The sequence below is a fragment of the Sceloporus occidentalis genome, unplaced genomic scaffold, assembly GCF_023333645.1.
Source record: "Sceloporus occidentalis isolate IW3139 unplaced genomic scaffold, rSceOcc1.0.p SCAF_13, whole genome shotgun sequence".
Lineage (NCBI taxonomy): Eukaryota > Metazoa > Chordata > Lepidosauria > Squamata > Phrynosomatidae > Sceloporus > Sceloporus occidentalis.
This window is the reverse complement of record NW_028316993.1, coordinates 8200965-8273053: the sequence shown is the minus strand read 5'-3', so window position 1 is coordinate 8273053 and position 72089 is coordinate 8200965. Positions and strand designations below refer to the sequence as shown.

Here is a 72089-nt window from a genome sequence, read left to right as displayed (position 1 = left end):
TTTTTGTTTTTTAAAAAAACACATGTTAATTGGTTTGGTCCAAGACATTTTGCAGCCTGAGATTAAAGTTCAAGATGATGTTCATACCTTCTGAGAATAAGAACCAAATAGGCCATCAGTTGAATTTTATTTCAGCATGAGAATGAGATAGCTCCACTGTATTGCACATGAGGTATTAGGGCAGGTTAGAGGTGGACCTGTTTTGGAAATGCAACTCTGCACCGCTGAATGTTTTCAAGATGGTGGTGATCAAAGAGTTGTTGTGTAGACTAGTGGCATCTCATCTTGCTCTCTAGAGAGCATTTAATATGTCCATTAATTCTTAAAGAACAAGTGTGTCCATTATAGGTTGTTGATTTCTCCCTCCACATCTGCCATGGTGGCCTGGTGTATGCCATACCATTTTGATGGCGTCAACATGTGCACAATGCCTCCTAGCTGTTTCAGCATAAATACGAGCATCTCTCTGCTTCAGTTATGTTGCTGTTCTCTGAATGCCACCAACCTTATCATCCTTTCTTTGGTTTGCATCCCATTGTATGGCTTTTCAATGAGTGTGAGGTCTAAATGAACCATTTTCATGTAATTTTTAAATAGACATTAAGGATGGCATAAGGAATTTATACCATCATTTGTTATTTGCTGTTGTCGTTTTGACAGTGTTGTCTAATTTGAAAGTCAGTGACAAAAATGTGGGACAGGACACTATTTGCAGCAGGGAAGAGACAAACAAATGGAAACTGATTCTGGAAAAATCAGAACCTCGGTGAGGCTGGATGTGGCAGTTTTATCCATCCTTAGTAGAAATGTCTGTATAATTTCACATTTTGTGAAATAAATATCACATACTCTGTTCAAGTATTTTGCCCAACTAGTACTTTCAGGTTGAATGACTTCTGTGAAAGCACCTTTAAATAAATCTTTTACATTCTTTTTAACTGCAAAGTTATTTAACTCATTCGTTCTCATGAATGCAACTTTACTTGTACAGCTTGAGGTCCTTCCACACTACATAATTAATTTTAACAGCCGTGGTTCCATCTTATAGGAATACTGGGATTTACAGTTTAGGGATACTTAGAATTCTAGGGATGTGGTGGATTCATTGTTAAGATGCCAGTTCTGATGATCAGAAGATCAGAAGGTTGGCCTTTCAAGGCCCAAGTACTGCATGATGGGGTGAACTCCTGTCACTAGTCCCAGCTTCTGCCAACCTAGCAGTTTGAAAGCTTGCAAGCAAGTGGATAAACAAGTACCACATTGAGGGGAATGTAACAGTGTTCGGTGTAGTCATGCTGGCCATATCACCACCAGAGCAGTCCTCAGACAATGCTGGCTCTTCACTTTAGTAACTGACATGAGCATCGTCCCCTACAGTCGGTTACAACTAGATGTTCATGTCAAAGGACTTCCTTTACCTTTACCTACTTAGAATTCTCAGCCAGAGATCTCTAGTGTCTCACCAAATTACATATCCCAGGATTCCACTGGTATTGCCAGGGCAGTTAAAGTGGGACCATAGTGCTCTAATTCTGTAGCTTACAAAGGCCAAACATCACCACAAGTCTCAACTGTACTGTGTTTTGCATGTCATGAACGAAGCATCAGGTCATTTCATGGTTTTAGGACACAGTCCAAGTTGCTATTAGATCTGCATTGACTAGAGAAACTGGAGTGTGTAGCCACTTCTCTTACATGTGATTGGATCTGATTCTAGCAATAATGGTAAACTCAGTGAAGCATTAGAGCTTCAAACTGTGATCTGAATTCATTCTCCAGCCTAGACAGATGAACTTATATGAATGCAATACCCCAAAGTGGAGATGGGACACTGACTTTAGTAAATATATACGAATGAAGCATCAGGTCATTTCATGGTTTTAGGACACAGTCCAAGGTGCTATCAGATCTGCATTGACTAGAGAAACAGGAGTGTGTGGCCACTTCTCTTACATGTGAGTGGCTCTGATTCTAGCCATAATGATGAACTCAGTTAGTGAATTTGAGAACAAACAAACAAGGAAAACCATTTGTGCAATTTCCAGTTGCTTTTATTTTTGCAAAGCTTCTGCCATGCTCCATGATAGCAACAATGGAGTTCTTATTGCTCAGCGTCCTCCACAAAACAAAATCAATTAGTTTAACATAATTTATCTATACTATACTACTATGACTTGTGATTCTCTGTTGCATTTGATTGGCTTGGAGTGGCAGTATAGAACGCAGAAGAGCAAGAAGTATCCATCACTGGGGTCCATGTCCAATTCTTACTAGACCTAGGAAAAAGAAAAGAAACTACCATTAGCAGAAATATCTCCAAGGAACTAGGGGTTAAGACCTTAATCTGAAGAGATCTGTTGGATGTCTTAAAGTATGGGGCAGGATCACACAAAATCTAAATAGATATAAGGGTCCCTGAATTCAATCTTTGTGTTTAACTTTAATGTTGTCATTATGTTCCTTCCAGTCAGCTCTGATTTATGGTGAACCTATCGTATAGTTTTAGCAAGGTTTATTCAGAGAAGAATTGCCACTGATGTTCAGGACTTTTTTTAAATAGCTGCATCTGTACAAGAATTATTTTTGAGCGACCTCCCCCTCCTTCCTATTTTTTGTCTTTTGTGCCTATGTTTGTTGCACAAAAACAATGGCTGGCATCCTTTTCAGCATTTACAGTGTCATAAGCTAGATCTGTGACCTCATAAATTTGGCTTTTCAAATTTGCAATCACAGCACCATTGCCACAGTTGCAAATGTCCCCTAAAATCAGTTTTGAATGCCAGGCAGCTGCAGCAACCGAAAGAGGTCTATGGCACTGGCAAGCAGTGCGAGGAAGCATCATGCATTCAGCACTCTCCCACTAGTGAAACATCATATGGTGACCATTTGCAACAGGACCCCACAGCTATCAGGCCCATCAAGAGTCTGAGAGCCTTAGCACACATCAAAACAAAGCTGAGACGGAGCAGCAGAGAAGCAGCTACCTGCTTGCTTTTGCACGTGATGTCATAGAAGCATAGAGTTGGAAGAGACCGCAAGGGCCATCCAGTCCAATCCCCTGCCATGCAGGAGTACACAATCAAAGCATTCCTGATAGAAGGCCATCCAGCCTCTCTTTAAAAACCTCCAAAGGAGGAGACTCCATCACTCTCAGAGGCAGTGTGTACCACTGTTGAACAGCTCTTACCATCAGGAAGTTCTTCCTAATGTTTAGGAGGAATCTCTTTTCCTATATTTGAATTCATTGCTCCAGGTCCTAGTTTCTGGAGCAGCAGAAGACCCTCCATCCTCAACTTTATGATGTCCCTTCAAATATTTAAACATGGCTATCATGTCCCCCTTTAACCTTTTCTTCTCTGGGCTGTCTGTTCAAGCCTTAGTTATCTCCAGTTATTCCTCCTTTCTTCTTACATACCTGATAATGAGTTAGACAGCAAATTTCCCTATCAAAGGGCAGAATCCTGTATGGGATTTATGGATGTGTAAGCCATGTAGTAAATCCCAGCCCAATCCCCTCAGTCTCAATTACTTGTGATCCACCTAACAAAGAAATGCTTCTCCAAGTATAAATTGAATTTTATTGCAATACTCACCACGTTAAGAGGTACAACAGCCTCAACCTGAAATATAGAAATGGGCAATTACTTTTTAGTTCAAGGGGAAACAGCAGACATATAGGCCCAAACAGACAGGCCAAAATAAAGCTGCTTTGGGTCACTTGGGAGGTATGTTGTTTAAATGCTGCATGTGTCCCAAGAGGCCAGAAGCCACGCCAAAGCCATGCTCCAGTCCTAAAGACTGGAGTGCAGCTTTGGTGCAGCTTCTGGCCTCTTAAGATGGATGTGTCATTTAAACAGCATACCTCCAAAGTGACCTGAAGCAGCTTTATTTTGACCTGTCTGTTCAGGCCCTTAGTACCTGATAATCTCCAGTTATTCTTTCTTTCTTCTTAAGTACCTGATAATGAGTTAGACACAAATTTTCCTAACTAAGGCCAGAATCCTGTATGGAATTTATGGATGTGTGAGCAATGTAGTTACACTGTGATAAAGTGAATCCCAGCCCAATCTTCTCAGTCCCAATTGCTTGTGATCCACCTATCAAAGAAATGCTTCTCCGAGTATAAAGTAAATTTGATTGCAATACTCACCATTTCAACAGGTTGAACAGTCTCAACCTGAAATACAGAAATGGGCAATTACTTCCTAGTTCAAGGGGCAACAGTGGACATATAGGTCTCTTTTACATTGAACAGTCTGATTGCACTGTAACTGCCACAGCTGTATCTTAAAGAAGCCGAGGAGGCAGAGAATGCTAGATACCTCATGGAAGTAGAAATCCCAGATTCTGCAAGATGGAGCCATAGCAGTTAAAGGAATATCACACTCTTACGCAATTGTACTGTGAGAGAAATGTAAGTTTTTGCTATCTACAATGCAGTGTTCAGGAGTTGGTGGGCCAAGAAAAAGAAGGAGATTGCAAGGAAGGAGCTGTAAAGGGAGGTGGTTCCTGATTCTTGTGGGAACAGTGGGGTCCAGTGATGGTATTCAACTTGATCTAGATCTCTTATTCTGCTTGGAGGTTCACAATATAAAGCAATATAAAGTGGTTCATATTAATTAATTAGCATTACACTGTACTCAGTTTGCTTACAAGGACACCACTCTGTCATAGAGAAATGAGTCTCAAAATATAGGCAGATAATTAACACAAGACATCTCCCAACATGATAGAATCATAGAGTTGGAAGAGAGCACAAGGGCCATCCAGTCCAACCTCCTATCCTGGGACTCTAATGCCTTTATCCTTCTTAAATGGCATTCTAAGCCTAAGGTGAACATCCATTCCCTTGTTTGTTCCTGCTCCAAACATTCATAGTCTGCATGTTCAACCAGTGATTTCTTTACACTGTTGTTGTTATTAGTTAAATATTCCATGTAGTTGGTTCAGGCTAAATCCTTCTTATAATTTAAACACCTTGACTTCTTACTACCACTATCTAAATCTCAGTTATCCTAAGACCCATCAGACAATGGGTTTGTATGTGTGTAATGATCAGCTTTGATTTCATTTGCTTTTATATCATGCTTGTATATAATGGAATTTGGTTTTAAAAGGATGCATCAGGCATGCATGCCAACCAGCCTGGCACTCTTCCAGTACATGAGACATTGTGACTTGATCACATCCTTAGGCTGAAGGCAGAAAATCATTTTTCAAGCAGGTGGGAACTTTTTGCACAAGAGAGCTCATGCTGTTTGATAGCAGCAAACAGGCTTAGGAAAGATGTCCTATATCTGAAATGCCTGTGTTTGTCCAGAAGTGATGGTGCGACTAAACAAAATTGTGTGGATGCCATAAAAATTAAGAATTACATCAGCCGACTGTTCTTTTCTCACCTCTTCTCAAGCCAACTTGGGCTGTGTGTTTTCTTTGCCATTAACATTTGAGAAATTGTAAGTTTGAGACAGAATTGTTTTTAATTTTCTCAGAAAGCATGAGAGGGGTGAGAGGAACAAAGAGGAGAGGGAGGAATTATGATGGAGGAATAATGGCCACTAAAGGGGTATCAAACTGTATTATTTCCACAGTATGTATGCACCCAGTGATACTACCTTAGCACATCACTATGGAAGACACTTGTGATCAACCCGACAGAGAAACGATTCTCTGAGTATAAAGTAATTTTTATTGCAATACTCACCACTTCAACAGGCAGAACACCGTGAGCCTGAAATACAGAAATGGGAGATTACTTCCGAGTTCAAAATTGGACATACAGGCCTCTTTCACACTACACAGTTGCATCCTACAGACACCGAAGAGGCAGGGATTTCTATATATCTCACAGAAGTAGACATCCCAAAATTTCATAAGATGGAGCCATAGCAGTTAAAGGAACATCATACTCTTATGCTATTGTACCATGAATACTACTGTGAGGGGTGAGAGGAAGAAAGAGGAGAGGGAGGAATAATGCAGGGAGTATCCAGTACGATAATAACTCTGGCCAGGACCTAACAGAAGATTTCCAGTGGATGACAAAACTTTTAACAAAATAGGTATCCCTCCCATTCCTGCAGCTGGCAAAGTCTCTGGCGCAAGCTTTCAGCGCATACAAGTGTTGCCAATTCTGGTAGAACTGATTAGATCATGGCCCCTTTGTCTACTTGGCTGTTCACAACAGAAAGTAAAATAATCGCCACATCCCATGATTATAATACTCACAACTCCTCCAACACTGTTTAGAACCTAAAATAGAGAAATAAACAATTAGTCCCTTTCCTGCAATTTAAGGAGACAATTTGCTGAAGATGCTTCACAGTATCCTGGCATGCCAATGCCTTTGCCCTTCCTAAATGCCAACCTCAGTCTGTGGGGGATACTCATTCCCTCACTTGTTCCTGAAGCAGACTTTCATAATCAGCAACTAAAAATCAGAGATTTCTTTAAAAGCTGTTGTTTTTAAAACATTGAGAAAACATTTAAATATCCCTTCTGATTGGACAGAAAAAAAATCTTTATATTTTTAATTCCTTGGTTTATTTGTAATCCGTTATGGTCATGGCTGAAACTTCAAGTAGCATAAAATCGTAGAGGAATATATCACACAATGGCCATTTTGTGTGTGTGTGTGTATGCATGTATGCGTGTACATACGTGTGTGCGTATATGTGTGTGTGCAGATTTCTATGTGCTTACAAATAATGGAAGTGTGAGATGGAATGCATTTTTAATTTTCCCAAACAAAATGGGAGGAGTGAAGGGATGAAAGAAGAGTGAGGAAGAATGAGAGAAGCATCCAAACACAATGACTCTGGCCAGGATCCAAATGAATACACGCAGTATTCTAAACTAAAATAGACATCCTCCCATTCCAGCATCTGGTAAACCTTCATTCAGTGCATGGGGAGCAGGTATGTGTATGGGGTGTGTGTGTGCTGCGCATGGATTGGACCATGGCCCTTTTGTTTATTTGGCTGTTCCAAATCGAAAGCGAAAAATGTTCCACATCCCATAACTATGGCCTGTTACAGACAGCCAAAATAAAGCTGCTTTGAGTCACAGTGGAGGTATGGTGTTTCAATGATGCATGAGTCCTAAGAGTCCAGAAGTCGCACCAAAGCCACGCTCCAGCCCTAAGGATTGGAGCATGGCTTTGGTGTAGCTTCTGGACTCTTAGGATGCATGCATCACTGAAACATCATACCTCCACTGTGACTCGAAGCAGCTTTATTTTGGCTGTCTGTAACAGGCCTATGATACTCATCTCAGGCACAGTTTGTACAACCTAAAATAGAGAAATCAGCAGTTATTTCTCTTTTTATTCTATTTCCTAATTTCAGCCACCCCTGTCCTCATTCAAGGGGAAAAAATTCTGATTCTGGGAGTAGACAGAGAAAAGGAGTAAGCCACCCAGGGACATCCTTTCTCTACACTCGTTCCCGAAGGAGACTTTTGTAGGGAGCAAGTTAAAGCAGTAATCTTCAACATCATCCCATTAATATGATACTCACAGCAGGCAAAACTTGTTCAGTTGCGGTGTGTGTAACCTAAAATAGAGAAATCATCATCAGTTATTTCTCTTTTGATTCTGTTTCCTAAACTCAGCCACCTAATTCTACCAAGGGCAGGGAAAGAAAGTTTCTGACTCTGCGAGTTGGAAAAGAAAAGGTGTAAGCCTCCCTCCCAAGGGCTTATTGTTTAAAAAATATGTATATATCCCTTGGGCTTGGCCCAGACAAAGTCCTTCTTGCATTTTCTACACCTTGGTTCATATGTAATCCATTATAGCCATGATCAAAATTTCAAGTATAGACGACCCATTAGAAATAAATCAGGCAATGGCTCTCTCTGTGTGTACAATACTTGATAATGCACTTCTCTCTTCCAGTTTGTCCTCTCTTGCTTTTAAGGTACCCTTGAAACATTATCTTTCAGCATCTGGGAATTCATCCACAATCATCCAAACATGCACTGAGTGTTCAAAGAAAGTCAGGATGCTTTAGAAACATGGGTGTCTGGCAGGCATATATGCCAACATCCCTGGCACTCTACCTTTCCATTCAACTGTGGAACATTATGTCTCCATCATAACGTTGTAGGCCAAAAAACATAAAATTGTTTTCAGGTGTAATCTTTGAAATGAGAGAGTGTGGCTCATGCTTTGAATAGTCATCTCACTTTGAGCAACAAGGCTGAGTCTGGACAGAAATTGTGGTAAGACAATGTATGTGTTTGACATCAAAATTAAGACTTCCTTCAGCCTTTCCTCAAAACTACTGTATTTTTCAACTTTACAGCTGCTTTCTCCTTAGCCTGTCACCTTAAAGAAAACCAACCACCTGTGAATTTAATGCATTTTTCATTTGTGGCTGAAACTTTCTGAGAGTGCGCCGAGAAACGGAGCAAGCCACCCGAGGAACGTCCTTTTTCTACTTGGCTTTTCATAATATCAAGCCACAGGCTTTTCATATTGATTCATTCACAATACTTACCGAGTGTACAGCCTCACCAGCCTAAAACAGAGAAGAAAGAAATAAGCTGTTATTCATCTCCTTTTTTATATAAAAGTTTATTAAATTTAAAATTATATGTTTATACAAAAAAGAAAAGAAAAACAACATGACAGAAAAAAAGGAAATAACATACCTATTTCAAATACAGACAAATCAATTATACATTAAATCAAATATACATTAAATCAACCGCAGAATACTCAAACATGCCTAAGAAAGGTTCATTCCCTTTTTAAATCTTTCATATTCCCTTTCTATCCTTCCCCTTCCAAATCTTTCTTCCTCTAACCTTTGATTTCATCAAAATCTTTCCATCCTTCCTCCTACTTTATTCTCCTTTCACTGTTCCCTCTCTTCCTATCCTCTAGAAATCCTTCCACCTCTCAATACTAACGTCCTTTAATCTTCCATTTCTTATCCTCTTCACCTCTAACGTTCACTCACTTACTCTAACCATCATCAACATTCTTTCTTTTTTCTCCATTCTTACCAACTTCCTCTTCCTTTAAGCCCCATTTGCTTTAATTTTCCTTAATCTGACTTTCTTTCCTTAGATTTGAGTAACTTAATTACTTATTTCCTTCCTTAAATTATTTATAACTACATTGCAAACTCATCTGATCCTAATCTCTTCATAGTGAAATTTAGTTAAACCTTCCCTTCTTTTAGCAATTCCTGAACAGAGATTGAGTCAAAATAACACAATCAGAGTTATACTCCCATTACAATCTCTGACACAGTTGTTCAGATTTTGATATTTGTTCTTCTGTTGGGGTTTTAAAATTTATCTTGTCTAAGTACTCTCTGATCTTTTCAGTTTCTATTGGTTTTGTCTTATATAAACCTAAATAAAATGCTTGAAAGAACTCTATAGTCTCGTTTTCATGTGCAGTGGTCCCGTCTTTAGTTTTGATTTCTGTTATTGTTGATTTTCTACTTGGCTTTTCATAATATCAAGCCAAAGACTTTTCATATTGCTTCATTCACAATACTTACTTTGTGTACAAGATCATCGGCCTAGAACAGAGAATAAAGAAATAAGCCATTATTACTCTTCTTGAAGGAGAGACAGACCATTAATTTCAAATACCTGGGGTTCCAGGAATTCAGCTTATTTGCCCATTTTTGTGCAATTGTCAAGATGGATACCCATTCCCTCCTTTATTCCTGAGACAAACTTTCATTGTCAGAAAGTTCATTTTATTTCATTTTAAATTCTTTGACCAGAATCTAGTATCAGCTTATACTTATAAACAAACAACTAAGTAACTTTTTTCTGGCCCAATCCCACCAATGGAAACTCAATGGAAACACCATTCAGCTCTGCTCTAACCATCAGCAGAATGGACCTTCTTCCCTTAATTTAGCTGATGCCCCATAGAGTAGGTTGGGGGACAGGTTACAACCATTGCAATAGGATCAAAATCATGACTAAGTAGCAATTGTAAATAGGAAACAGCTATCTGTAACTGTTTTGCATTCACTCAAGTACTAATTGTTTGTGGGTACCCACTTAATCCAGATCTCTTTTGAAGAGACAGACATCTAGACTCAGAATTTAGGGCATAACACTCCCCACTGAAAATCTCTCTCTCTATCTATCTATCTATCTATCTATCTATCTATCTATCTATCTCTGTCTCTCTCTCTCTCCAATTGGATTCTTGCCCATGTTGTGTTGTGTCAAAACACGGTTTGCAAGAATTTGCCAATTTTTGAACACCTAGGTTTTCTCACTTACACAAACTGTGAAATGCATGGATAAACCCTCATGAGGATCATCCAATCGAACAAGTGACTTCTAATTATACAATCAAATGTTGTCTTTTTGAAATGATTAGCAATACTCATGGGTAAATTAAAGCAATGGTATTCTGTATTAGCTACTTAGTTATGAATACTTTACTAAGTAACCTGTCCCGGTCTGACCTCCTTCTCCAAACCTGATGAAAATATCATTCACCCATAATCCAATCGCCAACAGAATGGTCTTTCCCCCCATACAACTGATGCTCGGTAAAGTGCACGGGGCTGTTACACTAATGGCAATAGTGTCACAATTGTGGCAAAGATGTGATTGTCAATACTACTTATCTTTGCTTCACTAATCAACCATGAGGTGGACAGGGACCAACTCTCCGCAAAGCTTCATGGGGTAAGAAAACTAGCCCCAGCCAAAAGAATTCAGGATAGAATAAACTCTTGCCCCCAAAAAATAAGTAGCTAGCAGCACACTCCATAGTGTATCAAGTGTGGCGAAATGAAGTAGCTGCTGCATTACAATGGTTATCTCAGAGTATCTCAGAGTTATCTTCCCAATGGTTTGGAGAGGGACAAGGTGTGGAAGGCAAGAAACACAAGTCTACTGATCAATTCCCCTTTATAACCACAGTATGAGAATGCTAGGGAAAAGGAAGGCAGAACAGGGAAACAACAAACTGTTGGAAAGTGAAGAAATGGAGAAGCTGAGCCGAAGCAAATACCCGTTGTTTATTTGGTTTCTTCATGCACTTTTTGAAAGTGCAGTCTGTTAATTAATAATACTTACTGGCTTTACAAGACCATTGAGAGCACCCTAAAATAGAGAAAGGAGAAGTTATTTTCCCCTCTTGATGACTCAGTGACTCCAGTGTATTTGCCCATTATACGCATCATATCCTCTTTGAACTTGAAAATGGCTCCCGAAGGGCAGATTCCTATTTTGGTTAGGCCAAACTAGAGTAGACCTACTGAATCGCCTGATGGATTATTTGGCAGATCTAACCAACAGAATTCGGGCAACAGCGAGCTGATCATTTTTAATTTATTTTCTAATTAAATTTTTTATTAAGATTTTAATAATAATAATAATAATAAGTTTTATTTATATACCGCTATTCCAAAGATCACAGCAGTGAACAGCAAGTAAGCTAATTAGCAAGTAAGCTAATTTGCCCCCAACAGTCTGGGTACTCATTTTAGCTCCCTCCTCGGAAGGATGCAAGCCTGAGTCGAGCTTGGGCCCTTTTGCTGGTCTTGAACTCGCAACCTTGTGGTCTTGAGTGAATGGCTGAAGTACAGGCATTTAACCACTGCGCCACCAGAATAAAACACATAAACTCTGTAGAACAATGACAAGAACAGCAATAACAATTAACTACAAGAGCCAAGGGTATGTATCTGATCTTCTTTTAACATGACTAGCAAGCTCCACTGGCACACTAGAAGGCGCACTTTCAACATGAAATGGCAAAGTACAGTATGTAGTTACTCCACAGCTTAGCTTCATGTAGGGTGAGTGGGGGATAGGGAGTGAAACATCAATAAGGCACATGGAATTTGTTTGAAGTTGGGAGTCCTATAATGGGAGCGCAATTGGTTGCATTAAATTATTGGAGGGAGAGAAAAGGCAGCTCTGCTAGGAAGACCATCGCAGCAAAGAGGAATGTTGCAACTGATTGTTAAAGAGAAAGGGCAGAAGACAAGAAATACAAGGCTAGTGAACACTTCAGCCTTTCTTCCCACAATATTCTGAAGGGGCAGTGAAGAAACAAAGAGTTTACAGCCAAAGAAATACCTTTTGCACTTGCTTTTCCATGGTACAAAATTAAAAAGAGCTTAGGGCCTCATCATATACATTTGGTTACATAAAGAGCCAATATAGATATACCATGAGCCAGTGTGATGTAATGGTTTGAGCATTGGACTTAGGAGTCTAGGAGACCAAAGCTGAAATCACCGCTCAGCCATGGGAACCTATGCCACACTCTGAGCCTCGGAGGACAGCAATGGCAAACCCTGTATGTACATCTGCTACTATCCCTGCCACTCTTCCTTTGCATTCATCAATGGCAAGCTGTGTCTCCCATGACTGGAATAAGAAAATAATTTTCCAAGAATTTCAAAGTTGTTTGAAAGAAAGATACTGGGGCTGTGAAAAAACATTAAATTGACCCGAAAAGCCTTCACAGCATTAGATATGAGAGTGGAATTGAAGAAATCTCTATCTTCTGAGGAATGTGTCAAAAATGGGTTGCAAAAAGGAGTGTGAAGATTAATATGCCAGCATCCTTGCCACTTTCCTTTTAAATTTAGCAATGAGAAGCTCAGGTGTGGCACTATATCTACCCAAAGAGACATCCTTTCCCCCAACCACAGCAGCTGGAAAGCTCTGCACACCGGGACATAAATAGTACGTGGTGCTTTGGCAGAGAAAGAGCTGCAGATCCTAGCAGAGGCAGTGGGACCCAGCAGAGCCATCTAACTGGAATCAGGACCAATTTGTCTACTTGCATTTTCATGTTATTAATCAAAAGGCAGTGCATAGCAAAGAGTTAGCAATACTCACAGTAGCACCTGCTAGAAGACCATTTGGAGCCTGAAATAGGAAAATATGCAATTATTCCTCCTCTTGAAAAATGGACAAGTAAGATACCCTCCATTTTATATCTCCCATGGATGCTAGAATTCCCACAGTTCCAAATGCCTTACTTATTGGGACCAAGCTCAAACAATATTACACACGGATTTTTTTTTTGGGGGGTGGGTGGGTTTAAAGGAGTTACAGTGGTCAGCATTACCTATGGACACTGCATCCATGCATACAACCACCCACGGCTCAAAGATATTATAAATATTTATTCCAAAAAGCAAACCTTGATATTGTTGTTCTATATAAGGGACAGCAGTTTACTACCCAATGGTATATAAAGGGACTTTGGTATCTGCAGTTTTGGGTATCCACGGGGGAACGGAGTGTCTTGGAACCAGACGCCAAAAATTACCAAGGCTCATTGTATTTTATGATGCTAAGAGCAGAACCAAAGAGGACATATCATCATTGAAGCAAAAAGGAGTGTGCAGATTAATCTGTCAGCATTCTTGCCACTTTCCTTTTAAATTTAGCAATGGGAAGCTCAGGTGTGGCACTATATCTACCCAAAAAGACATCCTTTCCCCCAACCACTGCAGCTGAAAAGCTCTGCACACCGGGACATAAATAGTATGTGGTGCTTTGGCAGGGAAGGAGCTGCAGATCCTAGCAGAGGCAGTGGGACCCAGCAGAGCCATCTAACTGGAATCAGGACCAATTTGTCTACTTGCATTTTCATGGTATTAATCAAAAGGCAGTGCATAGCAAAGAGTTAGCAATACTCACGGGAGCACCTCCTACAAGACCATGTGCAACCTGAAATAGGAAAATATGCAATTATTCCTCCTCTTGAAAAATGGACATGTAAGATACCCTCCATTTTTTATCTCCCATGAATGCTAGAATTCCCACAGTTCCAAATGCCTTTCTTATTGATACCAAGCTAAAACAATATTACACATGGATTCGGGGGGGGGGGGCACCTTAAAGGAGTTACAGTGGTCAGCATTACCTATGGACACTGCATCCATGCATACAACCATCCATGGCTCAAAGATATTATAAATATTTATTCCAAAAAGCAAACCTTGATATTGTCATTCTGTATAAGGGACAGCAATTTACTACCCCACGGTATCTAAAGGGACTTCGATACCTTTAGATTTTGGGATCCACGGGGGAATGGGGTGTCTTGGAACCAGACCTCAAAAGTCACCAGGGCCCATTGTATTTTATGATGCTAAGAGCATAACCAAAGAGGACATAACACCATTGAAGCAAAGAAAAGCTAAAGCTTCAAACAAATGGCTATGTCATTACACAGTTATATATTTCCCTTCCTAAATGAAGAATAATACTTACTCCAAGAACAGGTTCCTGAAACACAGAAGCGGACAATGATTAGTTCACAAGGAAGGGCACAGAATCAAACAAGACATAGAAGCTAGGAGTCCTACCACTAACATTTCCTCTCCATTTACCAACTCACTCAACCAACTTGTAACTGGGAAACCCTGCAAAACAGGCTTCGGGAGCGGAGGGGAACTGGCAGAGGCAATTATTCTCAGGATCTCAGGGCATGAGCACTGCTTTCGAAAGTACATGCAGTTTTGGGTATCCACGGGGGAACGGAGTGTCTCGGAACCAGACGCCAAAAATTACCAAGGCTCATTGTATTTTATGACGCTAAGAGCAGAACCAAAGAGGACATATCATCATTGAAGCAAAAAGGAGTGTGCAGATTAATCTGTCAGCATTCTTGCCACTTTCCTTTTAAATTTAGCAATGGGAAGCTCAGGTGTGGCACTATATCTACCCAAAAAGACATCCTTTCCCCCAACCACTACAGCTAGAAAGCTCTGCACACCGGGACATAAATAGTATGTGGTGCTTTGGCAGGGAAGGAGCTGCAGATCCAAGCAGAGGCAGTGGGACCCAGCAGAGCCATCTAACGGGAATCAGGACCAGTTTGTCTACTTGCATTTTCATGGTATTAATCAAAAGGCAGTGCATAGCAAAGAGTTAGCAATACTCACGGCAGCACCTCCTACAAGACCCTGTGCAACCTGAAATAGGAAAATATGCAATTATTCCTCCTCTTGAAAAATGGACATGTAAGATACCCTCCATTTTATATCTCCCATGAATGCTAGAATTCCCACAGTTCCAAATGCCTTTCTTATTGATACCAAGCTAAAACAATATTACACATGGATTCGGGGGGGGGGGGGGGGGCACCTTAAAGGAGTTACAGTGGTCAGCATTACCTATGGACACTGCATCCATGCATACAACCATCCACGGCTCAAAGATATTATAAATATTTATTCCAAAAAGCAAACCTTGATATTGTTATTCTGTATAAGGGACAGCAATTTACTACCCCACGGTATCTAAAGGGACTTCGATACCTTTAGATTTTGGGATCCACGGGGGAATGGGGTGTCTTGGAACCAGACCTCAAAAGTCACCAGGGCCCATTGTATTTTATGATGCTAAGAGCATAACCAAAGAGGACATAACACCATTGAAGCAAAGAAAAGCTAAAGCTTCAAACAAATGGCTATGTCATTACACAGTTTCCCTTCCTAAATGAAGAATAATACTTACTCCAAGAAGAGGTTCCTGAAACACAGAAGCGGACAATGATTAGTTCACAAGGAAGGGCACAGAATCAAACAAGACATGGAAGCTAGGAGTCCTACCACTAACATTTCCTCTCCATTTACCAACTCACTCAACCAACTTGCAGTTGGGAAACCCTGCAAAACAGGCTTTGGGAGCGGAGGTGGCCGGCAGAGGCAACTATTCTCAGGATCTCAGGGCATGAGCACTGCTTTCGAAAGTACATGCATGTTGATATATGTTCTACTTTGTTAGAGTGGTTTTTCTCCCCATTATTTGAACAATACATGCTCAATCTATTATACTTTCGGGCAGCAACAAGGCCTTCCCCCTGGAACGGTACTCTCCTGGCAACATTACACAGGCCCATTTACAAGGATAAAGATGCAATGGAGAAGCATTGATTGACCTCAAAGGGCCAGGATATAAATACATAAATAATAATAATTATTATTATTAGAAACACAGCTTGGGAAAATGATGTGTTTGATCAGGCTAACATATACGTTTCGTTCCACCTCTAATATCTCTTCTGAAAAGCATCACAGACCTTCAAGCCCTGAGGCATCAGTTTCCCAAAATGGGGGATCAGACCCTGTTATGCATCTGCTCCCATTAAGAGCTTTGCAACTTATTGATCTTTCTTTCCCAGAGGAGAGTGAACAAGATTCGTCCGAATATCAGAGAACATTTTTGAAAAAAAGGAAAAGATATAAGTGGTTTGTCAGCTCCTAAATCTTTCCTAAAATACATTGTGGGCTTTCATTCCAGAGGCATCAGCTTACCCAAAATGTGTGTCCCACCCCTTTCCAAATGTCACCTAGTTAATTGCTCTGTTACCGGTTGATCATACTTCCTCAAGGGAAAGTGAATAGGATTAATACAAACACCAAACAGAGTGTGTACTTACTGGAGATCTCTTCTTTCGCTGTAGATATGGGAGAAAAGAAAAGAATACAAAACAATTGTTACACATTTATTTTTGGTTATTTTGTGCATGTGTGTGATCAGAAAGATTTAAACAAATCATACAGCACAGCCATGTTTATTTATATTCGGTACTAGGTTTGTCCCCTTTGGATTACAGTACACTCCCCATTATTATTAGTTATTTAAGAGAGAGAAAACCAGGCCACTCAGGAATAGCATCATCCATTCCCTGGTCAACAGAAAGAAAACTCCACTGGCAGGCCTTTGGTTTTGGTGAGGAAAAAATACAGTGGACAGATTTATCTGACAATTTAGCATTCAGCAATATCAAGCTGGCATCTTTATCATGTCTTGGATTGGAGAAATTTGGAAGTCTCTGGAAAGAAGCGTTGCTGCTCATATTGTGAAAGATCACCCTGTTTGCTCCACTGTGAACACAGTCCAAAGATGTTTCTCTTTTCACCAAAGCCTGTGCACACCAAGACATGACAGTGGAAATAAAAGGAAGCACAAATGCCACTGGTACATGGGAAGTCTTACAGGCCACTGTCTCCTCTCAACAAAACAATTGCCTGCTTCATAGCCTCGGATATGGCACGGCTTCCATCAGAAGAGATATCCTCTTCCTCCAGCCAATGCAGGTGCAAAACTCTGCACACCAGAACATAACTAATGCATGGGTGCTTTGGCGGGAAGGGGACTCCAGATCCTGGCAGAGGCAGAGGGAACCAGCAGAGCCATCCTATTGGATCAGGACCACTTTGTCTACTTGAATGTTCACCGTATTGATCAAAAGGCAGTCCATAGAAAGGAATTAGCAATACTCACCAAAAGTCCACCAGTAAGACCCTGAAATAGAGAAATATGTCATTATTCCCCTTCTTTAAAAATAGATAACTCAGTTGCACTCCATGTAACATCTCCCATGAATGATAGAAGTCAACAGTTCTAAATGCCATACTAACTGGCACCAGGATAAAACAATGTTCCTTGCATTCCTATTTGGCTGCCAGGCAGAATTCAGTTAATTTTGATGACAGTACCTTCCAAGGAGGCTGGTAACTAACATTTCCATTGGAACACACCTACTGCTACCCAAAAGGGCATCCTTGCCCCATGCCTACTGCAGCTGGGAAACCTCAGTTTGGCCCTTTGGCTTGATTGATATCATAGATATTTCTTTGTGTTATGTGTGAGGCAAAGCACAACCTCCTTTCAGCTCCACTTCTCCTCTCCTGAAAAGTACTCTTTCATCCAAGTGCAGTAGGTATAAAAATATGTCGATAGTCCTTGTTATAATTAGAAGTTTAAAAGATATCTACATGAAGATTAGAGAGGAGAAATTATATATGAATTTACAATGCAGAAAGAGGGAAGCAGGAAGAAAAATTTATTTTTTCTGTATTGGTTGTTTTGTATTTGTTTGGTTGTTTTGTGGGTTTGATTTGTCTATTCATCTTCATTCGTATTTGTTATTAAATAACTGTGTTTTTTAACAATTGTATGAGATACAGGAGAGGAAGGAGGGCAGAGAGAAGGAATGGAGCAGTCAGGGAAACCAGTATTCTTTGCATTTCACACAAGAACAAAGCAAAGAGCTCTCCAATATAAATTCATTAGCAATTCCCTCTATTATATTGCTCCACACACCCCCAAAAAGCCTAAATTGGGGGAATGAGTTGCCTGCTTAAACTTCACTTTAATGGATAGTCAGACATTCTCTGCCAGAGAGCTTTAATGTCTCAGTAAACTATAAACTGCAAGACTCCAGAAGATCTTGCTAGGGGTAGTAGGCAAGAAATACAAGGCTAGTGAACACTTCAGCCTTTCTTCCCACAACATTCTGAAGCTGGGGTAGTGGAGAAACCAAGAGCTTACGGCCAAGGAAATACCTTTTGTACATCTACCCAAAGAGACATCCTTTCCCCCAACCACTGCAGCTGGAAAGCTCTGCACACCAGGACATAAATAGTATGTGGTGCTTTGGCAGGGAAAGAGCTGCAGATCCTAAGAGAGGCAGTGGGACCCAGCAGAGCCATCTAACTGGAATCAGGACCACTTTGTCTACTTGCATTTTCACAGTATTAATCAAAAGGCAGTGCATAGCAAAGAATTAGCAATACTCACACCAACAGTGCTTAGAAGACCCTGAAATAGGGAAATATGCAATTATTCCTCCTCTTGAAAAATGGACAAGTAAGATACCCTCCATTTTATATCTCCCACAGATGCTAGAATGCCCACAGTTCCAAATGACTTACTTATTGGTACCAAGCTAAAACAATATTACACATGGATTCGGGGGGGGGGGGGGGGGACCTTAAAGGAGTTACAGTGGTCAGCATTACCGATGGACACTGCATTCATGCATACAACCATCCACGGCTCAAAGATATTATAAATATTTATTCCAAAAAGCAAACCTTGATATTGTCATTCTGTATAAGGGACACCATTTTACTACCCCAGGGTATATAAAGGGACTTTGATATCTACTGTTTTTGATATCCATGGGGGAACGGGGTGTCTCCAAAGCAGACCCCAAAAGTTATCAGGGCCCACTGTATTTTATGATGCTAGGAGCAGAACCAAAGAGGACATATCACCATTGAAGCAAAGAAACACTAAAACATAAAACAAATGTCTATATCATCATACAGTTAAATAGTTCCCTTTCTCAATTAAGAATAATACTGTACTTACTTGAAGGACAGGTTCCTGAAACACAGAAGCGGACAATGATTAGTTCACAAGGAAGGGCACAGAATCAAACAAGACATGGAAGCTAGGAGTCCTACCACTAACATTTCCTCTCCATTTACCAACTCACTCAACCAACTTGAAGCTGGGAAACACTGCAAAACAGGCTTTGGGAGAGGAGGTGGCCGGCAGAGGCAACTATTCTCAGGATCTCAGGGCATGAGCACTGCTTTCGAAAGTACATGCATGTTTATATATGTTCTACTTTGTTAGAGTGGTTTTTCTCCCCATTATTTGAACAATACATGCTCAATGTATTATACTTTCGGGCAGCAACAAGGCCTTCCCCCTAGAACGGTACTCTCCTGGCAACATTATGCAGACCCACTCACAAGGAAATAAAGACGCAATTGAGAAGCACAGCTTGGAAAAGTGATGTGTTTGATCAGGGTAACATATACGTTTCGTTCCACCTCTAATCTCTCTTCTGAAAAGCATCGCAGACCTTCAAGGCCTGAGGCATCAGTTTCCCAAAATGGGGGATCAGACCCTGTTATGCATCTGCTCCCATTAAGAGCTTTGCAACTTATTGATCTTTCTTTCCCAGAGGAGAGTGAACAAGATTCGTCCGAATATCAGAGAACATTTTTGAAAAAAAGGAAAAGATATAAGTGGTTTGCCAGCTCCTAAATCTTTCCTAAAATACATTGTGGGCTTTCATTCCAGAGGCATCAGCTTACCCAAAATGTGTGTCCCACCCCTTTCCAAATGTCACCTACTTAATTGATCTGTCACCGGTTGATCATACTTCCTCAAGGGAAAGTGAATAGGATTAATACAAACACCAAACAGAGTGTGTACTTACTGGAGATCTCTTCTTTCGCTGTAGATATGGGAGAAAAGAAAAGAATACAAAACAATTGTTACACATTTATTTTTGGTTATTTTGTGCATGTGTGTGATCAGAAAGATTTAAACAAATCATACAGCACAGCCATGTTTATTTATATTCGGTACTAGGTTTGTCCCCTTTGGATTACAGTACACTCCCCATTATTATTAGTTATTTAAGAGAGAGAAAACCAGGCCACTCAGGAATAGCATCATCCATTCCCTGGTCAACAGAAAGAAAACTCCACTGGCAGGCCTTTGGTTTTGGTGAGGGGAAAAAACAGTGGACAGATTTATCTGACAATTTAGCATTCAGCAATATCAAGCTGGCATCTTTATCATGTCTTGGATTGGAGAAATTTGGAAGTCTCTGGAAAGAAGCGTTGCTGCTCATATTGTGAAAGATCACCCTGTTTGCTCCACTGTGAACACAGTCCAAAGATGTTTCTCTTTTCACCAAAGCCTGTGCACACCAAGACATGACAGTGGAAATAAAAGGAAGCACAAATGCCACTGGTACATGGGAAGTCTTACAGGCCACTGTCTCCTCTCAACAAAACAATTGCCTGCTTCATAGCCTCGGATATGGCACGGCTTCCATCAGAAGAGATATCCTCTTCCTCCAGCCAATGCAGGTGCAAAACTCTGCACACCAGAACATAACTAATGCATGGGTGCTTTGGCGGGAAGGGGACTCCAGATCCTGGCAGAGGCAGAGGGAACCAGCAGAGCCATCCTATTGGATCAGGACCACTTTGTCTACTTGAATGTTCACCGTATTGATCAAAAGGCAGTCCATAGAAAGGAATTAGCAATACTCACCAAAAGTCCACCAGTAAGACCCTGAAATAGAGAAATATGTCATTATTCCCCTTCTTTAAAAATAGATAACTCAGTTGCACTCCATGTAACATCTCCCATGAATGATAGAAGTCAACAGTTCTAAATGCCATACTAACTGGCACCAGGATAAAACAATGTTCCTTGCATTCCTATTTGGCTGCCAGGCAGAATTCAGTTAATTTTGATGACAGTACCTTCCAAGGAGGCTGGTAACTAACATTTCCATTGGAACACACCTACTGCTACCCAAAAGGGCATCCTTGCCCCATGACTACTGCAGCTGGGAAACCTCAGTTTGGCCCTTTGGCTTGATTGATATCATAGATATTTCTTTGTGTTATGTGTGAGGCAAAGCACAACCTCCTTTCAGCTCCACTTCTCCTCTCCTGAAAAGTACTCTTTCATCCAAGTGCAGTAGGTATAAAAATATGTCGATAGTCCTTGTTATAATTAGAAGTTTAAAAGATATCTACATGAAGATTAGAGAGGAGAAATTATATATGAATTTACAATGCAGAAAGAGGGAAGCAGGAAGAAAAATTTATTTTTTCTGTATTGGTTGTTTTGTATTTGTTTGGTTGTTTTGTGGGTTTGATTTGTCTATTCATCTTCATTCGTATTTGTTATTAAATAACTGTGTTTTTTAAAAATTGTATGAGATACAGGAGAGGAAGGAGGGCAGAGAGAAGGAATGGAGCAGTCAGGGAAACCAGTATTCTTTGCATTTCACACAAGAACAAAGCAAAGAGCTCTCCAATATAAATTCATTAGCAATTCCCTCTATTATATTGCTCCACACACCCCCAAAAAGCCTAAATTGGGGGAATGAGTTGCCTGCTTAAACTTCACTTTAATGGATAGTCAGACATTCTCTGCCAGAGAGCTTTAATGTCTCAGTAAACTATAAACTGCAAGACTCCAGAAGATCTTGCTAGGGGTAGTAGGCAAGAAATACAAGGCTAGTGAACACTTCAGCCTTTCTTCCCACAACATTCTGAAGCTGGGGTAGTGGAGAAACCAAGAGCTTACGGCCAAGGAAATACCTTTTGTACATCTACCCAAAGAGACATCCTTTCCCCCAACCACTGCAGCTGGAAAGCTCTGCACACCAGGACATAAATAGTATGTGGTGCTTTGGCAGGGAAAGAGCTGCAGATCCTAAGAGAGGCAGTGGGACCCAGCAGAGCCATCTAACTGGAATCAGGACCATTTTGTCTACTTGCATTTTCACAGTATTAATCAAAAGGCAGTGCATAGCAAAGAATTAGCAATACTCACACCAACAGTGCTTAGAAGACCCTGAAATAGGGAAATATGCAATTATTCCTCCTCTTGAAAAATGGACAAGTAAGATACCCTCCATTTTATATCTCCCACAGATGCTAGAATGCCCACAGTTCCAAATGACTTACTTATTGGTACCAAGCTAAAACAATATTACACATGGATTCGGGGGGGGGGGGGACCTTAAAGGAGTTACAGTGGTCAGCATTACCGATGGACACTGCATTCATGCATACAACCATCCACGGCTCAAAGATATTATAAATATTTATTCCAAAAAGCAAACCTTGATATTGTCATTCTGTATAAGGGACACCATTTTACTACCCCAGGGTATATAAAGGGACTTTGATATCTACTGTTTTTGATATCCATGGGGGAACGGGGTGTCTCCAAAGCAGACCCCAAAAGTTATCAGGGCCCACTGTATTTTATGATGCTAGGAGCAGAACCAAAGAGGACATATCACCATTGAAGCAAAGAAACACTAAAACATAAAACAAATGTCTATATCATCATACAGTTAAATAGTTCCCTTTCTCAATTAAGAATAATACTGTACTTACTTGAAGGACAGGTTCCTGAAACACAGAAGCGGACAATGATTAGTTCACAAGGAAGGGCACAGAATCAAACAAGACATGGAAGCTAGGAGTCCTACCACTAACATTTCCTCACCATTTACCAACTCACTCAACCAACTGGGAAACACTGCAAAACAGGCTTTGGGAGCGGAGGGGGACTGGCAGAGGCAATGATTCCCAGGATCTCAAGGCATGAGCATTGCTTTCAAAAGTATATGCATGTCAATATATGTTCTCCTTTGTTAGATTGGGTTTTGTTTTTTCCATTATTTGAACAATGCATACTCAATCTATCAGACTTTAGGGCAGTACCAAGGCCTTCCTTCTGGGATGGTACTCTCCTGGCAACATTATGCAGACCCACTCACAAGGAAATAAAGACGCAATTGAGAAGCACAGCTTGGAAAAGTGATGTGTTTGATCAGGGTAACATATACGTTTCGTTCCACCTCTAATCTCTCTTCTGAAAAGCATCGCAGACCTTCAAGGCCTGAGGCATCAGTTTCCCAAAATGGGGGATCAGACCCTGTTATGCATCTGCTCCCATTAAGAGCTTTGCAACTTATTGATCTTTCTTTCCCAGAGGAGAGTGAACAAGATTCGTCTGAATATCAGAGAACATTTTTGAAAAAAAGGAAAAGATATAAGTGGTTTGCCAGCTCCTAAATCTTTCCTAAAATACATTGGATGACAGCACCTTCCAAGGAAGCTGGTAACTAACATTTCCCTTGGAAGACATCTACTGCTACCCAAAAGGGCATCCTTGCCCCATGCCTACTGAAGCTGGGAAACCCTGGACATTCAGTTATAGGAAGCCATATGGATGTGGCAGGAAAGGAGTACATGCATGTTGATATATGCAAAACAGGCTTTGGGAGTGGAGGTAGCCGGCAGAGGCAATTATTTTCAGGATCTCAGGGCATGAGAACTACTTTCAAAAGTACATGCATGCTGATATATGTTCGACTTTGTTAGAGTTATTTTCAGACCCCTTTATGAATCCTGTCCTATTAAGAGCTTTGCAACTTGTTGATCTTCCTTTCCCAGAGGAAAGTGAACATGGTTTGTCCAAATATCACTGAATGTTTTTATTTAAAAAGAAAGAAAGGAAAGCAAACCCTCCAAAATAATTGTGCACTTACAGGAGATCTCTTCTTTCTTTGTTGCTGTTGGGCAGAAGAATTCAGAAGAATTATTACTCATTGGGGGGGGGGGTGATTGATCCAAAACAATAAAATAAATTATAGAATAGAACCATATTTAATAATAATAATAATAATAATAATAATTTGTTTTATTTATATACTGCTGTTCCAAAGATCATAGCGGTGAACAGCAAGTAAGCTAATGAGCAAGTAAGCTAATTTGCCCCCAACAGTCTGGGTACTCATTTTAGCTCCCTCCTCGGAAGGATGCAAGCCTGAGTCGAGCTTGGGCCCTTTTGCTGGTCTTGAACTCGCAACCTTGTGGTTTTGAGTGAATGGCTGCAGTACAGGCATTTACCCACTGCGCCACCAGGGTTTTTCACGTGGTTTTTCCCTTGGATAAATGTGGTTGCCCCACATCACTTGGTATGTAAGAGAAGTCCAGCCCAGTCAAACAAACAACCACCACTTGGCCAAAGAAAAAAGAACTTGTCCACTCTTTTGTTTTTGTTTTGTTGTTACGGCAAGACATGAAGGCAAGACATAGAAAGTTAATAAAGTTAATAAACAGTGTGCTAGAGCTGGGGCAGCAGAAGTGGAACATTGTCTTAGTGACTGAGAGAGTGGTGAACCGAGGAGCAAGTGGCCAAAATGCCCTATTTCTGCCACTGCAGATCCTCTTGGCGATGAAATGGTTCTCTCAGTGTAAATCTCATTATAGTTAGCAACAATCACCAGGCCATATTGTTAAAGGACAGTGCCTCCTCTTCTCTTATTCATTCATTCTTATTCATGATTACATATCACCACTGAAGCAACTGCGGCTCATCCATATAAAGAAGCGGCCTTCTCATTCTAAATTCAGTGATTACGTTTTCAAAATTATTAGCAATACTCACCGTTATTTCATAAACATATGTTTGTCCAGCCTGAAATACAGAAATGGGCAATTACTTTCTATTTCAAAAGGCAACCATAGCCTATGTTTTTGGTTTGGTTTGGCATTTGTTTTGTTTTGCCGCTCTCAAAAAGGCAGGGTTCGGGAACCAGTGGACCAAAGAAGGCAACCTTTGCTCTCTAGATATTTTGAATTGCTGAGAGGAGAATGGGCAGTCAACTGATTTTTCTGGGCATACTATATACATGGAACTCAGAATGGGACTCTGAATACTTCCGCTTCTCCTTTCACAACAGGAAAGCTGGAGTTGGAGTGCAAGTGAACAGAGCAGGAGGATAGCAAAATGACACAGGAATGTCTGTGTGACTAGGAGAGTGAGCAGACAAGAAGAGCATGCGGCCACGCAAACACCTTTTGTGCATCTGGTTTTTCACAATATACAGCAAAAGGCTTTTCATGAGCAATTATGGATGAAATCTGTCCTATAACCACCTTAGACAACTTTTAAAAAAGCTGTTAAGACAGATCTCTTCTGGCAGGCCTTCCCTGAATAGACGCCCGGCCACCAAAGAGAGAAAGTAACGGATCGATCCCGTTTGCTGTTTGCTTGTCTATTGTTGTTTGTTGGTTTGTATCTATTGTTTAAATTGTTATTTATCTTTTAACATATTTTAAAGTGTAAAACATTTCATTCTATTTTAAGGGAGGGAGGGTTGGGGGATAGGATTTGTATAATTTTAATGCTCTAAGCTGCCCCGATTGCCTGAGTGCAGACAATGGGGTAACTTCTAAGACAGAATGTCGGCCTGTGACTTTAACCCATGTTTTTCTTAACATCCTCACCTAATGTAGAATGATACAACTTAGAATTTGGTCACCTTTCCCAGATGCTTTAAAGTGAGCTATGTGTGTCAGAAGTCATTATACATTCCTAGTGAGGTTTGGAGTGTATTACACACTAAATACATACAATTTAGAAAATGTATAACTGAATTTTAACACTCACAGGCAGCGTTCCAGTAGCACTGGTATACATGCCCTAAATTTAAAAAGTAAAAAGGAAAAGACTATTTCTGTGTGTGCTTTTTTAAATACACATTGACATGTCAAAAGACAGCTTCCCTCATCCATAGACTGACATTCATGAAAGACCAAGCGTGATGACAGAAGGAGAACAGGGATCCAAACAGTGAAGGTTCAGAGGTTCACCATTACACTCCCTATGGCTTTTAACCAAATTCCGCCATATTCGCGGGAGAGCTCTGCCATTAATGGCCTTACTAATAATCAATTTTAAGACTCCTTGATTTCATGGTCCTACCATTTGTTTGCTGTTCCTTCCCAGATGCTCTAAAGCAGTGGTTCCCAGACTTTGGTCTCCCAGAAGTATTGGCCTTCAGGTCCCAGAATTCCTGACTTGTGGCCAAGCTGGCTAGGGCTTCTGGGAGCTGAAGTCCAAAACACTTGGAAAACCAAAGTTTGGGAACCACTGTTCTAAAGTGAGTTATGCAAGTTAGAAGGCTTTGTCTGTCTGAATTCCAGAGGCTGGTCCGGTTTGGGACAAGGGAGTATTACACAATGATAACATGCTAGCAGATATAATTTAGAAAATATAGAAAATATATAATCGTGTTTCAACACTCACAGTTGAAGGCATGGTTCCAGTAACAGTGGTAGACACACCCTAAATTTAAAAAGAAAAACCATTATTCAAAAATAAAACATATGTTGACATGTCCCTCATGTGTAGAGTGGCATTCATAGAAGACAAAGTGTAATGAAGGCATGAGAATAGCAATCTACACAGTCCAAGGTGTAGAAGCTGACCATTGCACTCCCTCTGGTTTTCAACCAAATTCAGCCATACTCACAGGATAGCTGTGGCATTAATGGCTTTCCCAACAAATAATTTAAGACTCCTTGAATTCATGGGCCTACTATTCATTTGTTTGTTTGGTAGTCCCTAGTCAATGGAGAAAGAGGCACATGCAGTTTCCAATCATCACATGATGCTCAACCACTTTTCACTTGCTATTTCTTCTTCCTCTGGATATCTACCTCAGTTATCTCCAGCTCAAGTCTTTCCCCCGCTATAAAGTTAGAACACATTGAGTACTGTGGTTGTATCCTATGGCATTTGTAGTTTGGTGAGGTAGCTTACACTTTTCCGCCAGGGAACATCCTGCTTTTTAAAAGTCAAAACCCAAAATTTGGTCTCCCTTCCCAGATGCTCCAAAGTGAGCTTTGCAAGTTAGCATTGTGCATCTGAATCCCAGAGGCTGCTGAGGAGGAGCATTACAAAATTATTATGTCTTAGTGAAGACGATTTAGAAAATATATAACCAAGTTTCAGCACTCACAGGCACCATATGGGTAGCACCGCCAGCCATCCCCTAAATTTAAGAAGAAAAACTATTACTTTCATGTTGTATTTTAAATACACATTGGCTGTCAACAACAACAGCAATTTATTTTGGTCACTGACCAGTATATAAACAATAGTACAGTTGTTAAAACAAGGAACACGCTTAATCCCCGCGATCCAACATCAATTATTATTGACACATCAAGACATAACTTCCCTCGTCCATAGACTAGCATTCATGCAAGATCAAGCATAGTGAAGGCACAAGAACAGTGATCTACAGAGTAAAAGGTTCAGAAATCCACCACTGCAGTCCCTCTGGTTTTCAACCCAATTCAGCCATACTTGCAGGAGAGCTCTGTCATTAATGGAATTCCTGATGACAAAAATCTGCCCATTGAAAAATATTTAAACAACACACAGGCCTGGCGGGGAGAGTATTACACAGTGATGACATGCTAGCAAAGATAATCTAGAAAATATATAATCACTCACAGGCAAGACTCCTGTAACACCGCCAAGTCCACCCTAAATTTAGAAAGAAAGAAAAAAAACATTATTTTCTTTTGTTTTTTGAAAAATACATGTTGACATGTCAAAAGGCAAGCAACCTCCCTCATCTGCAGACTGGCATTCATGGAGGACCAAGTGTGATGAAGACATTAGCATAGTGATCTACAGAGTCAAGGTGCAATAGCTGACCATTTCACTCCCTCTCGTTTTCATCCCAATTCACCAAACTCACAGGAGAGCTCTGGCATGAATGTATTTGCTAAAAACTAATATAAGACTCCACTCCTTGATTTCTTTTTCCTACTGTGTCTTTGCTTGTATGTTTGGTAGTCCCTAGTCAACAGAGAAAGAGGCACACATACTTTTCAGCCTCACATGATGTTGCCATGCTCAATCACTTTTGGACATCTACCCCAATGACCTCCACCTCAAGTCTTTTCCATACTACATATTTAAAGCACTTTGATGCAATTCATTGTGGCTATATCCTATGGAATGTGTAGTCTGGGGAGGTAATTTGTACTTCAATCCCAGAGAAGGCCCTGCTTTTCCAATGACGAAACTCTAAAATGAGCGTTCCAAGTCACAAGGCATTGTATGTCTGAATTCCAGAGGATGGTGAAGCGAGATGGAGGGGGATGCAGTATTATACAACAATTATAGGCTAGTGAAGCTAATTCAGAAAAATGTATAATCAAGTTTCAATATTACAAAATCACCCAGAGTATGAATGAATTTGGGGAAAAGATGGACAACTCAGGAATAAAGCCTCCCAAACAATCTTTTTGCACTTGCTGTCTCAATCATTTGCTCACCCACCATCTCACACATTCTTTTTTTTTTTTTAAATCATCCTGACTATGAATGAATTTGGGGATCTTTGCACATTTTTATCAAAAACAAACTGAAACAAAATTCTCAGCCATCCCTAGCTAAAATAAAACATATATGAAATACTCACTGTTAGTCCGCTTACTAGTTCTCCTGCCATTCCAACCTGCAAAAAAATTAATTAATTATCAAAAACTGAAGTTGTTATCTACGTTTCAGAAGGAGTCAAAAATAAGGCATATGTTGAAATGCCCTCTTTATATTCTAGTACAAGTACGAGGGATCTGATGCAGGGGGCTTTTCGGTCCCCCACAAACTGCACCAATTGCGGTCAGGACAAGTGAGAATTTCACGGGTTCCACACCGGTTTATTTCCGTAGTGTGAATGAACCCTAAAATACCACATTAAAACACCATAAAACTGATTAAAATCCTAGAAATTTTTTAAAAGATTTGTAAAAGTTTAAAACAGATAAAACATACCTCTAGATTAAAAACCTTCCCTAAGTATTAAAAAGATTGCTTGAGTAAGAATGTTTTAGCTGCCAGCCAAAAGTAGACAGGGAGGGAGCCAGTCTAGCCTTCTCTGGAAGGGATTTTCGGCCGGTGGGAGCAGCCACCTAGAAGGCCCTCTCTCATGTCCTCACCTCGCTATCAAGACAAGAATGCAATTGAGAGGCTGTTCTCAAATTGTGCAATAGATTTGTACAAAGAAAATCTGCCCAATAAAATATATTGAATAAATACATATAATCATCAAAAGATGGAGACCCCTAATATGAGATATCTAGGAATTCCCCTCGCACTCCTCTCCTGCCTCCTATCATATCCATTTGATCTCTTCACTCCCCCTGCTCCAAAGGACTTAATATATCAGCAGGAACAGCAGGGAACAAAAGAGAAAGTCACTACAAAATATAGCTACTTTCATGTCCATCTCGATGTTGTGAGATGATACTATAGAAATAAATGGGGAGAGGGAGAGGAAGGTAATGGGAAAAGGCAGGTAGGATCAAATTCTGAGAATTCTAGGAGGAGGAGAAGCTGTCCACTGTTCAGCCTAGCTATACTGAGTGTTAGAAAGTTTTCAAGTCAGTTACTCAAGTCTATCCATTCATTCTTGATAGCAATAACCCAAGGGTACCTCTTACCCTAACAGTCCTTAGTGAACTGAGAACAAGGCGCATACAATCTCCAATCATCGCATGAGTGCACCATGCTCAACCACTTCTCACTCTTATACTCTACTTGTTGTTTCTTCCTCTGGACATCTACCCCAGTTATCTCCACCTCAAGTCTTTCCTTTACTACACAGCTAGAGCATGATGATACAACTTTGAGTACTGTGGCTGGATCCTATGGGATTTGTAGTTTGGTAGGGGTAACTTGTACTTTACTTCCAGACAGCACCTTGCTGTTCCAAAAGACCAAACCCAGAATTTGGTCTCTCTTCCCAGATGCTCTAAAGTGATCTGCCCAGGTCAGAAGGCATTGTACGTCTGAATCCCAGAGGATGATGAGACTTGACTCGGGGGGGTGGGGGTGGGAAGCATTACACGATGATTGCATGCTAGTGAAGATAATTTAGAAAATATATGATTTAGTTTCAACACTCACAGGCAATGCAGCAGCATCAGAAACCATGTGCTAAATTTAAGAAGAAGAAAAAACATTATTATTTTTTGTTCTGATTTTTCAAATATATGTTGGCATGTCAAAAAACAGGCATAGACTGGCATTCACAGAAGACCGAGTATAATAAAAGCTTCAGACTAGTGATCTACAGAGAGAAGGTGCAGAAGTTCACCACTGCACTCTCTTTAGTTTTTGACCCAATTCAGTCATACTTACAGGATATTTCTGGAATTAATAAAATTATTAACAATGAATTATAGGCGTTTATCACATTACCTTTGCAACTGGGATAGGCCCAGAATGTAACTTTCCTAAGGGGGATCTTATCTCACACCTCCATGCCCAGGCAGCAGGCAGCCCATATGTAACCCAGAGTTCTCTTGTAGCTTTTCAAGAATGGGATTTGGTACACCCTGGTCAGCCATGAAAAAGGTGCACACAGTTTGAAATTATCACCATGGTGCCCCTTCTGTATGCCAGACTCCATAGCCCTACTTCCCATGCTCAGTATGGCTTTCGGTCTGTATTTATTTTTAGTTTTAGTGAAACGTCACAATCATGGTAATGCATTGAGTAAATAAAAATGAAAGAAAATATTTTTAAAAGAAAAGAAAAGAAAAGCTGCCTGCTTGGGAAAAGCATTAGGGATCAGGAAAGCATAATCATGTCAACTCACACCACATGACTGTTTTCATACTGGAATTGCTTTGGAAGGAACGTATGACATGTGCATCAACTATGGAAAAGGAGTGCAAATGAGAGGCATTGACAGGTTTGGGAGGCATTGGCAGAACAAACTGCCCATCAATGGGAAGGACTGCTCCAGCAATGGAGGGAGCACAGACCAGTTAATGCACAGACACAGCGTCGGGTGAAAACCCAGCATTTGGTCTCCCTTCCCAGATGCTCCAAAGTGAGTTTTTCAAATCACAAGGCATTGTATATCTGAATTCCCAAGGCTGGTGAGGCCTGGCAGCGCCATTATTACACCACGATTGCATGCTAGTGAAGATAATCTAGAAACATGTAATCAAGTTTGAACACTCACTGTAACGCCGCCAAGTGCATCCTAAATTTAGAAAGAAAAAATCATTATTTTATCTTGTGTTTTTTAAAAAATACATGTTGACATGTCAAAACACAAGCAACCTCCCTCATCTGTAGACTGGCATTCGTGGAGGACCAAGTGTAATGAAGCCATGAGAACAGTGATCTACACAGTCAAGGTGCAGAAGCTGACCATTTCACTCCCTCTGCTTTTCATCCCAGTTCATCAATCTCACAGGAGAGCTCTGGCATTAATGTATTTGCTAATAACCAACTTAGGATTCCTTGATTTCTTGTTCTGACTGTTTGTTTGCTTGCTAGCCAACAGAGAAAAAGGCACACATACATTTTAGTCATCACCTGATGCTGCCATTCCCAACCACTTCTGGACATTTACCCCAATGACCTCCAGCTCACGTCTTTTCCATACTACATAATTAAAGCACTTTGATGCACTTCTGAGGACTGTGGCTATATCCTATGGAATTTGTACCCTGGTGAAGTAACCTGTACATCTGTCCCAGAGAACACCTTGCTTTTCCAAATGACAAAACCCAGAATTTGGTCTCTCTTCCTAGAATGAATAAATGAATTCTGGGATTGAATGAATTTGGGGATTTTTGCAAATTTTTATCAAAGGCAAACTGGAACAAAATTCTCAGCGATCCCTAATTAACATAAAACGTATATGAAATATTCACTGTTGCTGTGTCTACTAGACCTCCTACCTGAAATTTTTAAAAAGAAAAAATGAAGTTGTTATCTACATTTCACAGAGCCAACACTAAGATATAGGTTGAAATGCCCCCTTTATATTCTAGCACCAATACATGTATTTTACTCAAGGTTAATGTGCATTCTCTACTGCACTCTCAGTCTGGGAAGACTGAGACAAGCCGGGGCGGAAAGAGAGAGGAAGGCCTGGAGGACGGAGGATGGAGGACTGAGGACGGGGTATGGAGGTATGGCTGGGAAAGCCGCTGCCAGTGGGAACCAAGGCAGATTCGAATCTGATTAGATTCTGCCTGGTTCTCACTTAGGCTGAATCGACTTATTTTCCAATAAATCAATTTAGTCCCAAAACCACCCCATTTTACCAGCGTCTTTTTGACGCAAGTTAAATGGGTAAAAATGGGTAAAAACCATGCCCCCTACTTTCCAAATCACTTCAGGGATTCGAATTAAGTGGGAACCATGGGAACCAGATCGAGATACAGTTTAAACCGTAGTGTGAACAACTCCAAAGAAAGTGGCTAATGGTGTGCGATGCTGAGCCACGTCTCACTCCTATATGCTACTTGCTATTACTTCCTTTGGGCATTTACACCCTTTATCTCCAGCTCAAGTCTTTTTCCTACTACACAATTAGAGCCCTTTGACACAATTTGTAGTACTGTGTCTATATCCCATCAGATTTGTAGTCTGGGGTTCTAACTTCAGGAGAGCATCCTGCTTTTTCAAAAGACAAAGCAAAGAATTTGGTCTCCCTTCCCAGATATTCTAAAGTGAATTTTCAAGGAAGGAAGCATTGTATGACTGAATTCCAGAGGCTGGTGAGGCTTGAGAGGAGGGCATTAGACAATTATTATATGCTAGTCAAGATAATTTGGAAAATATATAACCGAGTTTCAACACTCACAGGCAATGCTCCAGTAAGACCGCCAGTCAAGCCCTAAATTTAAAAGGAAAAAACAACAACATTATTTTCTTGTTTGTTTAATACATGTTGATATGCCAAATTGCAGCATCCTCATCTGTAGGCTGGCATTCATGGAAGACCAAGAAGAATTAAGTTTTCAACCCAATTCGGCCATAGCGGCAGGTGAACTCTGGAATTAATGGAACAACTGATAACCCATGTAAGACTCCCCAGTTTCATGATCCTTCCATTTGCTTGTATGGTACTCCCTGGTCAACCATGAAAGAGGTACACACAGTTTGCAATTATCAAAGGATGGTACTGTGTTCAAGCAGTTCTCACTCCTACTGTATATCTACTTGCTATTACTTCCTTTGGACATTGGCACCAATTATCTCCAGCTCAAGTCTTTTCCTCAATATACAATTATAGTACTTTGATACAATTTACGCAGCGTGGCTGTATCCTATGGGATCTGTAGTTTGATGAGGTACTTAAACCATTCACAATATTAAAATGGTTCAAAACTACACTTTAAAAGATTTTAAAAAAACAATTAAAATATCAAAAGCTATTTAAACCATTAAATTTTAAACATTAAAAAAGCTATTAAAAGGCTCCTTCCATCTGTGCTTTTAAAACTTTCTGTTTTAAGAACTGTCAGAATTTAAAAGGGGGGGACTTCTAGGGATGGCACTTGTAGAGATGGTCTAAGGATGGCCACCATCTGCAGTAACCAAACAATTATACATATGCCAGCAAACTGACTGTGTACAGTGCAGCTGGATGGCACTCTTGCCTAACCCTATGGTGAATCAATTGCATGACCAGTAAACAACCATCACCCTCCTGTGAATTCTGGTTTTGCCAGTATGTGAGAGTGAAGTAAACTGATAGCAGGAAGACTGTCTCAGTTTAAACATGGTGCTGGAAGAGAGTTCTGCAGAGACCATGGACCACCAACGAAGCATATCAATAGTTCCTAGAGCAAATGTCTGAACTCTCACTGGAGGCTATAACGATTCATCTGAACTTTCACACTTTGGCTATATCTCGTGAGGCGCACAATGCATCAAAAATATGATGATGCTTATTAAGTGGAAGGCAGTAGGAAAAGAAGAAGAACCCATTGCAGGTGGAGTCACTCAGGCATAGATGCCACCGCCTTCAATTTGCAAGATCAGAGCAGGACTGTTAATGCTCAGGACTCGTGGATGAGTCCTAGTCATAGTAACACCACACACTGAATCTGATTAGATGACAAGTAGCCAGACCTCATCCACAATTCTCCTGTAGCCTCCAAAATGGACACTGTCCTGTGTCTAGCACTGTTGGAAAAAGATTGAAAAGGAAAGGGAGGGGTGCACCATCTTCTCCTGGAACTCCAATGGAAAAATGGTATGGGTCAGCCCTAATCCTCTAAGAAGTAGAGTCCTCCCTCCAGTTCATCTGGTGCCATCTGGCCATAGATGGAGAGATGCAGGCCCAGCTCCATCGGGCCTGGCCTGAACCAAAAAGAAGAGCCCTCCCTCCTTGTTCAGTGACTGCTCACTAGACTCCTTATATCTGTTGGGTATATCAGCTGGTCATTACTAAGTTAAGTACAATAATACCAATGGTTCTAATAACAAATGAGAAGACTGCTCACTGAAGGGAGCTTTAAGCCATTTTGGCAGAATGAAGTAAACTTGCAATACTCACAGATCCTGCTCCACCTCCTTCGCCCATTAGCATTCCCTAAAATTTTAAGAAGATGAAGAAGTTGTTATTTCATCACACTTTCTGAAAAAAAGTAAGCATCTTCTTTATATTACCATTTGTTATCTCTTCTATAGCTGATATTTTCCCATATATTTCAGATTTAAACCTATTTTTTAAATGTTTTATTCATTAATATTAGGATAAATGGTTGGAAATAGTATTTTGTAGCTGTCATCACTGAACTCAGTGTCACTATGCTGCCCTGCACAAAAGGTGCGATCATAGTATCATAAATTTGGAAGGGAAATTTAGTCTAACTCCCCGTTCAATGCAGGCAATCCATCTGGAGCATCCTCAACAGTCTTGCCTCTTTTTGAAGATGTCCAGGGAAGGAGACACTACCATCTCTAGGTGATAGATGCCACTGTCAAACAGTTCTTATTGTCATCAACTTCCTTGTTATATTTATACGTTGGTATTTATGTAGGTATAAGTGGCCATGCCTACCACAAGAATTTGAGGTTAACCTTTTCTTCTGTGCTTTATTCACAATGGAAGCACCCACTGAAGTCTGATATGACTGCATCTTCCATGAGCAGCACATTTGCATACACATCCCAAAAATAAGCTGAAATTATGTATCCCCATATGTTAAATGTTTGAGGGCATTCACCTCCTGACTACCAGATGCAAGGAGATGCCATAGTGGATACCACAGGTTTCCCAGGACCAGAGACCCATTCATACTACACAGTTATCCCACTATTTTTCCATTTTTAACAGCCATAATTTGGTGATGCACTGGAGAACTTTGGATGAAAACTCAAAATGCCATTCCGTAAATGGCCAGTCTCAGGATTCCATAGGATGTAACCATGGCAGTTGTAATGAAATAGCAGCACTATAATTCTGTAGTGTGAATGGGCCTCAGAGCAACGGAGGTCCCATCTGGAGGTAGTGGGGAAGGTACCACCTTTGCATAGATCACAAGCTGCCAGTATTCAATACAAGATGTTAACTTCAGAATTTGCCAAACGGAACTGATTTGCAATACTTACACCAACAATAGGCAGGCTTTGCTAAAAGAGAAAGCAAGAAATTAGTCTTCTTGTCAATTCTTTTGGGGATAAAAAGTCTTCCCCTGAGCCTAAAATAGCTTGATGGCTCCTAGCTATAGTGCCACTATGCTATAAACCTTATTTGTTGGCAAGTAACAACCTAACCTCTACTCCCCCACAACCCTCTTGTGGTCTCCTGCATGGACATTGTCCATTGTCCATGGACATTTCTATGCTGGAAAATGGATGAAAAAATGGAGGTAGCACAGCATCAATTTCGTTGGTGCTAAAACCCGTTCCCCTGCCATTCCAGCCCGATCCCATCCACTTCCCTGAAAAGTGCTGAAAAGTGCATGTGATAAACTCCATAAATACACCATGCTCTGAATCTGATTTGATGGCAAGTAGCAGTCTGATCCAACCCCAACCCCAACTCTCCTGCCGCTTCCAGAGTGAACATTGTCTTGTGTCCAGAAAAAGGATGAAAAGGAAACTGTAGGGTGCGCCATCCTCTCCTAAGCCTAAGATGGGGAAATGGAATGGGTCAGCCCTATTCCTCCTCTTTGTGCCAATTCTTTTTTCACTGAGGATAGACTTCCCAAGATCTATTTAAATAAACAAGTGCTCAAATCCCATTCAAAATCTTGGTTCTTGAACTTTTCCAAAATACTTTCAAATCAAGGGCTGAGTTTAGAGGCCTTTAGTAAAAGCAATTCTGATATGTTTAAACAAAGAGAGTCAGATATCAGAGCCCAGTCAGATCTAGCTGCTCTGGGATCATCAAGATCCCTGAGTTGGTTAGCAAGGTCCAAAATACATTTTCAGGAATAAATATACCTGCTTTTACCTATGAAAAAAGACTTACGCATGACCTTCTCTCACTTCCACTTTGAGCAAATGGACAGAAGGATAGTACAAGGTAGCTATCAGGGCATCCCTGTACAAGGTAGACTTTGTATATGTGGGTTTTCTAAAGTTGAAGATCTAGCTATTTTATCATATCATCAGCTTTATTCTAGTATCAAAGAACATTATTTAGGGCCATTCTTGCAAAGTCGGGGTGAGTGGGTCAATGAGAGCAGACTGATTTTCTTGTTCCAAGGGGTCAAACCCTTTGTGACTCATGGGGTTGCCTTTTTTTACTGTTACTTGTATTTTACTATTTTAGTTGTTTGCTTGTCTTTAGTCATTTTGAAATAGTCTGGAGACTAATTAAATAAAGATTTTGACTTATTTCACTCAGTTCCACAGACACTGAATGGATCTGGTTTTCAGAAAGAACAAGATGGAGTGGAGAAGCTGCCTTAAAGCAGAAAGGGAGCACCCAGTGACTGCTCACTAGACCCATTATATCTGTTGGGGTTCAGCTGGTCATTACTAACTTAAATACCAAGAGTACCAATGACTTTAACAATAAATAAGAATACTCGCCCCTGAAGGGAGGAATAAACCAATTTGGTAAAATGAAGTAAATTTGCAATACTCACCACGACATCCTAAATTTTGATGAAGGAGAAAAAGGAGAAGAAAAAGAAGGAGGAGGGGAGGAAGAAGCAGCTATTTAATCATGGTACTGAAACAAGTGAGCATCTCCATTATATTATTATTATTATTATTATTATTATTATTATTATTATTATTCTATCCCACCTTTCTCCTGAAATAGGGACACAAGGCAGCTAACAACAAATCTAAAATAATATAAGTTATGAACAACACAAAAACATTAAAATTTAGACATAAAATTTGTTTAAAAATTCAACAATTTTAACCTGTTAAAAACATCACACGTTAAAAATCAAAATGTATTTTTAAAAAAACCTATACAAACCTTAAAATCTAAATTGCACAGCATTTAAAAGATGAACTCTTGTCAATCTGAAAAAGCTTGACAGCACAAAAAAAAAAAATGTTGCAAAACTACACCAAAGGTGTGATCATAGAATATTAATTCTGGAAGGGGTCTCATGGGCCACTGAGTCCATCTCCATATTCAATGCAGACAATCCAGATAGAGCATCATCAGCAGTTCTGCCTCTTTTTGAAGATTTCCAGAGGAGACACCACCATCTTTAGTGACAGGGTTTGCCACTGTCAAACAGCTCTTACTGTCAAATAGTTCCTTCTCATGTTTATATATTGGTGCATTTTGTGCATGGCCAAGCCTTCGACAGGAATTTGAGGTAAATCCTTTCTGCTGTGCTCCATTCAGGAAAGGAGAACCCACTGAATTATGACATTACTGCATCTTCTCATGCACACCCCAAAAATCAGTTGAAATTCTCTCTTCCCATACAGAATTTAAATGTTTGGGGGCATTCAGCTCTGGAATAAATGATGCAAGGAGACATCATAGTGCATACAATGGGTTGCCCAGGATCACACTGCACAGTTATACCACTATTGTTCCATTGTTAACAGCCATAGCTTAGTGAAGCACTGGAGCACTGGCTGAGAATTCAAAATGCCCTTTACCGGAATGGCCAGTCTCAGGTTTCCATAGGATATAACCATGGCAGTTGTAATGAAACAGTGGCACTATAATTCTGTAGTGCGAATGGGCCCCAGAGCAGTGGAGGTCCCACCTGGAAGTAGTGGGGAAGGTGCTACCTCTACATAGACCGCAAGCAGCCAGTATTCAATACAAGATAGTAACTTCAGAATTTTCCAGACAGAATAGATTTGCAATACTTACAGGAATCATAGGCAAGCCATTCTAAAAGAGAAAGCAAGAAATCAGTCTTCGTGTCCCTGTTGGAGATGAAAACTCTTCTCCTGAGCCTAAAATAGCTTGATGGCTACTAGCTATAGTACCAATGTGCTCTAAATGTGATTTGATGGCAAGTAACAATCTGACCTCACCTCACCCACATCCCTCCTGTGGCCTCCTGCATGGACATTGTCCAGTGCTCTGTGCTGAAAAATGGATGCAAATGGAGCAAAAAAATTTATTTGCTATAATACCCGCCCCCCCCTACATTCCAGCCCGATTCCATCCGCTGCCCTGATTGGGTTGAAAAGTGCATGTGATAACTCCATAGTTACACCATGATCTGACTCTGATTCGATGGCAAGTAACAACCTGACCCAATCTCACCCACAACTTCCCTGCTGCTTCCAGAGTGAACACTGTCTTGTGTCCAGAAAAAAGGATGAAAAGGAAACTCTGGGGTGCACCATCTTCTCCTAACCCTGAGATGGAAAAATAGTATGGGTCAGCCCTATTCCTCCTCTTTGTGCAAATTCTTTTTTCACTGAGGATACACTTCCCAAGATCTATTTAAATAAACAATTGTTCAAATCCCATTCAAAATCTTGGTTCTTGCACTTTTCCAAAATACTTTCAAATCAGGACTTGAGATTATAGAGGCCTTTAGTAAATGCAATTCTAATATATTTAAACAAACTGCTTTATCACACTAGGGGGCAAACAGGATTTAAATAAGAGCTAAACGGGAAATGCCTGATGTTTATCACACGCCATTTCCTGTTTAACTCTTGTTTAAATCCTGTTTGCACCCTAGTGTGATAAAGCAGAAAGAGAGTCAGATATCAGAGCCCAGTCAGATCTAGCTACTCTGGGATCATCAAGATCCTTGAATTGGTAAGCAAGGTCCAAAATACATTTTCAGGAATAAATATGCCTGCTTTTCCCTATGAAAAAAGACTTACGCATGACCTTCTCTCACCTCCGCTTTGAGCAAATGGACAGAAGGATAGTACAAGGTAGCTATCAGGGCATCCCTGTACAAGGCAGACTTTGTATATGTGGGTTTTCTAAAGTTGAAGATCTAGCTCATTTATCATATCATCAGCTTTATTCTAGTATCAAAGAACATTATTTAGGGCCATTATTGTAAAGTCGGGGTGAGTGGGTCAATGAGAGCAGACTGATTTTCTTGTTCCAAGGGGTCAAACCCTTTGTGACTCATGGGGTTGCCCTTTTTACTGTTACTTGTATTTTACTATTTTAGCTATTTGCTTGTCTTTAGTCATTTTGAAATAGCCTGGAGACTAATTAAATAAAGATTTTGACTTATTTCACTCAGTTCCACAGACACTGAATGGATCTGGTTTTCAGAAAGAACAAGATGGAATGGAGAAGCTGCCTTAAAGCAGAAAGGGAGCACCCAGTGACTGCTCACTAGACCCATTATATCTGTTGGGGTTCAGCTGGTCATTACTAACTTAAATACCAAGAGTACCAATGACTTTAACAATAAATAAGAATACTCGCCCCTGAAGGGAGTAATAAACCAATTTGGTAAAATGAAGTAAATTTGCAATACTCACCACGACATCCTAAATTGTGATGAAGGAGAAAAAGGGGAAGGAAAAGTAGGTGGAAGGGAAGAAGAAGCAGCTATTTAATCATGATACTGAAACAAGTGAGTATCTCCATTATATTATTATTATTATTATTATTATTATTATTATGCTATCCCACCTTTCTCCTGAAATAGGGACACAAGGCAGCTAACAACAAATCTAAAATAATATAAGTTATGAACAACAGAAAAACATTAAAATTTAGATATAAGATTTTTTTTAAAAAATTCAGCAATTTTAACCTGTTAAAAACATCACACGTTAAAAATCAAAATGTATTTTTTTTAAAAAAAACCTATACAAACCTTAAAATCTAAATTGCACAGCATTTAAAAGCCCAACCCAAGGCTTGACAGCACAAGAATGCTTTTACCTATCACCAAAAGGGATGCAGGGATGGGGCCATCTTGGCCTATCTAGAGAGGGAGTTCCAGAATCTGGAGCAGCCATTGAGAAGGCCCTCTCTCTTGTTTCCACCAAACAAGCTGGAAAAGATGATGGGACAGAGAGAATGGCCTCTCCTAAAGATCTTAGTTCACTAATAGGTTTGTAAAGGGATATGTGGCCCATCATATAATATGGACCTAAGCCTTAAAGGGCTTTATAGTTCAAAAGCAGTACCTACCTAACCATATGGTACATATATTTCTTATCTGTTCCACAGCTGAGATCCCCCTGTATATTTCATATTTAAACCTATTCCTTCAGTGTTTAATTCATCAACATTAGAACAAATCGCTGGGACTAGCCTTTTGTAGCTGTTCTTAACTGAGCTCAGTGAAGTCATGCTGCAAAACTACACCAAAGGTGTGAACATTGAATATTAATTTTGGAAGGGGTCTCATGGGCCACTGAGACTCCATATTCAATGCAGGCAATCCAGAGAGACCATCCTCAGCAGTTCTGCCTCTTTTTGAAGATTTCCAGAGAAGGAGACACCACCATCTCTAGGTGACATGGTTTGCCACTGTCAAACAGCTCTTACTGTCAGATAGTTCCTTCTCATGTTTATATGTTGGTGCATTTTGTAAATGGCGAAGCCTTCGACAGGAATTTGAGATGCATCCTTTCTGCTGTGCTCCATTCAGGAAAGGAGAACCCACTGAAGCATAACATGACTACCTCTTTCCATGCACACCCCAAAAATCATATAGAATTTAAATGTTTGAGGGCATTCAGCTCTGGAATAAATGATGCAAGGAGACTTCTTAGTGAATACAATGGGTTGCCCAGGATCAGAGACCCATTTGGACTGCACAGTTATACCACTATTGTTCCATTTTAAACAGCCATAGCTTAGTGAAGCACTGGAGCACTGGCTGAGCATGCAAAATGCCCTCTGAATGGCCAGTCTCAGGTTTCCATAGGATGTAACCATGGCAGTTGGAATGAAACAGTGGCACTATAATTCTGTAGTGCGAATGGGCTCCAGAGCAGTGGAGGTCCCACCTGGACGTAGTGGGGAAGGTGCCACCTCTGAATAGACCACAAGCAGCCAGTATTCAATACAAGATGTTAACTTCAGAATTTGCCAAACGGAACTGATTTGCAATACTTACACCAACAAGAGGCAGGCCTCCCTAAAAGAGAAAGCAAGAAATCAGTCTTCTTGTCCATTCCTGTTAGGAGTAAAAAGTCTTCTCCTGAGCCTAAAATAACTTGATGGCTCCTAGCCATAGTATCACTATACTCTAAATCTGATTTGAGGGCAAGAAACAACCTGACTCCACCTCACCCACAACCCTCCTGTGGCCTCCTGCATGGACACTGCCCAGTGTTCTGTGCTGAAACATGGATGAAAAGGAAAGTGTGTGGTACACCATCTTCTCCTGAGGCTCTGGTGGAAAAATGGTATAGGTCAGCCCTATTCCTCCTAATGTTTACATTCTTCTTTCACTCAGCTCCTCTGACAGTAAATGGATCTTATTCGTGTAAGAATAAAGATAGAATGGGAAAGCTTCCTTAAATCTCAGAGGGAGCATCCAGTCACTGCTCTCTAGACCCATTGTATCCGTTGGGGGTTAAGCTGGTTGCTACTGGTCATTACAAGGAGCTCTGGTGGTGCAGTGATTAAATACCAGTACTGGAACCACAACATTGTGAGTTCACGCCTGGGAGGCTCTAAGGTCAACTCAGCCTGGACCTTTTGGAGGTCAGTAAAATGAGTACCCAGCTTGTTGGAGGCGATTGGCTTACACGTTGTAAACCGAATGGAGACTGCTCAGTTCAGTATGAAGCAATATGGAAATATAAATGCTATTGCTATTGCTATTACTAACTTAAGTATTAATAATACCAGTGGCTCTAATAACAAATAAGAGGACTGCTCACTCAAGGGAGTTATAAGCGATTTTGACAGAATGAAGTAGACTTCCAATACTCACTATTAATCCTTTTCCTCCTCCTCCTCCTCCTAGAAGAGGACCCTAAATTTTGAAGAAGAAGAAGTTGTTATTTAATCACACATGAACATCTTCTTTATATAACTTATATATAACTTTGGTCCTCTTCAGACCAGCCATTAAGGCCAGCCTGGGGGCAGAGTCTGGGCATAGTGTCCAGATGACGCATGCCCTGACTCCGCCCCCAGGGCACCATGACACCATGCTCCACTCCATACGTCGCATGGAATCATGGCACTCCTCTGGCACTGCGTCCATACAGCAGAGTACCAAAGGAGTGTTGTCAAGCTGCAGCAGCGCGGCTCTGGTGCCCTTTCCAGGGTGCAAAAAGGAGCTGCTTTTTGCGCCCTGGAAATGTCGGATTGGGGCCACAGCATGCCGTTGCCGCAGCCCCAATCCAGCTAGTGCAGCGGCACACCTCCCCTTTGGGGTGGTCTCTCAAACCCTCACTATGTATAAGTTATATAACTTAAATATAAGGTACATATATTTGCTGTTGATTCTGTAGCTGAGATTCCCCGATATATTTCAGATTTAAATCTTTGTTTTCAATGCCTAATATATTAACATTAAAATAAATCACTGGAATGTGTCTTTTGTAGAGGTTGTCAACTGATCTCAATGAGGTTATATTTCAAAAATACACCAAAGGTGTGATCATGGTCCAATAAATGTGGAAGGGATCCCATGGGCAACTGAGTCCAACCTGCTCAATGCATGAAATTCAAATAGGCCATTTTCAGCAGTCCTGCCATTCTTTGCAAAGTACAGGAGAAGTCCGGATCCGGTATGAGATGCCTCCTGCCTAGGCACGGGGGCAAGCGATAAAAACCGTTTTAAAAAGGTTTCAGCCTGCACTTGCCTATGGGAAAAGGCCAGTGAGATAAATACTGTATATACTTATGTATAAGTCTATAAATTTAAGTCAAAAATTGACACCCCCCCCAAAAAAAAAACCTTAGTCGACTTATCCATGGGTCAATTTAAGTACTGTGCTTTAACTCTTATTTAAAAAAGGAACTATCCCCTGCCTCCTAAGCCCTTAAGAGTACATGGAGGAGCACTTTGATGCAATCTTTGTACGGGATACATTTTTGTTTTCAGAGGTGGTGGGCCATGGAGAAAGGAGCCCTTTCATGGGTTTCTAGGGGAGATCCCAATTGTCCAATACTTGCCCAGTACTGCTCCATAAGACATGAGACTGAAACATTTCGGGGCGCATCTGCACCAGCAAACATGCAGTTTACATTTTGCAACAGGGAAAAGTCATGAACATTCACAATTCTCTCATATACAGAAGAGCTGTAATACTCACCAGGAGAGGAGCCTACAATTGACAAGAAAGACAAAAACAAAAACAAAAGCAGCAGTTATTCCTCCATGCTTCTGATTTTCCTCTCTCCCTTGTTGCATCCACACTACAGAAGCAATCCAGTTTGACACCACTTTAACTGCTTTGGCTCAAGAATTGTAGTTGGCTGTGCCATCTCTGACATTGAGCCAGGGCAATTAAAGTGATGTCAAACCATATTATTTCTGCAGTGCAGATCAGGTGCCAGTCCCAGGACCCAAATTCTCCCCTTTCACCTTACAAAGTTTGCCCTTTGTCCTCTGCAGGTTTATGTATGATATACCTGCAGAGGACAAGAAAAGCAGGAGACCTATGAAAACAAAATGACAGAAGGTTTTAGCATGCTCTCCCTGACTTCTTTTTATGAAACGGTGCTCTGAATGCAGCATTTTATGACTGCCATTGAAGCTCTATCATTTCTTGAAGTGATGGCAAAAAACTGATGATGCTTTTAAAACTTAAATATTAATAATACTACCTTTAGCTAAGCCCCTTCATCTTACTGAAAGCTACCTCAGTTTACAGATGGAGGGAAATCTGTTCATTTCACTTTCTACCCTCTTTACCTTTTTTAGAAATAAAAATAAAACCCAATTCCTTTTCTGCAGAAGTTGAACAAAATGGAGATTAATTCTGGTGAATTAAAATGGAAACAAAGGTCTACCATATTTGCTCTGGCCAAATTCATGTAGGCCTAGATATTCTCCCAATGGAGAATATCATGTTATATGTTCACATCAAGCTGCTCTGATTACTGTGCCGTTCAAGAGTTAGTACCTTTGAGTTTAATTGGACTTGTTTCTAAGGCTGCATCCGCACTGCAGAAATAATCCAGTTTGGCGCCACTTTAGTTGCCATGGCTCTGTGCTATGGAATTGTAAGAATGGTAGGTTTGTGATACATTTAGCCTTCTCTTTCAGAGAGCTCTGGCGCCACAACAAACTACAAATCCCAGTATCCAATAGCACTGAGCCATGACAGTTAAAGTTATGTCAAATTTGATTATTTCTGCTGTGCAGATCCAGCCCCAGGGAACTTAAGTAGAGCAATGCTATGTAATAGTTATTTCAATTTTTGACCATATTTGACCAAGATTGTCTACTATGCCATCTTTTTCAGCATAAAATAAGATGCTAAAAGCAAACAGATGTCCTCCTTTTTTGAACGAAAAACACATGGTTCAAGTGATTTCAAAATTTTCGTTGCTTGTATAAAATAATAACTACAAAGAGAGAGAGTTTACCTTGCCCAGCCAAAAAGTTGTGTGTGCCACAAAAACACACAGAGTTTTGTTCCTGGAACTCATGAATTGCTTGCTAAGCATTTAGGAAAGATGCAATATGGCTCTCGTAAGAATGAAAGCAGACTTACCGAAAGGCTTTCCCTTGGGCAAAGGAGAGAGACGAGAAGGACAGCGGCTACGATCTGGAGCTTCATCTTGGCTCTCTTTCAGTGGCTTTCAGGAGTGAAGTCACCGGAGAAAGGTAAAGATTGAGGACTGCACTTGCTGTATTTATACTGTATATTATCTTGAATTTTCAAGCTTCATTGACCACATGTAGTGCCTCTTTTGTCAAGACAAAGGACCAATCACTTTGTTGTCAATAAGGAAAGGTCAGCTTATTATCAACATCATCATCATCATATGAGAAGTAATCATCACCACCCAAAGCCAAGAGCCACCAAGGTGCCAAGTAATACAGGGTGTTTGTCTCCCAAATTGAATGTCAAAGTGGTTTAACCTGGCACCATCAGTGCTAAAAAAATGCCAAGAGATATGTGCCAGAGCATCTGGGCAAGAAGATGATGTCCACTTTTCCATACAATTCAAGGTTGTCTTCTAGAGCAGGAAAGAAATTTGGGGAAGGAGGAAATTATCAAACCAATTCATTGAATAAAGATCTAAAAGGATATCAGAGCATGCCTTCAAGTCTCTTCCATATCAAGGGTTTTTTGGGGTGGGCAAGTTTCTTCAGAGAACATGTGCCATCTCTCACCCCTGAGGCTGAGAGAGTCTGATTTGCCCAAGGTCACCCAATAGGTTTTATGGCCAAGCCAGGATTTGAATCCTGGTCTCCAGAGCAAATAGATACTTTGGTGTTATTGGGACTCAACAGACAAGCGGCTCCGTGCCGCCCATTTTTGCCCTGCATCATTGCCACAGCAACCAAAAGGTGTGGCAATGATGCGTTCCCCGTAGGGAGAAAAAAGAAGCTGCCAAAAGCAGCTCCCTAGAAGGGGTGCAATTGGCGTACTTGCGCGCTGTGATCACATCCCTTCAGCCAGCGCAGTTTGGGTGCTGTGCCATGCTCGCGCCATCATAGTGCCACCTGTGTAGACAGGGGAGAGCAATGATGGCAGCCTCCTCGTGGACTAGGGCTGATGGGCATATAAATGCCCAGCCTCATCTAGCCCTAATTCGCCGGGAGGATGCTACTAATCGCCTGTCTGTACCGGGCATCTTCAATTTCTTTAAAAACCCTTTTTACAGACTGGCAGAAATGGTGGTTCCAAATGTGGTAGCAAGTATATTTGCACTGGGTCTGTATCTATCGTTCAATCTATCTTTATGGGTCCTTTGCCTACAAAGACTCCTGTAGTCTCACAGGAATGGAGACATATTGGATTGCAAAAGATTTGCAAATGGACTTTAAATTTCCTGGGCTTTGCCCAATTGCTACATGGCCAGAGGAGGAGGGGTCAGTCTGCTAAAGATACCCTCCCCATACCATCTTAACTAAGGATAGAAACAACAAAATGCAGGCATCTGACTAACATCTCTAATTTTTCTCCTGTTGGGCATGTAACATCTTGCCTGATGAAGAAGCCAGTGGAGCTTTGAGAGCTTGCAACAAGTCTATTGTGCGTTTTGGTTGGCCAATAAAGGTATCACTGTTTGGTGGATTTTTGTTTGAATTTACTAAATGGCCAACATAGCTATCCCTGCATGTTAACCAAAAAATATATTAGACCAAAAAGTCTAACAATGAATGGAAGTCAGTTCTGGTTATCCAACATTTCATATCTGGTCACTACCAATCCTATTGGTATGGAGTCACAAAGAGTCAAGAGGTGCCAAAATGAGCGGGAATCCATTTTGGACATCTGACCATCATCATGAACTTATAACCTATAAGCCATTCACCACACTTGCCCTCAGTTGGCCCATCTTCACAAGTTCACATGACACTGCCAACACAGCAATGAGCATATGAAGACTCTGGACACTGTCCATTGGCAGGATCATCCTAATTTCCTGTGATGGAACTATCTTTCCAGGAACTTGGCGACTCAATAGATCTCCTTGTTCGACCCTGTTAATAACTGGGTTTGCATTGATTCCAAACTGATAATAGACCTTTGATTTATCTTGTTGACCCTGGCAAATATTATCTTCCATTTTCTGCAAAAAGGAACAAGTTATTTACCCAACCAATGAACTGTACCTACCAGGTTTACGTCTTAATGTCAAGACATTCTATCCATGTAGGTCACCCAAAAATAACTTTTGTTATTATCTAAGGTGGTGATGCATTCAAAACCATCCAAGCGTCACTACTTTTGAGGCAATTCCTTGAACTGGATACCTGAATGGAAAGAGCATCTTGGAAGCAGACACATTAGCTGGCATGCTGTTAAATACTTATAAAGTCATAAACTGAATTTACAATCTTGTAACTTTTGGGATGCAAGTTTATGGTTGTTAATGACTGTATGTGACCCCGAACCCCCAAAGCCTACTGCTTAAGTCAGGCAGTGCCCCAACTGAAGGGTTTTGAAGCCACTGCAAATCAGGGCACTGGGAATTGACGACTACAATACTATAACAGTTGCCAGACGCATTGAGACAAGCACCTGTGGCAGGACCCCAAAGGGTGTCTCCAGATGCTTATCTCAATGCACCCTGTAATGGGGAAAGCACTGCAAACTAGGAATTGTAATCCTTTAAACAGTAGCTTTCTTAAACACATAGAGGGTGTACAGATCGGCACTTTGTGCCAGCCTGGACCTGAACCTGGACCTCAGCGAGAGCTGAGCGTTTACATGCTCAAAGTCCTTGTGCCAGCACCTGGGCGCCATCTTGGTGCGTGCCTGACCAGATGGCGGGCGCCATGATGATGTCGCTTGTGCGCAGTGCCCAAACAACACCGCACCCAAGGGGTGTCATAAGGCCGTGCCGCAGCACTTATGGCACCCCTGTAGCCATAAGAGCCGTGTTTCATGGCTCCTTTTTGTACCAGGCTGGGGGCACGGCATGCGGTTGAGGCCAATGTACCTCATAGGAATCCCCCCCCCCCCCCCCGTCTCTTAATTTTTTCTTTGGTTCTCAAATTTCTAGCATTTCAGCAACTTACAACTTTGGTTGAACATTTAAAACTTCAAAGATATAGCCGTGTTAGTCTGTATAATCAGTATGCAGAGAGATCTTGTAGCACCTTTGAGATTAAGGGAAAGTAGTCTCAATTGAAAATAATGCTGCCAATTTCTTTCTTGAAGGTCCAAAACATACTACAGAAATAATCCAATTTGACACTGTTTTAACTGCCCTGGCTCAGTGCTAGGGAATCCTGGGATTTGTAGTTTGTTCTGGCACACTAGAGCTCTCTGACAGAGAAGGCTAAATGTCTCACAAAACTACACTTCCCGGGATTCCTTAGCACTGAGTCAGGGCAGTTAAAGCGGTTTCAAACTGGATTATCTCAGCAGTGTGTTTTGGACCTTGGTTAGTCTCAAAGATGCTACAGGATCTCTCTATGACTTAAAACTTCAGTTGAGCATTGTTCAGCGTCACGGTTCCTCCATACATTTTTGATCGTTTCCCATGATTTCCTGTGCATATAGCAATCCTTCTAACAATAACATTCCATTGTAAGTAATACATTTGGTAGCGCATCTCCTAATTTTAATGAAATAAATCAATACTGGGCAATTAGTTTCAGAGTTATTAGCATTTTATTTAACGTTATCTAACACATACAGTCTGGTGGCGCATGATTTTGAAAATTCCCTTTAAGGTCACTTTTTAAGGACGATGTGCATCACATGTTGTTACCCTAGATGCAACCAATCTGGCATAGGTACCTGATTTTGACATGCCAAGTGCTGCTAATACTAAACAAGAAACATTTTGGTGCTTTATATAATTCATCTATGTAATGCTTGCCTGCTTATCTTTCAACTTCGGTAACAGATATTCATTTATTTAAGATAATGTGTCACTTTTTTAAAAAGTCGTTTACGCAACTCTGCCACTCAGTTCCAGAGCCTTGTTCTGCGTTATTATCTTATCTCAAATCATATCACATTTTTTCTTCCTCTTCGTTTTTGCTTTCTAAAGCTGATAAAAAATGTCTTTCTTCCTTGAATTCACATTGCGGCCTTTCTGTGATCATAAAAAGAGCCCTGCTAGAGCATACCAAAGACCTATCCTGTTCACACCATTCTGTTCACACACTTTGGCGCACATTGAACTTTATCAGACAAGGGAAACTGGAAGTATAATCCAATGGCAATCCGAACGCAATCATGGGGTTTAACGTTATTGCATGATAGACTGCCACACGCAATTTCGGGCAATGGAAAGTCAGTCCGAACGCAATCATGGGGTTTCATGTTATTGTGTGAGAGGTGATCACATGCAATTTTGGTCGATGGCAAGCTATTTTCAGGCAATGGGAAGTCAGTTCGAACGCAATTCAAATTCACATAAATTCGCTGAACTAGCAAATTCATGTGAATGCGTTCTGTCCCCACTTTCTTTTCATTTGAAATTAAGAGAAATTCCTCCCGTGTGATGTACTCCTTTGAAAAATAAGCTCTGGAAACAGCACCAAAAAAGCCCACAACATGGTTCTGATATGTGGATGACACTTTCACCATAGAGATCCTATTCACTACCGGAAGGGATATCTGTAGATGGAAGGTGGAGTTTGGAAGGTGATGGAAGATAAGAACCTTCATCCTGTCCTTGACAGAGCTTTGCACCAAGATCTGTTGAGCATTTTAGTTGCAGAAGCCCCGTTCTGGATACAATCTGATAAACTAATTTATCCCAGGCCTGGTTATTCATGTGAAAATGGTTTTCCCTGGTCTGCAAGTTGTCACTGATTTGTGGCAAATAGCATGGGCAAAAGGGGTTGCATAAAAAGGCAAGAAAGAACAAAAGGGGTACCATGTGGGTTAAACTGATGTTGGATCAGACTAAAAGTCTGTCCAGTCCAGCATCCTGTCTCCCACAGTAGCCAACAAACAGCTTCTGGTTCACTACCTGTTTTAAAGAAGATAGCCCTCCCTACCATCTGAACTAAGACCAGCAACAGAAAATGCAGGCCTATGAGTAACATCTTAATTTTTCCCCCTCCTGTTTGCTTAATGAAGTGTGACTTTGAAAGCTTGCAACAGGTAATTGTGCATTTTAGTTGGCCCAATAAAGGAATCATTGGGCCCATACAGACAGCTCAGAATAAAGCTGCTTCGAGTCACTTTGGAGGTATGCTGTTTAAATGATGCATGCATCCTAAGAGGCCAGAAGCAGGGCCAAAACTGCGCTCCAGTCCTAGATGTGTTTGGGATTTCAAGATACTGCATTTTAGCCATCACAGGATGAGAGAGAGAAAGTGCACCTGGACCTTGCCATCTGAAACTTCTTCCTCCAAAAAAGATAAAGCAGTTCTTTCTAATATTGGGGCTGGATTGGCATGCTTTGCTTCTATACCAACTAAAGTTTTCCTGATACAAAACATGAGAAATTCAGTGTTCTTTACCTACATAGGAGCCTGTGGCTTCACAAAGGAAGGAGACATGCTGGATTCCAAGGAAACATCTTCTTTGAATTGCAAAGAGGCATTAAATTTCCTTGACTTTGAAAGCCTACCAGTAACTGCATGCCAGCCAGAAGATAGCCCTCCCTACCATCTGAACTAAGACCAGAAACAGAAAATGCAAGCCTATGATTAACATCTTCAATTTTTTTCTCCTGTTTTCCTGATGAAGAAGCCAGTGTGACTTTTAAAGCTTGCAACATGGAATTGTGCATTTTGGTTGGCCCAACAAAGGCATCATTTTTTGGATGTTATTGGATTTGCTATATGGCCAACACGGCTACCCCTAGATATTTCAAAGAAGTCATTGTTGCTGCTGCTGTTCTTGAGTGCATTTGTTTCTGACTTATGGCAACCCTAAGGCAAACCTATGACAGTGGGCCCTTGGTATCCAAGGGGTTTGGTTCTAGGATCCCCCATGGATAACAAAATCTGTGGGTGCTCAAGTCCCGTTAAATATAATGGCATAGCAAAATGGTGTCTCTAATATAAAATGGAAGATCAAGGTTTGCTTTTTGGAATTTATACTTTTTTGGAATATTTTCAAGCCGTGGATGCTTGAATCTGTGGATAAAAAAATCCATGGATAAGGAAAACTCTCTCTCTCTCTCTCTCTCTCTATATATATATATATATATATATATATATAAAATTTTCTTATATTCCACCTTTCTCCCAACATAGGGACTCAAAGCCGCTATCAAAACTTATCATGGGGTTTTCTTAGCATTATTTGTTCCGAAGGGATTTGCCTTCATCTCCCTTTGAAGCAGGTCACCCAGGACTTTATCCCAGGAGGAAAACTGGAAGGTTGAAGTGGGGCAATGCACGGTGATCCAGAGGATTAGGGACAACTTTGCAGCTGCTTATCACACGCTGCTGCACACAATCAGAACAGAATCCAGGGAGAATGTGAGGGGAAGCAAGAAATGAGTAAATTTGCAAAACTACCGTATTTACATGTCCATTTTGCTTGCAAATTCACTCCCTTAGCGTAATGACAGCCATGTGGAAAGCAAGCCACCGGATGCCTTTGTTTCCTAGGGTGCCTTGCTGTGCCAAAGAGGGAGAGTGCTCTATTCTTAAAGGGATACACAGACACACACACACACACAGACACACCTCTTTAGCTTCACCCGTCTGCTTTTCAAAGGGAAGACTCATCCTGCATCCCTCTAACACAGCTTCTGGGGCTTTGGAGGCAAGGAAGATTTCCCCCCTCCCAGTCCTCCCCTTCCTGGAGCATGTGTATGTGTGTGTGCACTTGTGGAAGTGACAGTTTGGTGCATGCTCAGAAAAGGTATTTATAAGCAAGCAATGGAGGTTTGTCCTCATCCATCTGATCGCCAAATTCAAATCTGACCTTAATTGCCTTTAATCCCTTGTTGTGCTCTTGTGTGTGATAACCATTGGCAAATAGGCTTGCTTTTCTGGGATGCCGGGTGACTAAAATGGTGAAGTGTCTGGAAACCATGTCCTATGAGGAATGACTTAGGGAGCTGGGTATGTTTAGCCTGGAGAAGAGAAGGTTAAGAGATGATATGTTAGCCCTGTTTAAATATTTGAAAGGGTGTCACATTGAGGATGGAACAAGTTTGTTTTCTGCTGTTCCAGAGAACAGGACCCAGAACAATGGATGCAAGCTCCAGGAAAAGAGATTCCACCTCAACATTTTGTGCTCCCTGTAGCCAATTCCAGTTAACAATCTGGCTACATCTCTTTGGGCCAACTGAAGTTGCTGAACACTTTTAAAGGGCAGCCTCATGTAGAGTGCATTACAATAATCCAAATTTGGTTGTTACCCTTAATTCCAATGTTTTGATCTTCTTTCTTCTGGAAAATTTCATCCCAAACTTTCTAAAAGCCTGCCACTAAAAGCTAAAAAGTATAAAAAGATCTGTTTAGTTCTCAGTTTCCAGTTTGGGGTGAAATTAGGCAGCTATGCTGTCGGATTTCATCTAAAATTCCTTAAAGTCAGTAGCCATCCCATACATTTGGGATGTGATTTGAGCCCTCCTTTCTGCAGTCTTCCCACCAATTCAGAATCTTGGCTTTTGGATCCAGGTAAAGTATTGCCCTAACCTGCAACTCTCTAACCTACCTTTATTTCATTAGCTCTTGTACAAGTGAACAGCAGTTGAACATGGGTCAGTCGGTCCTAAATGTTGAAACCACATGTGCCCAGTCCCAATCTGGGTCGCTGCCAAATTCCTTAACTAGGCCGCCAGCTCTTTTTTGTTGGTGCAGCTTCAGAGCAGCTTCAGGCCGCATTTGGGGTATGCATCATGTAAATAGTACATCCCAAATGCAGTCTGAAGCGGTGTCATTTTGCTCGTCTGTTTCAAGCCTGTGTCATTTTGCCGTATGTTGTTGCCTAACTACCCTGAAGGCACTAGATCCCATCTGATTTCAGAGACTAAGCAGGGCCAAGCCTGGTTAGACCATCAAGAGAATACCACGTGCTGTAGGTTATATTCGTAGGACAGCAAGAGCAACCCACTTCTGAGTATTCCTTGCCTAAGAAAACCCTATGAAATGCATGGAGTCTCCATAAATCAATTAGCAACTTGAAGGTACATACTTTACTTTTGGGCCAACCCTGTTTGGTGGATGTCTGGTTGTGCAATCCACTCATACTGCTTCTAGTGTGCATATGTTTCTCGTGCCTTGCCTATAGTATGTACCACCTGGTATTCCTTGGTAGTCCCCCATCCAAGTACTAACCAGGGCTGATCCTGCTTAGCATTTAAGATCAGATATCATCTGGTGCCTGCATCTTTACTTTATAGTTCCAGAAATATATCAGTCATATCAAGACCAGCCCAAGACATTTCGTTGCCTAAGGTGCAGCAAAAATGACACTCTCCTCTACCTTGCAAGGTGGATAGTACCTGAAGTAAGTCAGGAGTCAGAAAAATCCCAGGAGTAAAATTCCCACAAAGCAGTAAAAATACAGAAAGGATGAATTAAATTACTAACAATGTGCTGGACTTTTGAAGTACCCTAAATTTGTTGCCTGATCCAACAATCTCATTGTATGGCCAGCCCTGGTTCATGTGGTTACAGTCAACTTTAGAACTTGTAGAAAGACCCCCACCATGCCTTAGTCTGATGTGTAAAGACACTAAATTTACTAAGTGATAACACTTAAGGAGACAATGTTTTGTGGTATAATTGTTTTTTAAATGTTTTTATTTTTGTAAAGCAACTTTAATCCTCTTGGGTTCATCTGCCATTGATTTCGATAAAATCACCCAAAATCAGGAAGAACTACATCATAACAACAGTCAGCTAATTGTTTAGAATCTGATTGGGAAGAAAGAAGTGAAATAGAAACATGGAAAACATAGCAGCTGGCATTGTCATTATTTCTCAGCATCTTCAGCTTGCAAATCTAGAAAAACGGAAATGTATGAAAATATAGGTAAGATTTTTTTTGTTAGCTCCACATTTTGGTACATCTGTTGATTAATTATGCTTGGACATCATCACACCAGGACATTTATTTATTATCATTATTATCAGATTTGTTCATAATCCCACCTTTTTCCCAGGGGGACTGAAGCAGCTTACACATGTTAAGATGAATACAGCTGTTGCAAAAAGGGAATTGGCCTCAAGAGAACAACAACAACCCATATTTATTTGTCTTCCCCAAGTTACATGTATCCACATGCTTAGGAATATGTGTCTTAAGATGCATAAAAATATGCAAAATAGGACAGGGATCAGCATCTTTAGTTGTTATGCCAAAGAAGAAAATTCAGCAGGTGTAGCCTGCATGACAAATTTGAACTGCGGAGGTTCCTTCTTTAGCATGACTAGCAAAGGTCCACTTTTGCATCTGGCTATCAGTCTCATGAAGTGGGAAGCATACAACTACCTATTTACAAGAGAATCATACTGGATAAATTGCTAGAAGCATTTTGTCTCCTGGCCAACAATTGACTTAGTCCTTTTGTTTACGTGATCTTTAAGTATCTGAGGACCTGAACAGACAGGCCAAAATAAAGCTACTTCAGGTCACTTTGGAGGTATGCTGTTTAAATGATGCATGTGTCCTAAGAAGCCAGAAGCAATGCCAAAGCCACGCTCCACACTTTTGGAGCAACTTCTGGCCTCTTAAGATGTGTGTGTCATTTAAACAGCATCCCTCCAAAGTGACTCGAAGCAGCTTTATTTTGGTCTGTCTGTTAAGGCCCTGAGTTAGAAGAGAGAGGACTTACACTTTTGGACTACAATGCTCAGCCAACACAGCCAGCAGGATTGTAACAGCTGTAGTCCAAAATGAACAAGATTTGCATCTTAATATATTCAGCCATGTTTACGGCATTGAATTCATTTTCCCCCCTTAAAGGCTCTTCTTGCTTTAACAAATATATGATAGACCTGGTACAACCAGATCTAGTCTTGGTGGAAACAGCTGTACCATCTGAATGTGTCAGATGAACGGGAATTTTGGTTCAGTTTCTTTTGATAAGCATTTGCATGAAATTGTAAATTACTTCATATCTGAGATGGAAAGAGATTGAATTATCTTTGAAAATAGTGATAGTGCAAGAAAGTGACATTGACAAGATGTCTCTTGACTGATGCAAAGCAGCCTCTTTCTGCACTCACCTGTATGTGTTCCTGGATGAGACAATCAGTTTTGTGGTGCCTTGAAAAACAAAAGGCAGGCAACCAGCTCAGAAAAAGTACAAAACAAAGTGAAGATTTAAGCTCTTGATGCCACAAAAGAAAGTGTAACATATAATTGCTAAAAAGGGGAGGGATGGAGAATTCACTATTTTGCAATACAGCATCTGAAAAGGTTAATTTAGGGCCCAAACAGGTAGGCCAAAATAAAGCTGCTTCAGGTCACTTTGGAGGTATGCTGGTTAAATGATGCATGCATCCTAAGAGGACAGAACCCATGCCAAAGCCATGCTCCAGGCCTAAGGACTGGAGTGCAGCTTTGGCTCAGCTTCTGGCCTCTTAAGATGTGTGTGTCATTTAAACAGCATATCTCCAAAGTGACCCGAAAGAGCTTTATTTTGGTCTGTCTGTTTGGGCCCTTAAAACATCCAGAGTGGATCCCAAATATGACTGTATCAGCAAGATGAGAGAGGGTGGATATTGTAAGTCACACTATGTAGTTATAGCACTATGATTCCACTTTAACTGCCATGGCTGCATCCTATGAGATCCTGGAGGTTGTAGTTTGGTGGGGCACTAGACCTCTGGCGAAGTATTATAAATGCCCCTTCCTAAAGTATGAACCCTGGGATTCTATAGGACATTGCCATGCCAATTAAAGCAGAATCATAGTGCTATAATTATGTAGTGTGAAGAGGCCCTTAGATGAAAACCATTGATGGAAGTAATGGTTTAATCCCCAGCACTGCTGCCATAAAATGAATCCAGATTACACAAAATCACTTGTTAGTTGATAGTCTCACAACTAGTTTGGCTGTACTGATAACTGATGAAATACAGGGAAGAGTCTTTACTCTTGTTTTTATACAAAAGGAGATGGGTTTAGAAACTTGGTTTTGAAAAAGAATGAGTTATATTGACAAGGTCCAAAAGGATACCTATTTACTATAAGTGCATTTTAAATATTAACTATAATTACTCAAAAGTGATTAAGTATTTGATTACAGTTGCTTTTAAAAATCAGAATGCTGTAAGCCAATGCAGTGCAAAACATACTTAATAAGCTGCACACCACCAATAACTTTTAAAAGCAGCAAAACCAATTTCAAATGTACTGCATAAGGAATGACATTAATTACTCATTCCATTACAAGGGTAATATTGCTTTAGTTACTGCAAAAAGGAGGGGGGAAATACATTAATTAGAATTAGTTACCTCCAAACTCTGGGCAGACCTATTCTAATCACAAAAATCCAAATGAAGTTTTCAGATCAAAGAACAGAGAGCTTTATGACAGCTGTCAGTCCAAGGAAGAGGGGTCTTTGTGAAAAGCAACATTTTAATAGTCACTTCTTGTGGCTGATGTTGGAAAAGGGGGGGAAAACACAAGTTACTTCAACATCCCATAAAAGATACAAATTCTCTTGAAGGACTACTTACTTCCTGAGCTTCAGTTGTCGGTTCTGCTTCTGGAATGATCTCAGAAGGCTACAAGAGAAAAGGGAGTTCATTATATCACAGGATAGTACAAAACATGCAAGTGTGTTTGTGTGAACAAAGTACTCACTGGAGGTTCACTGCTTGGGATTTCCGGAGGAGGCTATAAGAGAACCAATAAGAAATTATTCCTATCATGGCATGTATTCTGTACCAGAATTGACTACAATTGCAGGCCTCCCAATACTTTCTTTTCACGTCAAACACTGACACATATTGTTGTAACAGATGGTATACAACAGAAAAGTGTTTCCACCCCTTTTACTGATAGGATCCAGTATCTGTTCACAGCTGATTGTAAAACTGGGCCACTAAACAAATTCTATCCATACTATGGTTACCCAAAATTCAAGGATCCCAAAAGTGCACTTGCACTGAATAGGGAGATTTTATTAGCTCAAATGGCAGTAGCTGAGAGGATTCAGTTCAGAGAAACAAAACTCTATATAACGTTTCTGAGAAAACAGACTCCCAAGTGCAAGTTCAACATATTTTTTTATAGTCAAAGGACATCACCATTCGCACAAGACATCCACTCACACACACACTCAAGAACCAGTGATATAAAGGTGGTAGCAGACTGTAACAAGGGGGTTTACAAAGGGCAATACCCTACTGATTCCAGAGGTGTAGCTTCAATTGAAGGGAATACAGTGAGATGGATAATGGCTCAACAGCCACCTTAGGATCATGCCATGGCCAGCTTATGATACAGGATTCCAACTGCTGTCTGGCAAGTAAATACCAGTCAAAAGACAGCAATGGCAATTAATGATAATTGCCTAAATATTCTGCCGGGACACTTCTTAGAACCATCTGGTAGGTCTCTGTGGGAAGAAGGTGTTAGGCTGATAATCCATTAGCGTGGTCCAGTAGGACTCATGTCATATGCTCTTAGTTGATTTCAGATTGATCATGGGTACTAGCGGAACATGAGTTGAAAAAGTAATGCATTAGACACTCCTCCCAATTTGTTCCGAGTAACACAATAGCCTGTGCATACTCATTCACCAGCAATGCATTAGTGTGATGTGTACCTTTCCAGTTTCTTTGTAACGTCTTTTACAAAAATACACTTTTTCACCTTCCATTTTTTTTAATGTGATGGTAGTTCTCTTAGCTATATATCAGTAGAGAGATATGAGATGGTGCAAGCAGACAAATCTAACTGTCTATACTCACTGGGCCATTGAAGCCACCAGGGCCAAAGTTGGGAGGAAAGCCAGGATCAACCTCCAAAAAAGGAGAAAAGATTCAAAAGATGAAGTACCATGGAAGCCAGAGTTGTATGCAGATGTTCTGTTAATAACTGTATCACCAACGTCCTTTACAGAGCAACAGAAAACTAAATGGATTCCTGCCCCAAAGATCTGGAGTATGCTGTCTTGCCTCTCCTTTTTCCTGCCTTGTCCACTCTTTTGACATTTACTCAGTCAGTTTACAATAACTACCCACAGATGTGAGAGATAATGTGGTGTTGTGGTTTGAGTGTTGGGCTAGGACTGTGGGAGACCAGGGTTTGAATCTCTGCTCAGCCATGGAAACCCACTGGCAGACCTTAAGCAATTCTGTAGTGTGGCCACACTACATACTTGAAACAGATTTACATCATTTTAACTGCTATGACGATTTTATAGAATCCTGGGATTTGTAGTTTGGTGGGGTATTCTGCCTGGTCAGTCAGAGAGCTCTCGTGCCTCACAAAACTACAAATTCCAGGATTATGTAGGATGGAGTCATAACAGTGGTGTCAAATTGCTTAAATTGTGCACTGTCCACACCTACATTCTCTTCGTCTCAGAGGAAGACAATGGTAAATTTCCTTAAAATAGATCTTGCCAAGATAACCCTAGGAAGGGATTACCATGTCAGAGTCAACTTGAACATCAACCAATGGATGTATTTACTATACAGTCAACTATGATCAAATCAGCTGAGTTGGCAGTCTAAATGTGGATGGCACCACTGGCAGAGTAAGCAAATGGATCTTGTAGCACCTTAGAGACTAACTGTGTGAAGGATGTTGTAGCATAAACATTCGTATACCTGCTCCACGTGTCTACAAAAGGTGATGCTACATCTTTTTTCACACAGTAAGTCTCAAAGCTAATATAAGAGCCTTTTGCATATTGATATTCCCAACTAACACAGCTATGTCTCTGAATTCTACTGCTGGGAGAGGTCATCAGAATTTGGGGGTTCATTGTCATCTGTATGCTGTGAATTTTTAAACTGTGGTTGTCCCAAAATAGAGATAGGATGACATCATGATGATGATGATGATGACGACGACAATGATGTTGAAAATGTTTAAGGTTTTTAAATCTGGTACATACATACTAAATCATCTGCCTAGAGTCAAGCCATTCACCTTGTATCTTTCAAAAAGGAGATTTGACACAAGTATACTCACTGGGCCAGGGTACCCGAAGGCAGGATATCCAGGAGGAGGAACAGGAGGATAGCATTCAGGCCTGCCCTACAGACAAGAAGGGGGACATATGGTCACTGACCTTGTTTGTTTCTACAAACTTCATAAACTTAAAAATAAAATGTCATGGAAGCTGAAACAAATCTTAGTGCTTCTGTGAAGGTCTTTGGTTTTTGGTCATCTTATTAGAATGAAAATCGTTTGTGGACAGGCTTCATCTAGTTGCATTTCAGCTATATCCCAAATGGCTGTTCTTCATCTGGGGTTGGAATCATGGGGCCCTCTGGATATTGTTGGAATGCAACTCCCATTGGCCTTAGCCAGCATAGTCATGGTGAGGAATGCAGGACACTTTAACATCTGCAGCGAAAGGACATTTGGTACTCATCTTGTACTAACGAACAAACACCTCCCTTAGCATAGGGCTTTTCGTGTCTATTCCAGACTTTTTGCCATGAGAACAGACAATGCTGTGTGATTTCTTTCCCTAACAATTCTTACCAGACGACGTTGCTCTCTGCGGCTGAAAAAGGCCTTTAAAAAATAAATCAAGAGGGAGAAGTCAAGTTTCATTCACTGCTGCTTCTTAAAGTACCTCTCTGGGTTAATAGCTACTTTCTGTGAATACACATCACTCATATTTACACAGTTAGAAGATCACGATATCCAAAGAGCAATGTGGGTCCGATTCGGGCTCAAATGGAAATGATGCACCCATAATTCGCCTCCTGATCCGCGTTATAGGCCAGTGGGAATGAAGCCCAACATAATGGCTAAAATCTCCCTCCCCTCCCCTCCCCTATTCAGCCAAACCTCATGCACACTGTTCAACCCCGAGATCATACAACTTAGCCAGAGAAGAAAACATCTTCCATATACTTACTGATATCCAGCTGCTTAAATCAAACTACAAGAAGAAAGGCATATTTAGGTTACCCAGGCTGATACATTCTCTTGTTCCCTACAGTTTGTTAGCAGCAAACAATGCATTGTTCCAGATCTCTTGACAGCTTCTAATCTTTTACAGTGGTTAGACTGGGGATTGATGGCATTCTGCTAGTGATATAAATCTTGGTAGTGTTTGTCCTTTCTGGCAATAATAAAAAATGGGCCCGAACAGACTGGCCAAAATAAAGGTGTTTCAAATCACTTTGGAGATATGCTGTTTAAATGACACATGCATCTTAAGAGGCCCGAAGCTGCGCCAAAGCGGCGCTCCAATCCTTAGGACTGAAGCGTTGCTTTGGCGTGGCTTCCGGCCTTTTAGGACACATGCATCATATGAACGGCATACCTCCAAACTGACCTGAAGCAGCTTTATCTTGGTCTGTCTGTTCGGGCCCATTACCATTTTAAGCCTTGCTGTCAGAAAATTGATAAAAACTGTACTGTCTTCTCAAATTATTCATGCTTTTATCCTTATTTGGTGCCCAAAATGCACATATTACTTTATTTTATTTCATTTCATTTTGCCTTTCTCCCAGGATATGAAAGGAAGCCCCTCCCCCCCCCCCCCCCAATACACAGCATTTCCTGTGCCAAAAAATATCAGTTTCTGTTTTCAGTGCAGGGAAACTGTTTTCTTTCCAGAAATAGTATCGTCAGTACAGAAAATCCTGTTTTCTGCTGAAAAAATCTCTGCATTTTTCACAGAGAATCCCTTTTGGGGCCATTTTTCAAATATCTGTGAATATTTGTTTCTGCGCCTACATTCCTGCTCTGTTAGCCATTTCTAGAACATGGCACTGAAAGACATGTTCAATGATATTTATTTATGCTACAGGTCACAATTTTGCTTTCTGTAATGGTGATTCCCAGAATTTCTCAGTTGGCAAAGCGGATGAGGAATCCAAGGAATAAGGGTCCCCAAAAGAGATTTTTGCAAACTCTGGAAGGGTTCTGTCCTGCTTTCTCCATCTTCTTTAAAAACACTGCCATGTAAATAATAGGGTCAGCAATAATAATAATAATAATAATAATAATAATAATAATAATAATGGGGTCAACAGGAAGCTTGGAATAAGGTGCTAATTATTTAATTACAAGTAGAAGAAAGCTTCTTTATACTTACTGGAAGCCAATTGAAGAAACTAACCTATGAAGAAAACAACACAAAATATTCAATGAAACTCATTCTGAAATGAGTTTTTAGAGGTCTGCACTGAAAGTCCAGTTTTGGTTTTTGCAATGGGAATGCATCCAGAAATATAATAATAATAATAATAATAATAATAATAATAATAATAATAATAATATCATCTGCTGGATCATGTCCATTATTTCTTATCAGGTCTGTGCTGACAAAAAGAGCTGGGGCCTTTCCACACTAAACAGTTATAGCACAATGCTTCTCCTTCAGCTGTCAATTTATGGAAACTTGGGGAGGCACTAAAGCTCTTAATGCCCCTTGTGATGTCATGGATTTATAGTGGAAAACGTCTTTCCATGTATTAGATATTCAGGTAATTTGCTTATGTATGCACTGTGTATTAGTGGTAATAAGGGGATAAAATGTTGAAGGGTGAAAGAATGAAATGTTGGGAGTGAGTGGTTACTGGTTGATATAGAGTTGGGATACTTAGACTGTGGTGCAATGGTTTGAGCATTGGACTTCAACTCTAGAGACCAGGGTTCAATTCCTAGAATCATAGAATCAATGAGTTGGAAGGGACATTAGGTTTAGGCATTAATGTGTGGCATTTAAGAGTCTGAGTTAGCTAGGAGAGGAGTGTGTGTGTGAAAGAGTGAGATATGTTTTAAATGTATGAAAAAATTAATCTGTTTTTGTTATGTTCAGTTTCAGTTAATAAAGTATTGTTTCTGTATTTATACACTTTTGGGCACTAGGAATGCCATATATTAGAAAGCTCGGTGTCAGACATGGTGTCTTGGTAGCAGCAGTGAATAAAGAGGGATGGTGTCCCTCTTTAGTAGTTACATAATGTAGTAGGGTAGTAGCTGCATAATGTTTCATGCATGTCCCTTGAGGGCATCCAAAAGGTCCCCACAGTTAGTGGTCATAGCAATAGGACAGGAGGGGGTCCTTACATTGATGGCAAATTTATATTCAATGGGGAAGCCCTTACTATTGATGGTAACAGGGAGATTTGTGGAAATCTTCACATTTGGTGACAGTACCTGGTAGAAAACCAGTGGGATAAGTGGTAAACCCCACAACCTTTCCTAAATTACCTTTCCCAGGATTCCACAGTATGGAACCACGGCAGTTAAAGTGGAATCATAGTGCTATAATGGTCTAGTGTGAAAGGGCACTCGGACTTTATGCTTTCATGGAGAGGCCAAAGTTTCACAGTGATTCATCTGTATATCTTGTTCTGCTTGCATTTCTTTTTCTTGATTGGTCTATGACCATACTGATTATCTATCTTATGTCTGTCTGTCTATTTAATAAATCAATTCAGATTCAATAAATTAATTCAGATGATGAAAATTAGTCGCACTGAAAACAACAGGGATGAATGCCAAGTAGCAATGCAAAGGGTTCTAAAGACACGTCAGTTGCAGAGAGACCTGAAACCAAGGAGACAATCTGTGTACCCAACAAAGAGAGAAATACCACCATCATGTAAATGAAATTTATTTTACCCATGAGCTTCTTCTGCCAGGGTCACCCTACAAAAACAAAAACAGAATAATGTCATTGACTCTTATCTGTTTCCATATCAGAAAGGAAACTTCCATAGAGATGCCCTACCCTTTAAGCATATTGAAAAGTCATTCAACAGTAGGACAGAAGGAGGTCCTTACATTGGTGGCAACGGTGGGTACAAGGGGAAGCCTCACTTCTGCTGCTAACAGGGAGATTTGGGGACATCTTCATATTTGGCAGCAGTGGAAGTTTAGGCAGATTTCCAAATATATCTGTTTAGCACCAATATGCCAATCCTCTTTTCCCTTGTAGTTTCTCATGGGCATTATTATATAATCTATGCTCATTTCCCTTCTCTGTGTTCTTACTCCTACAAGAATGGTGAATATAGGCTTTTAAAGAGAGGGAAGTACACCAAGAATGAATTCAGGTGGGGCACTTGCCCCTATACAACCTTATATACAATAAGCTACATATAAATACTAAATATAAATAATATAGCTAAAAATTGTTGTTCCTGCTGCTGTGTGCCTTCAAGTCATTTCTGACTTATGGTGACTTTAAGGGGAAACTAACATGGAGTTTTCTCAGGCTGAGAGTATGTGACTCACCGAAGGTCACCCAGTGCATTTCCATAGCTAAGCAGGGAATGGAACACTCTAGAGTCACAATGCAGTGCTCAAACCATTACACCACACTGTCTCTCTAAATAAATGCAGTGGTTGTATTTAGACAGCATAATATGTTGTAATGAAATGAGCCTGGATTTAGGAAAGGCCTTGAACAAAGTGCAGATGAATGACTTTGGAGGCTACTTTCACCCCAATTTATTGCACCATTTGTTTGTTGCGCTGTCCCACCTTTTAGTAATGGCAAGGAACACATTATTTAAAAATCACATTCTGGGTAAGCAAAGGATATGGCTGGGGTATGCAAATGGTACAGGCTGAATCTCATCTTCCTGTTTTATATTGTGCTAAGACACAGAGTGTATCTACACTGTAGAAATAATACAGTTTGACAGCACTTTAAGTGTTGTATCTCCGTCTTATGGAAGCCTGGGATTTGTAATTTTACAAGATCTTTAGCCTTCTCTTCCAAAGAGTGCTGGTGCCTTACAAAAACTACAAATCCCAGGATTGTGTAGAATGGAACCAAGGCAGTTAATGTGATGTCAAGCTGCATTATTTTTACAGTGTAGATGCAACCTCAGTGTTACTAGTGTTTAAGCAACTGCATTTACCTACAAAATAAGAGAACAATGAGAAAGCATCACACTCAGACAAGAAAGTGGCCGTACTCACTGGTTGTCTGCCACCAGAACCATACTGCAGAAATGAAACAGACAAAAATGAATAATACATGTTGGATTCGACATGAGAAACAAAAATGCACAGAATTTCAGGCTCATAGTCACATATCCTGCCAAGTCAGAATTTGCCCGTATAGTCTAATGCAGGGAAAAACAAACTAGCTATAGTCTAATGCAGGGAAGGACATTGGCAGGGAAGGACATTGGAAATGGGTTCATTTTGGTGCATGCGGGTACCACCAGCAGTGTGCTATTGGGGCACTGTTTCACGTCAATGATCCAAGCGCGAAGCCCTGACATATGGACGCGGTCCCACACTTGCGTCATCATAACGCCCCCCATATGGACGGGAGGCCTCCATGATGGCGCCATCCGTCCCGACTAGGGTTTGGGAGCGTGCAATTGCTGTGTGCTCCCGAACCCTAGAATTGGTGTGGGCACACCCCGCCTGTTTGTCTTGGGCCATATTTCTCATACTCACCGGTTGAGGGTAGCCAGGGCCTTGGTAGTTAGGAGGAGGGAATTCAGATGCAGGGTATCCAGGAGGAGGGAGTGCAGGAGGAGGAGGAAAAGGAGATCTTTCACCATAGCCAGGGACCTTAAACAGAAAGAAAGAATCATGTTTCTCTCTAGATAAAATATTTAAACATATATAGGTCACATTTCTTCACCAACTCCACCAAACACAAATTACAAAGTACATTCATGACAACTCACCAGTACAATATTAGAATTATTTTCAAACTGGAAAAAGCCAACATGCATACAAACATGGAATTCAACTGGTCTAACTCTTTCTGGGTTCTGTGGGGCCAATTATAATACATTGAGCATCAACCACAGTTGCTGAGAGTATTCCATTCAAATCAAAAATGTACAACATTTCAATGTGCAACATGTGAAGAAAATACATACATACACACACACTTTTCAAGGCAATGCTTTCACCTTGAGATTCTCTGTGCCGTTGCCTGTGAACCAGGGAAGTGGGGCTATGCCTTGAGAGCTGGAAATGCTGCTTGGAGCAGAGAACTAGCTGTCTGTTCAAAAGAGAAATGTAGCACAAAGGAGCAAAGAAAATGGTCTTACTCACTGGAGGAGCAGGGTATCCAGGTGGTGGAGGAGGAGGATATGGTTGAGGAAAACGGTATCCTGGATCATTGTAGCCACCATAGCCTGGATCCTCCTACAGAAATTAAAAGAGACACCCACTGAATCTTGTTCATTCCTACATGTGTATGATCATTGGAGGGGATTATGGGCCGGTCTGGAGAACCTTTGGCCCTTCGTCCCATGCTATCTGTGAAAGAGAAATCTTAGCTGGAAGATCACACATGTAGTTTACATTAGGGTTAGGTAAACTGGTGGATTCTTCCAGATGCAGGGTATCCAGGTGGAGGGAATGCAGGGTATCCAGGAGTTACAACCAACATCAATCCCAGCTGTTATTGCCAGAACCTAGACTTATGAGAGCCAGGGTGGTGTAGTGGTTTGCGTGTTGGACTCTGACTCTGAGACTAGGGTTCAGCTCCATACTCAGACATTGAAACCCCACTGTATAATCTGCCAGCTAAGATGTCTCTTTCACAAATAGAAAGCATGAGGAGACTGGTGTGAATTGGGATCTTGGTGTGGAAGCAGGGATCATAAAGATTTTCCCTCCTGATGGGATCCTTATCCAGATCAAGGAGGAATTTTCTGGCTGGAAAGTGCCTCTTTGTTCCATGAGCAAAGTGCAAAATCACGGTGGGTATGTTATCTGAACTGAGTCATAATGTTGGATACAATACATCAAGAAAATGATAAAAAGTCCCAAAACATGGTTCCTTATACTCACTGGGGATGCAGGAAAATAACGCTAAAGGGAAAAAATACAGATAAACAAATCAGTCTTAATCTTTGCACAATATATCATCACAATAAAGGCACAATGAAATCTTATTTTTTAAAAGTCTACTATGGGTAATTGTTTTAAAAGTAATTAAATTAACCTGCAATGCTAGAAAGTCAGAAACAGCCATACTTCAAGCTATAGCTACAGTTAACCAGAGTTGTTCAAAACCATTGTTTTCAGCCATGATTTGATATGTTGTTGCTGGCTGTAATTTCAAGTAGTATCATTAGCTCTATGTAAGTCCCAATGCAGATGTTAAACTACAGTTAGAACAAACCGAGGAAAACAACGCGGAATGTGAATTGAGAAAGGAAAAAACATAACCTTTTGGTAGAGCCAGGGATGTGAAAATCTTCCAGTCCCAATGCCATTCAGTTGCTCCCAATCCCACCAGCATTTTTGTCCCATCCTTCTTTAGTATTGGCTTGTGAGACTCATGACTTTCCACATTGAAATCCATGCACGTTTTTATGTTTTTCCGTAATTTGTGATTTTGGACATTTAACTAAATGTATATGAATAGCCCTCATAATTGAAGTATATTTCTGTACATTTTTCTCACTTAGTACACTTTAGCCATTTACTTTTTAAAATACATTGTCCTGTGTTCATCTTATGTCTCAGAAATAAGGAATTTGTCGGGGGTTTTTAAGGCAAGGAATACACAGAGCTGGTATGCCATTGTCTTTCCCTGCAAAATAGCCTAAGGCACATGGTTTTCTGTGATGCTGTCCCTTCCAAGTACTAACCAGGCCTGACCCACCTTAGTTTCCAAGATCAGACAGGAACTGGAGCCTGAAGGATATTTAGGCTTGACATATTCAGATTACAGCCAAAGAATTGCACCTGAATCACACAGACTTTTGCTGCCATCATGTGGCAACTGGCATGTGAATTCGTCATTACATTTCTTCTCGGGGAAACAGGGAGTTGTTACTTTAGCAGTTTTGTTCTTGCTGCACCAAAGTCTGAAAGCCAATGAGTTTTCAAATCCTATTCATCATTCAAGACTGACTTGCACAAAATGTGCACATAGTTGTTTTGGGCATAGAACTAAATTTTCTGTGCACAAAATAGCCTTTTCTGTACATAAAAAGCTGTCTCTCATATATATATATAATCTGCTGTTTTCTGGGCAAGTCAGCAACATGAAAATAAGTCCCTGGTTTCAGCATTTCTGTTCAGGAAACAGCTTCTTCTTTACAGAAAATAATATTACTACTTGCAATGCCACTTTCTGCACAGAAAAGGCATTTTTCCATACAAAACAAACTCATTTTGTACAGAATAAGTCCCAAACTGGGTAGCGCCTTATCAGTCCGTGATTCTTCTCATCAGAGTTTTGCAGCGCATGGAATACATGGGTTTGGGTCATTTTTGGAATATTCTGAAATATTCTTTCCGTCCCTACAATTGAAGTAGCCATTCCAGGAGAAAGGGAAAGGCAAGCTCATGGATCTTTACACTATCTACTTCTGCCATTGTTTCCGACAATTCAGTTACTGTAAAAGTCAGTTTAACATTTAAAAGTAGAATTTAAGCATCCAAAGAAAAAAGGCAAGCAAGGTTCCCAACAATGAATGGTTTTCATTGTCTCACTCTCTGTGATGCTAGAAATTTTGGGATTGAAAGAAAGTTTCATTGTGGGCCCGGACTTCTATTTTGGGAGCAACACCTTTATTTTCCCCTTCTCCATAGTCACACCTATGCTTTTGGTATTGATTTTGATAGGACCACAATGTGATCAACTCAGCCTAAATCCATCCAATGAGGTTGAATTCACCCTGGGATTTCCACACGACGTATCCACCACCCCAGTATCCCAAACTGATGCTGTCTTTCTTCCAGACATCCGCTTCAACCTCACCTGCGCACCGGTGCAAATCACAGAGGCCATAAGAATGACCACCACGAACGGGAGCTCCATTTTGCGTGAGTCCAGTCCCTCTTTCCCTGGCGTGAAACAATGCAGAGTGCGAACTACTAGTTTAGAAACTACCGTTTATGCCTCTCTTTTCACAAGCCCCGCTGCCCAAACTGAAAGCTTCCATTGAGGCTGTTGCCAATTTGGCAATTTACTTTATCAGGAAGGAAAGGTCAGGAAGATTAGTTCTAGACAAAGGTGATCCTTGTGGAAATGCTTCTTCTCTCCCAAGTCTAACTGCAACATACACTCCCGTCTTTCTCTTACAGGAGGGATTTTGCAGATGTTTTACTCAGTCCCACCCAGAAAAGTTAGCCACTTTGCCAAATTTTCTCCAGTTGTCCTCCGGGATTTCTTAGTGAAGGCCACAACTCCTTACATCCACAATGTTTTAGGATTAGGAGGGGAACACACTAACCATTGGAAAGTTCTTCTTCAATGTCATACTCTGACCATTATATGCTTCTCCATCTCTTTTTTTTTTTTGGGGGGGGGGGTATGCTAAAACAATATTTATAGGCAAAGCTATACTGCACAGCCACAGTATCCTGCATCAGCTGAACCTGTACCTCCTCTTGCTTCTTCAAGGATCATCATGAGGGAAATAGATCCTAGGTCAATAAAGTGGCCCTTATTAAACACAACTCTTTCTGTGCAGGAATACATCATCAAACCACACCTGACAGATGGCCATCCAGCCATTTTGACAAACAGCCACATCTTGACAAAATGCAGCATTAGGGCTAACATTGTCTCCCCCCCCCCCCCCTCCCTCCTATATCATTTTAAACATCTTTGCCTTGTGAAGAATCCAGTGCAGTTTAGAAAGCTTGCAACGTGTATTTTTTTCTCCTTTGGTTGGCCCAATAAAGGTAGCACTGTTTGTGGGTTTTGAATGTTATTGCCACATGGCCAACCTGGCTACCCCTGGATTTGTTTTCTGATTGCAAGGATGTTGTAACAACACTCTTCTTGCCATATACAGTCCACACTGTCTACAAGGCAGAGAGTAATGATATACCATATGTACATGGTTAGCACAATCTCTTTTCTATGGGTGCCATCTAGTGGAAATATTGCTACATTGCCATTTGGTCACTGTTTTCTGCACTCAGGTTTGCTGCTGCTTCATCAAAGGTGGGTCATCATGCGCTGCCATCGTTTTATTTATTTATTTTATTTTTGAATGCCATAGAGGCAAAAGACGAAGAAAAGAAATCCATGGAAGGAAAGAGAGTCTACAGATGGTACCTGTATGTAGAGGGAGAAATTTAGGAGATAAAAAAGACTCGTGGCAAACAGAATAATGCAAAATAACCAATATATCAAATAATATAAACTATGCAAAATCAAAGTCTTTCATGGCCAGCATCCATAGTTTTTTGGTTTTTTTCAGGCTATGTGGCCGTGTTCTGGAAGAGTTTATTCCTGACATTTCACCAGCATTTGTGGCTGGCATCTTCAGAGAATGCTGGCATGGAAGTAAGTGGGGTATATATACTGTGTGACCCTTGGTTGAGAGGCAGTGATTTACATGTTGATCTGTATGTCGGTCTGTTGTTTAATGACAAGGCCTCAGGGTGTCTCTTTATTAAGTGATCCATTGTCTGCTGGGAAAACCCCTGACTTTGGGTGGTTTTCATTTGCATTTTCTGGGTCTTGATTCTGGTGTTTTTCAGGACTGGTAGCCAAACTTTGGCGGGATACAGACCTCCCAAAACGGGCAGTCTCCCGCCGCCCTGGTTTGCTCTGCAAGGGAGCCACAGCGGACAAACCGCGTGGCTCCGTCGTGGAACAAAAAGAACCTGCAAAAAGTGGGTTCTTCTTGGGGCTCCTTTCGACACCACAATGCGCCAATGGCGCACTTGCAGCATCACAAAGGCGCCGGGATGTGCGGACGCTAAGCATCCATCATGTCAAAATGGCAGTGCCCATGTGTACAGGATGCCACCATTTTGATGTACGGAGTACATACTAGGGTTAGGGAGCATCTGAATGGTGCACGCTCCCTAACCCTAGTATCGCCACCGGCACGCTACAAAATGGAGGTATGTATCCCGCCTTTGTTTACTTTAAGGGTTTCTTCTTTCCTGTTGAAGTTGCCTTGGTGTTTGTGGATTTCAATGGCTTCCCTGTGCATTCTGACCTGATAGTTGTTGGCATGGTCCAGAATTTCAGTGTTTTTAGATAGTATTCTATGCCTAGGGTGGTTTATAACATGTTCTGCTACTGCTGATTTTTCTGTTTATCCAGTCTGCAGTGCTATAGACCAAGATCTTGCACCTGAGGCATAGCCTCGATGTCATGGCTATGATCTGTCTTTAGAATCCACTCTGGCAACTGATCTTAAAATGCAGGCAGTCACACTGAGAGATGGAGTTGTGCAGCCATTTGCCTCATTCCACACCAATTGTGGCCATCACTATGCGGTCCCCCTTTCTCCTTGTGATGCCATCACACAGTCATTGTTCCTTGTGGTGCCATCACAGAGCCATTGTTGTTTCCTTGGTGACTACAGTCAACAATTGTTCTCCCACCTCTTCCGTGCCTGTATCTTATGTGGGACAATGGCTTCCTTAGTGCTGGAGACTTTGGACAACCCACCTCAACCTCCAGGTGATGGCATTAGGCAGAACTTTGTAGGAGAGATGGAAAAAAGAAGCCCAACTAGTTCTAGAAAGGACAAAAGAGACAGTGAAGGGTAGGGGTCAGCAATTGGCAGCAGTAGGGCCAAATCTGGCCTGGTCCACACATTACTGATCTAGAGGCAAAAGAAGTTTAAGAAACGTGTGGTGCTTCTTCAGATAATTTCTTGGCAGGGCAACTGGGAAGAGCATAGGATTCTTTAGTCTCTCCATGCTGGCCTTCACTACTTCTATACTTCTATTCTTGTTAATACCACTACCAGTAGTAGTCTTCTCATTTTGGAAAACAGATAGCTTTTAATAAATAACGTAGAGGACACTGCAATTCATTTAATAAGGGAATTGCCTCACATGGAGGTTTCCAGGAGAAGCCACTCATCCACTTTCTTTGGCCAGAAAAAGGGTGGTCTGGGAAGCCTAGAGAGGTTGAAGACTGCAATAGAGCCTAGGGATATATAGCCACATGGTTCTACTTTGCCCAGTCCTCTCCTATCCTAACCCTGCTGTTTTTGGGCTGTGCACTCACAGGTGATGGAGGGACCGTGGCTCTTCCTAGCCCACTACAACAGGGGAAGCCCCTTCCTGTTGCAGGCAGCGGTTCTAAAACTGCCATAGTAGGGAGCAGCTCGCAGGACTTCTTGCTTCCGCCACCGCTGCCAACAATCCCACCGCTACCATCACCCACCTTCAACCAGGCAGCGCCACCTGCCACCCCAACCAGAGTTGTCTACAGCCTGTCAGGCTCCACAGCCACCTCTTCGCCCCCGAGGCTCGTCCAGACGCTTCCGGGATCCTTCCCCGACATTTACGATGGAGACATGAAGAAGTGGGACGAGCACTTCCACAGCATTCAGAGAGCCTACAAAGAGTTTGGCAAAGAGGATGACTTTGCCATCCGGGTCCTGACGGAGGACTTCACCCTTCCATTCCCTTTTGCCTGGCCCAGCGAGGCTGAAGTGGGTCGGCAGCCAGCCTACGATCCTTCCGACTGTGCTGGCTTTGACTTTTTCCTCCACCCAGGCCAACCTGTGCCTCGCCTCCTCCAACCCCTGCATGCTACTACCCAAGCTTTCTTCAAGAAGAGACGGCTGGAGCAGCTGGCTCTCAGTTATGCCAGCAAATCGTCCCTGGCCAACACTCCAGGGCTGCCTTCACCACAGGAGTCTAGCCCCGGCTTGCGGCCAGACATCATGGTCATCACCACCATGCCCTGTGTGGCTACCACTACAACACCAAGTGAGCCACCATTTCTCCTGCAGGATGGCAAAGCCCCCCGAAACATCCAACCTGCCCCTGCAACTATCCCAAATGTGGCTCCAAGACAGCCAATCAACCTTCAGTTTATGAGCCCTACCAATCATGGGCCATTTTAGTCCTCTTGGAACACTCTGGATATTAGCCATACGGCCCAAACAAGTGAAGCCCTGTTACAACTTTCCCGTGGCCACAATGGCACCGAACACCTCCATCTGAGTTTTACAAATGTTGGCACCACTGGCCTTTGACAAAGCCCTGTACGTCATCAGCCTTTCAAACTCTGCAGATGGCAACCGATCCCATCTCAAAATCAGCAGCTAAGCAGAACATTAATTAAAAATATCTATGTTTTCTACTCTATGGAAATTTATGTTGAAATATTCAGGATAGGGAAAATGCTATTCAGTGGGTGACCTTA

General features: G+C 41.0%; 2 protein-coding genes and 5 long non-coding RNA genes across 7 annotated transcripts; 1 reads left to right on the top strand and 6 right to left on the bottom strand.

Moving 5' to 3' along the window:
- Positions 1–7272: 7272 nt before the first annotated feature.
- LOC149304825 (uncharacterized) lies at positions 7273–9534 on the bottom strand. The gene is made up of 3 exons (XR_016271921.1): positions 9516–9534; positions 8499–8519; positions 7273–7291 (listed from the first exon to the last, which is right to left on the bottom strand). It is a non-coding gene; the product is annotated as an uncharacterized LOC149304825 (long non-coding RNA).
- A 4121-nt stretch (positions 9535–13655) lies between these two features.
- Positions 13656–14936, bottom strand: LOC149304824 (uncharacterized). The gene is made up of 3 exons (XR_016271813.1): positions 14907–14936; positions 14233–14247; positions 13656–13686 (listed from the first exon to the last, which is right to left on the bottom strand). It is a non-coding gene; the product is annotated as an uncharacterized LOC149304824 (long non-coding RNA).
- A 1468-nt stretch (positions 14937–16404) lies between these two features.
- Positions 16405–18578, bottom strand: LOC149304823 (uncharacterized). The gene is made up of 3 exons (XR_016271843.1): positions 18553–18578; positions 17254–17274; positions 16405–16423 (listed from the first exon to the last, which is right to left on the bottom strand). It is a non-coding gene; the product is annotated as an uncharacterized LOC149304823 (long non-coding RNA).
- A 1411-nt stretch (positions 18579–19989) lies between these two features.
- Positions 19990–22163, bottom strand: LOC149304822 (uncharacterized). The gene is made up of 3 exons (XR_016271814.1): positions 22138–22163; positions 20839–20859; positions 19990–20008 (listed from the first exon to the last, which is right to left on the bottom strand). It is a non-coding gene; the product is annotated as an uncharacterized LOC149304822 (long non-coding RNA).
- A 3612-nt stretch (positions 22164–25775) lies between these two features.
- Positions 25776–28651, bottom strand: LOC149304821 (uncharacterized). The gene is made up of 4 exons (XR_016271822.1): positions 28610–28651; positions 27631–27663; positions 26416–26454; positions 25776–25809 (listed from the first exon to the last, which is right to left on the bottom strand). It is a non-coding gene; the product is annotated as an uncharacterized LOC149304821 (long non-coding RNA).
- A 25046-nt stretch (positions 28652–53697) lies between these two features.
- Positions 53698–67772, bottom strand: LOC149304820 (uncharacterized). Its single transcript, XM_089479128.1, has 14 exons — positions 67713–67772; positions 65045–65137; positions 64433–64549; positions 63944–63967; positions 62636–62662; positions 61101–61124; positions 59913–59936; positions 59531–59563; positions 59012–59077; positions 57781–57831; positions 56669–56701; positions 56542–56589; positions 55083–55122; positions 53698–53856 (listed from the first exon to the last, which is right to left on the bottom strand). The coding sequence occupies exons 1-13, from the start codon at positions 67770–67772 to the stop codon at positions 55108–55110; spliced, it is 615 nt and encodes a 204-aa protein (XP_089335254.1). The 3' UTR covers positions 53698–53856; positions 55083–55107.
- Positions 67773–70336: 2564 nt separating this feature from the next.
- CUNH8orf90 (chromosome unknown C8orf90 homolog) lies at positions 70337–71787 on the top strand. Its single transcript, XM_089478260.1, has 2 exons — positions 70337–70385; positions 70943–71787. The coding sequence occupies exons 1-2, from the start codon at positions 70337–70339 to the stop codon at positions 71785–71787; spliced, it is 894 nt and encodes a 297-aa protein (XP_089334386.1).
- The last annotated feature ends 302 nt before the right edge of the window (positions 71788–72089 follow it).

Excerpts from the sequence above, each read along its gene's own strand:
- LOC149304820 (XM_089479128.1), bottom strand. The coding sequence starts at position 67,772 with ATGGAGCTCCCGTTCGTGGTGGTCATTCTTATGGCCTCTGTGATTTGC. Across the intron at positions 63,968-64,432 it reads GCCCTGGCTACCCTCAACCG|TATGGTTCTGGTGGCAGACA; the intron begins GTGAGTATGAGA and ends TCATTTCTGCAG. Across the intron at positions 59,564-59,912 it reads ATTTAAGCAGCTGGATATCA|GCCTTTTTCAGCCGCAGAGA; the intron begins GTAAGTATATGG and ends TATTTTTTAAAG.
- CUNH8orf90 (XM_089478260.1), top strand. The coding sequence starts at position 70,337 with ATGGCTTCCTTAGTGCTGGAGACTTTGGACAACCCACCTCAACCTCCA. Across the intron at positions 70,386-70,942 it reads CAACCCACCTCAACCTCCAG|GTGATGGAGGGACCGTGGCT; the intron begins GTGATGGCATTA and ends GTGCACTCACAG.